The sequence below is a fragment of the Callionymus lyra genome, chromosome 1 (assembly GCF_982586985.1).
Source record: "Callionymus lyra chromosome 1, fCalLyr1.hap1.1, whole genome shotgun sequence".
Lineage (NCBI taxonomy): Eukaryota > Metazoa > Chordata > Actinopteri > Syngnathiformes > Callionymidae > Callionymus > Callionymus lyra.
In genome coordinates this window covers 25,834,474-25,906,562 of record NC_141818.1, presented here as the reverse complement: position 1 = coordinate 25,906,562, position 72,089 = coordinate 25,834,474, and positions in this window count along the sequence as shown.

The following is a 72,089-nucleotide window of genomic DNA, read 5'->3' as shown; positions in this document are numbered from 1 at the left end:
CTGGCAGAGGTTAGGTTTCAGGGGGGTGACAGGGAGGGTCCCTGTAGAGGGCACGGGCCAGTGCAAACCCGGTGATGACCCCTCCCTACCTGTAAAAGAAATTCAAAAGGGATTAAAGTTTAGGAGTTAGGTTAAGGGTTAGGATTGGGTGTTTGTGTTGAGTTAGGATTAGGTTAAAAATGGGTGGGGTTAAGTTAAGTTAAGTGTTGGGGAGTGATTTGTGGTTTTACTTGTATGCGGTCTAGAGGTGAGTTTTTTTTAGAGAGGTAGGGGGGGGGGGGTTGGTGGGTTAGGTGGCAGGTAGTTGGGGTGGGGGCGATGGTGGGTCCGGGTCAAGGTCATCTTCGGAATAAGTTTCGTAGTCAAGGCCGTTGGGAGACGTGAAACTGAGCGGGGAAGTTGGCGTGATGATCGTCGGAGAAGTAGAAGGTGGCGTGATGATCGTCGGAGACGTGCACTCGTCACCGTGTTGAATCATGTTCTCCCAGTCCAAACCGAGCGAGGAAGGTGGCGTGACGATCGTTGGAGGATCCGTCTGGGAGGCGAGTCGTGGGCGGAGGAGGTGGTGGGTCGGCGGGTTCCTCTGGACAGTGGCATCTGTAAAAGAGTCCTGCAAGAAATCTAAAATGTTTGTGTGGCGTGGCTCGTCCCGTTCGAAAAACGATCACAAATCTCACATATGGCAAGTCAACTGTGCATTTATTTTTCCAGTCCAATGGTGCTCGATATATATACAGTGAGAGGAAACAAAAGAAAATCCCAAAAAATGTACAATAAGACAGAACAAAAAAACATAACCTGATCCCAGTTCATCCGTAGCTAGGGTTCACCAACAGGTTTGTAACGTTCTCCTCATTAAATGAGGTTTAGGTCCTTGTTGCTCCTCTGTGAAACTCAGGAGAAAGAGTCACCTCTTCTGCAGCCGACATTCTGCTTTTAGCTGTTAAGCCCCTCCCAGGGGTGTGGTTGAAAGTATTCCCCAATCATAAATGATTTAACAATAAACGGTAACATTGGGCTTTCATGATGATTAATTATCATTCATAAACTAAATAAAAACATGTTCCAAAACCAATTATGAAATCATTTACCCGTCAAAATAAAGCGATAAATAAACAATATGACGCCTGGTCACATGACCTCAAACCCACGACCAGGTTTCCACTTAAGCCCCTGATTAGCTCCGCCCTGTCTTACCAGTTGTGACTTCTGTGGTGTCATGCCACCAGGTAAGCTCTCTGTGTGTGTGTGAATGTTTGCATGAACACTAACCAGTCCAGGTGTGCACCCCTAGCTGGCTATGCTAACTGTTGAGGGAAGGAAAGATGAACTTAGTGAGTTTGGTTACGATGAATAAGGAGGGACAGAGGGAATGAGTGTGGCGTGTATGTGTGTGCATGTGTATTATTGACCATAGCTCTCCGCTTCCTGTAGACGGAGGCACTCCGTTACAGTTTGAAATTGTTTGTTCCTTTAAACGGATTCCCAGGTATTGGCGTGCCTGGTGAGAGGCCGCCCGGAAGGCCATGCTCCATTCCCGGTTTAGGAGGTGGGTCCACTTATTTTTGAAGTCCAGTAGCATGTTGGTATAGTGTTTCTAATGTGCTTTGCAGATTTTTTTGGAGGATTCAAGGCCGATGTTAAATAGTTCATGGTATATCTGAGTTGAGGGTGAGGCCGGATTTAGTTGGGAAATCATGGAGTCACATAGGGTTTTTATACCCCGAGGCGGGTTATATGTCGACACTAAGTCCAGATGATGTTTTTTTTGCATCATCTTAAAAATCAGATGTTGTTTGTAGTTCAATGACTCCACTTGGTAACCATCAGGATACCGGTTATGAAGCCCGGAGTGGGTCGCAAAGTCTTACTTTAGGGCCCCCGCCGGTGGAACCCATGGAGAAGGCCAAGCAGGTGGAGAGGGCCAAGCAGGTGGAGAGGGCCAAGGGAATCAGGATCCACTCACCCTCCAACTCGTCGTCAATAATTATTGAATAATGACACGTTGAAAAAAGTTTTTAAAATAGTATATATTTTTTTTGTATTTTAGCACACACGAAAAGGACACAACGTTTCGGCTGTTCTCCTTCTTCAGGCGTCCATTTTGCGTGTGGGCTTCCTGGCGGCCACCTCCAGAGCTGTTGCTGATCCAGGGATCCACTTCCAGAGCTGCTGCTGATCCAGGATCTTCACCACGTCATCAGATCCAGAGTTCTCTCCAGCACCCCCATGGACCCTCCTACACTCTCCTCTTTCCTCTCACTATATCCTCCCTCACTCCTCTCCTTATCCATCTGTCTACCCCCCCATCCTTCCTCCCTGCCGGTCAAAGTGGCAGGCCGTCAACAATGAGTCGGGTTCCGCTCGAGGTTTCTGCCTCCTAAAAGGAAGTTTTTCCTCGCCATTGCTCACTGTACAGCTCACTGTACAGTGTTTTGTTTCTTGCTCTTTGTTGAATTGCTGGGATCTATTTTTCCTTAATCAACTGTAGTCTTATTTCAACTGTATAGTGTCTTGAGATAACTTTGTTATGATAAGACACTTTAAATAAAATTGAATTGAATTGAACCCTAACCCTTACCCTTAACCTAACTGCTCACTTATCTTAAATTAACCCCCACCAATAACTTAACTTAAACCCCACCCATTACTTAACCTAATCCTAACCCAACACAAACCCAACCCTTAACCTTAACCTAACTCCTAAACTTTAATCCCTTTTGAATTTCTTTTACAGGTAGGGAGGGTTCATCACCGGGTTTGCACTGGCCCGTGCCCTCGACAGGGACCCTCCCTGTCACCCCCCCTCAAACCTAACCTCTGCCAGAGCCATGGACCCGTGTGGTGAACCTCTCCCTCCTGGAACTTCTTCATTATTTCTACATTTTCTTACTTTCTATTTTTTATTTACTTGATTTATTTTTCTTATTTATGTATCTAATGCGTCGTATTGCTTTACTATTTAGTCCAAATTTCTCTAGTACAAGATACAGGTATGACCAATTAACGCAATCAAACGCTTCTTCTGCATCAAAGCTTACTTCACTTCTCACTGGTTTTCTTTTTTGGGATAACTGAGATGATAGCTTCGCTCCAAGACGGAGGAATCACACGTGTCTTCATCACATGTGATCAAGATGATGATGATGGTGATGTCAAGAGTGTAGTTAAATGATGTGTGTAGCATCTTTTTTCTACTTCTGAATTTAATTGTCTTTTTGTGTTTATGCACCTCCAAACAGTGAAAAGGTTTTTTTATAAGGAGCTATTTGACAATATTGTAACAGAAATGAATGGGACAATTATTTGTGGAGGAGACTTCAATGTGGTATTAAACAGTACATTAGATACATCCAACAATAGAAGAAATATGAACCATGTTACAAAAACATGTTAAGAGACTACGGTATGATCGATATATGGAGAAGGTTACATCCAAAAAACAGGGATTACACACTTCTCTGCACCTTACGGAAGCTATGCAAGGATCGACTATTTCTTTCTAAATCAAGAAGATTTTTACAAAGTAGAACAGTGTGTAATAGGAGAAGCGGATATATCTGACCACAGCCCAGTAATATTAAAAATTAAACTAAAATCACGAGTTAAAAAAACAATGTGGAGGTTGAATATTGGTATTGTGAACAAAAAAATAGTTGAAGAAATCAAAAATGATATTTTCACATATCAAAAAGAAAACGAAAATGGTGAGGTTAACCCTGCAATAGTGTGGGATTCTCTTAAAGCAGTTATGCGGGGAAATATTATAGCAAAGTGCTCTTTACTGAAAAAAACAAGAGAAGCAGCATATAAGGACGAGAAAGAAAAACTAAGGTTAGAACGACAACACAAAAACAGCCAGGACCCCACTCTACTTCCAAAGATACAAGAAACCAGGGGAAACATAAAAAGACAATTAAATTCAGAAGTAGAAAAAATAACTAGGTATTTAAAACGGTCATATTACAAGATGGGGCCCAGAGGAACAAGACTTTTGGCAAGAAGACTTAAAAAACAGCAGATCGACCGCTCCGTTCATAAAATTAGAGATGCTTTAACAAATGAAGCCACTTTTGATCCAGAGGAAATAGAAACTAAATTTAGAAATTATTATGAGAATTTGTATAAACAACCACCTTCTGCCGACATAAGTCAAATCAAAACTTTTCTTAACACTAGATCTACCATGCATCGGCACAAAGCAAAATGACCTAACAACACCGATAACAAAAGTGGAAGTAGAGCGAGCAATTGGAAGGTTAAAATCAAATCAATCACCAGGTAGTGACGGTTTACCATCTGAATGGTATAAAACATTCAATGAACAGCTGACCCCGATGCTACACACATCATTTAACTACACTCTTGAACATGGTGTGATTCCTCCGTCTTGGAGCGAAGCTATCATCTCAGTTATCCCAAAAAAGAAAACCAGTGAGAAGTGTGAAGACTACAGGCCGATCTCATTATTAAACATAGATTATAAACTTTACACTTCCATCATAGCAAAAAGATACAGCACATTCATGACAGAGATAATTGATGAGGATCAGACCGGATTTATCAAGGGCCGTCAAACACATGACAATATTAGGAGGACTATGCATGTAATAGATCATGTGGAACGTAACAACATCTCAGCTGTCCTCATAAGCTTTGATGCAGAAAAAGCGTTTGATTGCGTTAATTGGTCATTCCTGTATCTTGTACTAGAGAAATTTGGACTAAATAGTAAAGCAATACGATGCATTAGATCGCTCTATCAAAAGCCGACCGCAAGAATAAGAATAAATGGTAGTCTATCAGACCCCATTACCTTAGAAAGATCTACAAGACAAGGTTGTTGCCTCTCACCAACTCTTTTTGCTATTTGTATCGAACCATTGGCCCAAGCAATCCGACAAAACAAGGAACTTAAAGGTATAGAAATTAATCATGAAAAACGAATTATTGGACTTTTTGCAGATGACATAATATGTTATTTACAAGAACCAGAAACTAGTATTCCAAAAGTAATACAACACATGGAAGCATTTGGCTCCTGTTCTGGCTACAAATTAAATTTAGCAAAAACGCAAATTATGGCAATGAATTTTACTCCATCTGAGAATCTCAAAATAATATTAAACACAAATTGGTTTGCCAAAAAAATAACATACCTAGGGGTCACCTTGACCAAGGAATACAAGAAACTGAAGAAAAGTATAGCAAACTACATAAAGACATTAAAACTGACCTAGAAAACTGACCCCTTACACTGGATTTGAGTTCAAGAATAGATACAATCAAGATGAACATCCTACCTAGATTACTTTACCTGTTTCAAGCATTACCAGTTGAGGTACCAGAGATTCTATTCAGAGCGTGGGACAAATTGTTCTCTAGATTTATATGGAATGGACAAAACGCGAGAGTAAAATTTGAAACCTTACAGATTAGTAAAGAGGGAGGTGGGATGGCTTTACCAAACATGAGAGGATACTATCTTGCAGCCCAGATAGGACAAATTATAAGTTGGTGTGACCAACACTTTGAGGCAAAATGGAAAAATCTAGAAGAAAAATGTAGAGATCGGGAAATTCGAAGTCTCATTGGAGACAGAAAAACCATGAAGGAATATAGTAACCAATTAGATACAATAAGTAAATTCACACTTGAAATGTGGTTCAAGGTGGTCAGAAAACACAAATTGGAAAATGAAATTAAAATATTCAGTTGGATAGCATACAATAAAAATTTCACTCCAAATAATCTGGATTTGCAGTTCAGGCAGTGGATCCAGACCGGTTTAACTGCAATATGCACAGCCACAAAACATGGCAAAATGATGAGCTTCCAAGAACTGAAACAAATATAATCTCTAACTAACAGAGACCACTGTAGATTCTTACAATTACGGGACTTCTATGACAAACAAATTAAACCAAACACGAATGAAAACAGAAATGGTATAATCCAAACTTTGATTGGAACCTATAACGGCAAGTAGTGTAAAATTGTCTCAACATTATACAAGCAATTGATGGAAACTAAGGGAAAGACAACAAATTATGTAAAGGAAAAGTGGGAAAAAGAGTTCCATATCAGTATAAGTCAAGAAGAATGGTCACATATTTGGCAGACGCAGCATTCTACGACATCTTCTCGTATCTGGAGGGAACACTGCTGGAAAAATGTAATAAGATAAAAGCAGACAACTGTCATCGGACCAGTCGTGTTGGAGAGATTGTAACAAAGTCAATGTCGACCATGCTCATGTTTTCTGGTATTGCTCTAAAATCACGAAATATTGGAAGGATGTGCATGAAGCAGTTGAAAACATCTTGGGCTATAATATTCCACCTGCATGTTCAATTTTGTACTTGGGCTTAAATTCAAACATTGTAAACAAAGAAGACAAATATTTATTTAAAATACTAGTGGCAGCCGCTAAAAAGGCCATTACCAAAAAATGGCACAATACGAAACCACCAACAGTGGAAGAATGGACTCACATTGTCAAAGGAGTTTTTGAAATGGAACTTTTAACCCACAGGATAACGACACAAGAAGACAAATTTATAGAAAAATGGAAAAAGTGGACTCTGTTTACACAACAACGACACCTGTGAAATACTTGGACTGTATCAGTGTGTACTTTATATATTGAAAGATGCATGTAAGAAACATGAACAACCCCCATTTTTGTTTTGTGTTTTTGCGTTGTTGGTTTTTTATTTTCTGTGATGTATGTGTGTTTGCCTTAATGTGGAAAATTCTAATAAAACTTAAGTTTGAAAAAAAGAAATATTAATTTATTGTCAACTTAGTACAGTATGTTATTGTCACTGTTATCCAAGCACAATATATTTTAATTCTTATAAAAAAAAACTTAGTCATTGACATATTGACCCACGTACTTAGGTCAGATAACTTTGTCAACTATTATGTATTTTTTTAATAAGAATTAAAATATATTATGCTTGATTAACAGTGACATCAATACACTGTACTAAATTGATAATAAATCAATATTTCTACAGTAAAAATACATGAAACTTTGTTCACTTATACTTCAAAACCTGCTGAACATGAAAATAAAGTCAGATCTTTGTCAACTATTAAGGTTTATTTTTTATAATAAAATAAATTGTGCACAAACAGCTTTCTAAGCAAAAATAACATAAGTCAGTAATTAAATTATTTAAACAACCGTAATTGAATTATTTTGCAAGAAAACAAAAAAATAAACAGGAAATTATAACAGATTAGTAGAAAATAAATATTTCCTATTTCGGCTGCTTTTCTTCCAACAGTCTCACACATGTTTGGAGACTCTGGTCTCATCACGCAAATGTCTCTTCAAATCTTACTTTAATGTAACCATATCAGAGTATTTTTGAGAATATATCAGTAATAGTGTCGTAGATCCTTCCGCGTATGACTTCTCTCCCACTACTGTAACACCTTCACAAATTAATCACAATTTTTTAGCCACAAAACAAACCCCTCAAGCCCTCTACCTTGTGCAGGAACCAAACACCACAATGTCTTCTCCTTTGAATTTGACTGACAGGTCCACCAGCACGGTTGTGTAGATGCAGCCATGAGCGAAGCCCCTCTCCCACGACGACTTCCTGACTATCTGTTAAAAAAAAGGGAAATTTAAATAAATAAATAATGTGGGGAGTAGAAAAGTTTTGAATAAAACCAGAGGATGAACTGAATCAGGTTTTCTAACATGCTAATGTAAACCTGCAGAACAGTTTCCAAACTTCAAAAAAGGGTTTATTTAGCTATAAACATCAATAATAATTTATAATAACAAACATAATAAAACGGATAACATCGGAGTCCGTTTCCGTCGCTCCAACACGACGTCACCTCCGGGTCTTAATACTTTGCTTTATGGAGAAAAAAGGATCAATTCAGAGTGTATGGTCGTTTATTCACCGCTTCAAAACAAACAAACATAGAAACTTTTACGATCGATCGGACTCGCTCTTTGCCGGCAGCTGTACAGGTCAATAGCTCCGGGAAAGACGGTCTTGGGTTATGGGTCGTCTCTACATTTAAGGGAAAGTTTCCTGTCCAGGGGGTCGCCTATTCCGGGGCAGTGGTTCTTTTATGTTAACTCCTGTTTCGAGTCACCTGGAGAGTAACTTCCTTCCTTGCCTGTTGTGTGGGCAAGTTCCTTTGTCTTCCAGCCCCCCTCTTTTGGGTGTGTCCCGTGTTGCCCTTTTGTTTCACGTCCACAGTGTATATCAGTATGAAAGTGAAATGTTGGTTGTGAATGTGTATTTAAACGTTTAAGCTCTTAGATGAGGCTAGTATTTTATACTCTATATTTTGATCATCTTTTTAGCATTAATTTAACTTATGGCGTATACGTATAGTGTAGAATAATTTCCAATCTAACAACTCCCCCTGTTGACGTGGCCTTTACAGGTCACGTCATAAACAAAAAGGTCCAATTTTCTAAGTAAATGGTTGTTCCGCAGCAATATTTTATCATTACTTTATTATTATATTATCTAATATTATCATTTTCCCAATAACATATTATTATCATGTACCTGCACACGCTATATGTATAACCGAAAATATAATCATCTGCGTGTAGAGGAAAAAAACGATCCCAGAAATCAGTCTTCTTCAATCTTCTCCGAGTCCATCTTCTTGAACCTACACACAAACAACCTTCATTCAGGAGTAGCTCTGACCAAAAAAAGTTTTTTATTAATGTAATAGAATTGTGTAGAATTGTAATAGGAGTGCGTTTACTCATCCAGGTCAGAAAATCCTGCGTCCACTGATTTTGACCCTGGTTGGAGAGAGTAATATACACGTCCGCTGCCCTCTGCCTGTTATCTGGCAGTATGAGCGACCACAATACATGTTCTTTTACCCCATTTGTTTTGTTGTTCGTGTTTATTTTGTATTTTTATTATTTCCATATTGGTTCTTTACATTTTTTATATATTTTTTTTATTTCTACTTTTAATATATATTTTATTTCTTCTTTAGTTTATTTTAAATCTAGATCAGTTTTAGTTTTAATCTAAATGAGCTAATTTTTATTGTTAGTGTAGTTTAAGTTTTTAGGTTCATTCTAAGTTTTTGTTTGCTTATTTTTTCATTTTTCTTTTCTTTTTCACTTCGATTTACCCGGGGCGTCCCCCATTTAGGACATAAAACCAGGAATCCCCAAATTAGGAACATCAGTTTCATCAATACTGTTCACTGTTCATTCATTGCTCATTCCATTTATTCCATTTATACATCAATTTCCCCTCGAGGACACATAACATCTTTTTATGTTACCTGTCCTTTGGGTTACTGTTGTCTGATCATCTCAAAAATCACCTTGATTCAACTCCCCCTGTTTAACTACGCCGTCTCTGCTGTAGTCCTTCTTGTGGAACCTGTGAGAGTCTTAAGATGTTATTTTACCAGGTTTTCTTTAAATGATGGTGTCACTGTTCTGCACTGGTGTTGGTGCCACCCCCTGCTGTGTCACATTCCAGGTATCTCCACCTGAATGCTTATTTAAATCTGGATCATCCATGACCTTTGTTAGGTCATTTTAAGGCTTCCGATCTCCTTCAACTGTAAAACGAGAACTAGACATATCCGTTAAATACAAGAAAAACATACAACTTTTCTTTCTGCAAAATTGAAACTGGGGTGTTATGTTGTCTGACCTCACCTGTGCTGAACTTTGGAAATCATTCCATTACCATTGAATTAAAACCTACATCTATTTTATATGAAACCTTTCAAGTCATTTTTCAAATGAATGTCACCACTATTTATTTATGTTGCAAAGACTTCCCTGTCAGAACCATGTCTTCTAAATGAGATTGTAAAGCATTGTACAGTAAGGATGCAAAAGTAACCATTTTCACTTTCATTGATAAATTCAACTTCTGTAATTAAAAAAATCCTGATAAAAATCATCTCATGGGCTTTGTAATGCAATGTTTTTTCAAAGCCAACTAGAATCCTCTGTGCATCACCGTCTTGCCCAAAAAAACCTCTTTCCTTTTGACCAATTGTTTTTATCATTAATTACATTAGAGACCTTTCTTAACTGACCATTTCAGCAACTGATTCACACCTCCACTTCTACAACCTGATTCACACTTCCACTTCTACAACCTGATTCACACCTCCATTACTACTCAAAATTCTTCTCCTTACCTACAACCTACAACTGGACACAGAAAACACTTTCTCCATGAGCCTGACATCATCTCCTCTGTTGCACTATGGATCCTGTGGAATTGTTTACAACCTGTGGAATGTCGGCAGGGGTCCGTGTCCTTTGTTTTAACTGTCCTCACAACACAACTCGCTCCAGCCTCTGTGCAGCTGATTTAAAACATCTCCTGTCCTGTAATTACACAACTTAACACATTCAGTTAGTAATAGCCATGAAATTGAATTCCTTCGTCTTGATGATTATTTATCTGTTGTTTTTAGCTTTTCTTTCTGCTATCACTAGTTTGATGAGGGCTGAGGACTCATATCAGGTAGGGGCAGTAGATGCCGGCCCCTTCTACTCGGCTTGCGGAACTGTGGTCCTGCATGACTAATGTAAAATCTACATCCCCTTTTTATTTTAAGAGATTTGTAATGTGCTGGGATCTGTGGGTAGAAAGGACATTCATTTCTCCAGTGACCTGGTTGTCCACATGAAAAGCAGCAGTCGTTGCCTGGTGTGAAATACTGTTGGGCTGCCGCCATTTGCTGCCGCTGTGCAGCTTCCAAATCTTTGTGCATGCATGACATCAGTTCATTCACATCCACCTTTGTAGGGAACACCTTTCTCATGGCCTTAAATATTCGTTTTGCATGAGGAGAAAAAAGTGCCTGATATGGCTCCCTACAAGTTCCTGCTTTTTCCTCTATTTTTAACAAATTATCAAAACCCACACATGCCAAAACAATTTGTCTCCAATCTCCAATAGCCAATACAATTCCTGTCATATTGTTGCAAAAACATTTATCCACGGACCTGCTCCCCTTTCCAAAGGGGGAAGTTTTTCTTTCAGACATTGTACATCCATCATAGTTGCTGAGACGTAATCAGTATAATCCCTCTTTCTTCTATTCTTCATCACTAGAGGAAACTGTCCATGAGGTCCTGTTCCCAATCCATCTAGTCTCCCTTTCTCACCTTTTCTAGTTTTAACTTTATGTTTAGAGGGTGTCAGTGGCGTGCCTGGGGCAAGTCTATAATTACAATGATTGTCTTGTTCCTCGTTCTTACTGCTGCTTCTTTCCTCACTGTCATTTTTCTTTTTCAATTTATCTGATTTGTCATCTACCTCCTCACACAGCTGCTCTATAGTTCCAAGTGTACTTGTCATGGCTGCGCTCACATCTTTATCGACTTTTTCTTGTCTTATTGCTATTTCAAATATGTTAAGTGTTTTTTCTGCTGAGTCTAACAGATCTCTTGTGAGAATGTCTTGCCTGTGTGTTATTATTGCTACATTATCCATAATCTCTTTTAAATTCATCATTTTTGTTTTATCTATTTCATTACCATCTTGATCCATCATCAGCTGCCCTCCTGTAACATTGAACACTGGAGCCTGGGTGTTCACTTTTTCTTTCATTACCATTTTTTGCAATCTATCAGACAACATTTGTGAGTTTACATTTTGGTTTCCACCTTCTAGGTAAGGTGGTGGTGAATCAGTTTTTTCAGTTACATTATTTTCATCAACAACTTCCTTTTTAACAGCTTTCACTGGTGCCATCACTTCGGTATTTAACTTTATCATTTTTACCATTTCCATAATCACAAAAAATCTGTCTCTTTCAGTTTTAGTTTTTTCAAACAAAGCCAGTCTGTATTTTTCACTAAACAACATGCTTGTTTTTCTCCTCCTAATGACTTCAAGTTCAAGATTAATATTTTTCACATTTTCACCAAGAATATCTTCTTCAGGCATACGCATGCCCCAATCAGGCAGATTTCCAACCTTCCTTTGCTCTTTAGCCCATTTATACCAGTTTTTCACAACATTTTTCCGATCCAACGGAGCAATTTTCTCCACATATGAACTTACAGAGCGAAATATAGGTACTCACTATGCAACCAACGTAACATAAGAAACAACAAAAGTATTTCAACCCTTGTCAAAAAACTTGCGGCATCAATCCTCGCAAGAAAATGCTTTTTAAAACAAAAAACACGCTTGAATACTTATATTATAATGACCAAAAATCTATTTAAAAAAAACTTGTAATATGAAATTCACAAGCAAAAAACGCTTTTTTCAACCAATAGAAGTCCACGGCAGTTGACCGTAAAACTACTTTTATAAATAACTCGATTAAGACCAAGTAAGCCGTTTTTTCCCTCTTTTAAAAATAAACTCGCAGCATAAAACTTACAAGATAAAAACCTCTTTTTTAACCAATAGAAATTCAAGAAAGCTTATCTATAAATTTCTTCCCACAAAACTTAAAAAAACACACATAAGCGTTAACGTTGTATTTAATCAAGAAAGTATTTTTATTTTTTATCATAATATAAGTACTCACTAGACAGCGTAACAATACCCAGAAACTCGATTATTTAACCAAGAAAAGCCTTTTTTTTTTAAAACATTCCGTTCGTACTCTCGGGGGTTAAGCATCTCTAAAAGGGTGAATTAAATGCCTTTAAAACGTGCTAATAGAGATATATTTGTCACTCGACAGAATCCCCGGCCAATTTTGTTCTGTCTGTGATTACTTTATGTGCCGAGAATCGTAACGGAAAATCAAAACCAAAACAACAAGTTATATGTTCGTTTGCTTTACAAGCGGAATCAACGCACAACCCATCCACTCACACAGCTTCGGACATCGGTCAACTCAGCCAGACGAAACTAAATGCAGAAATCAAATAAAAGGCTTTCTGCTTACCTTATCTTTGTCCCGTTCGTCCGGCTGAGAAGAAACTTCAGTCAGTCGCCATTCCTCTTTCCAAGAATCTCCAAAACAAATCCGCGTCACGGCACCATTTAAAACGGATAACATCGGAGTCTGTTTCCGTCGCTCCAACACGACGTCACCTCCGGGTCTTAATACTTTGCTTTATGGAGAAAAAAGGATCAATTCAGAGTGTATGGTCGTTTATTCACCGCTTCAAAACAAACAAACATAGAAACTTTTACGATCGATCGGACTCGCTCTTTGCCGGCAACTGTACAGGTCAATAGCTCCGGGAAAGACGGTCTTGGGTTATGGGTCGTCTCTACATTTAAGGGAAAGTTTCCTGTCCAGGGGGTCGCCTATTCTGGGGCAGTGGTTCTTTTATGTTAACTCCTGTTTCGAGTCACCTGGAGAGTAACTTCCTTCCTTGCCTGTTGTGTGGGCAAGTTCCTTTGTCTTCCAGCCCCCCTCTTTTGGGTGTGTTCCGTGTTGCCCTTTTGTTTCACGTCCACAGGTGTGAACAGAGCAGACAGACAGTCCTTCATTAAGTCGCTGAATAATCTCTAGTCTGTTTCAAGGTACCCTTGACACAGTGTATATCAGTATGAAAGTGAAATGTTGGTTGTGAATGTGTATTTAAAAGTTTAAACGTTCTTAGATGAGGCTAGTATTTTATACTCTATATTTTGATCATCTTTTTAGCATTAATTTAACTTATGGCGTATACGTATAGTGTAGAATAATTTCCAATCTAACAATAAGAAAAAACTTATTTGAAGTTGTTTTAAAAAGTTAGGTTTAAAGTGAAATCTTGTCTGAAAATGATGTTTTCTTTACAATATTATTTTCAGTGAACTGTCCTTGAGTAGTAGATGTTTTAGCATTTTAGCATAAGACATTTTAATGAGGCATGTGCCACCATTTGCGCTATATTAAATGTAATATTTCAATGTGTCAACATAATTTAATATTTAGGTAACACCTCACTATATGAACACAACTTTAAGAAATATAACTTACTTGAGGCTGTGTATTTCTTTCATCGTTTTCTTGCACCATTTTCTTTTGCATCTCTGAATCTTTCTGCTGAAGATGCAGCAAGACCCGCCCTTCTTCCCTCGGGTAGCTCCCTGTGATTGGTGGAGAAGTCCAGCCAATGGCAGCAGAAGGATTCAAGCAGGTCTCTGAATGGCTACCCTCGTGGGCAGGATGTGCGAGGAGTTGTGAGCAAGTTTCTATAGGGCAATGAATGTAAAATTAATTACGTGTTTATTCGCTGATTTAGCAGCATTATTTTGCTATGTTTTCCGACATTTAGCCATTTATAAAATATAAAATCTAAATGTCAAATTTAAATCTAAATGTTAAATACATATCTAAATGTTAAACCTAAATGTAAATGTAAATGTAAATGTAAATGTAAATGTAAATCTTAAATCTTAAATCTTAAATCTAATCTAAATCTTAAATCTATATCTAAATCTTAAATCTTAAATCTATATTTAAATGTTAAATCTATATCTAAATGTTAAATCTAAATCTAAAAACAAAAGTAAAAGTTTTTACTTAAACAAGGCCTTTTTAATTTATTGTTGATTGCATTTAAGTTTATTTTACATTTTAGTATTATTATTATTTTTGTTTTATTTAATTTTTATTTTAGTGCAAAAAACATTTAACAACCAAGCATTTAGTCACACTTTATTTGTTTATTGGACAGGCTGGAAACGCACTCACAGTCTTTTTAAAAGTAACAGAATCTCTACTACATTTGCAATGTTTGTTTGTAAACGTATATACACAAGGAGAGTTTGTCACATTAAGCTGCTACCGAGACACAGATTCGTTCAATGAAGAGGTTTGCTGGTTGTTGTGGAAAACCATATTTCAAAATGGTTTAAGGAAATAGGCAAAAGCAGGAAAATTACCACCAAGTGGGAGTGATGTGCTGGAAAAGGTCACCGCTGGCAGCGAGACTTCATCAGGTGGAGGGGTGGATCACTGCTGGCAGTGAAAGCAGTGATACTTCAGGGAGTGAGGATGCAGGGACCACAGGATGTAGGGGCCGCAGTTGGTGGTAATGCTCTACCACTTGTTGGGGACAGAACGCATCTTCTCTTCTGTCCACCTGGAACTCCAGTCCGGTCCAGACCTGGATGTAGCCGGTTCAGCCTCCCGTGTAGAACCCTCACGTGTCTGGTCTGGTCTCACGTTACACCCTCGCTCGGCTGGTCTAGTCTCTCGCGTGGCACCTTCGATCTCTCCTCTAGACTCGCCTTTCGTGTCGACTAGGTCTCCTTTCTCAGACCCTCAAAGCCATGTCGGCGGTGAGCTCTGCAGTCATGGTCCCACCCAGCACAGTCTCCAGGCATCGTCTCGCGACAGGGCAGCTATCATGTTCTTCCTAAATTTGGAAAAATATTTTCTCGTTATGAATTTCTGATCTTACCTTAGTCCTGGAGGTCCCACACTTGAACCTAACAGTGCTGCAAATCATTTCTTTATAAGATTGAAGGTTATTTCGCAAGCGCACAATGTTCATCACAAAGGAAAAGACAGTTACACATTATCACAATATCATTAGACACAACACACTCAACAAGGTTCTGGTGTCTCTAGACAAGCAAACAACTGACAGATGTGTTGCTTCTGTTCCTGGAGAATTCAAGTCATCATTGGAAACTAACACTGTTATTAAAACACATTTTATCATTGATATGTGAAATGGAGCCTGCAAAGAAAACGTTTGGGGGTGAAGGGTCTCCTTCACTCTAACACACACAGGATTAGGGAAGGAAGAGATTTACGAGGGCTTATCTTCACCTCACTTGAGGTGCAGCATTCCTCGAACCTTTTAGAATAAATCTTAACTGTTCACTTCATTAGTCAGAATATCAAAACAATGATCAATTGAATCATGCACGTGCACGTATCACATGCCAGTATGTATTAGTGTAAATTGCTTCTTTCTCTCAGTGCACACACACACATGCTCTCATGTTCTTGCACTTGATTCATCCTGGCACTCACATAGACACACAGACACAAAGTCTGATCCACTGCAGCTGCACAGTGTTTTGTCTACGTCATGTCATGTTTGTAAGTCAGTCAAATGCAGGTATCATCTGACCAAACTGAGGATTCAAATATGAAGCGGTTGTTTCTTTCAAATGTTCTTTCTTTAATTAATTTATCCACTGATCGACTCATAAAGGTTTTTTTTTATTTTTTATTTATTAAACTTTACTCAAATCAAATTTATAATCAGTTATTTCCAGTTTAAGTTTAGAAATGAACTATTTTAAAGCAATCATCAAATCAACAATCATCAAAAGTTTCCAAAAATATTCTAACCTCTTATAGTTCTTTCAAAATATGTTTGGTCCATAAATGACACACATACTTAAACTATAGGTTTGAATCATACTAACAAATGAAGTCTGGAGTCCTCAAAGGAACCAAACCGTTCCCTAAAAGGATCTTAAAATCAATCATTTGAATTTTATTATCAATTATCACTACTGTATAATCCTTCATAGATCATGATCTCACTGCCATCAGCGCTAATGAAAATGTATCAAGCCTCGTCATTGCTTTTCAAATCCAAGTTAGAAAATTATTTTTATTTACAGACCTCAACAGTCTGAATTAGGAATCAACTTCTTCATTTACTTCTTTACCACTTCGATTATTCACTTCTGGTTTTCAAAAGTAGCAGATAAAAGGATAGTTTACTTCCCGTTTTTTATACTATTCCATTTCACTTAAACTTCCTAACTCCCTACATAGCACCGTCTCACAGTTATGAATGTTCAGAAATCTCTTCTACTAGAGAATTATATTCCCCAATCAACTAAAACATCTCAAAATCTCAGGTCTACAGAGAATTATTATTCTTTTCTTTTTTTTCAATAACGGACAAGAAAATGACAAGAAAACAATATCATGCAAGAAAAGGAGGATTTTCTTCAGTTTGCAAACATCCTCATGGGATCAGTCAATGTTTTGGATTTGGCCTGTTTCACAAAACATGACCCATGAGTGGCTTCGTCATGTCATCAGACAAGGTTCTGACAAATTTTCTCTTCCACCTCGGCCCACCAGCATCACCTGCATGGTTCAATCCAAGCTTCAATGAGCTTGTTCAGTGAGAAATCTTCTCACGGGACTTAGGTCACGTAATCGTGACTGTGCCTGTCTTAGGTTGTCCCAGGGTTTGAGTCAGGATCTTACCCGTCATCAGCGATCCAGCCTTCCATACTCTCCTGAATCAGGCTGCTCAGAGGGCCGGAGTGATAACAGTAGAGGGGAGAGAAGCGACTCTGCCTTTTTCTTAAACCAAACATTTGTTGTGATGACTGTTGTAACCCAGAAAATTGTTTGTCAATGTACTATTGAAGAAGGTTATCGACTGGAAATTAGTGAACCCAGACCAGTTCAACGGGTTGATGGATTTTATTAACTGTGGGTCGAAGCGCAGCAGGTAATTCACAAAGCAATCCTTCCGATGTCACAGCATCAGCATGATCAAAGTCTTACAGAATTCACATTGACTTTATACCGGACACAGTGGGGTCCGCCCTCCGGTCCTCCTTGTTATGACTAGTGTCTGGACCCTCGGCCAAGACAATTTCACAAGATGTTTCCCAATCTCATTATATAAGATGTTTGTCTCTCAGTGTGTGTGTGTGTAGCTTCTGGAGAAACCTCTAAGATGATGTCAGTGATTTTGGACCAATAACCCTTTACGCCACAACAGTACTGGTCATTTTGTGATGTTTCACTGTGACCCATAGTACTTTGATAGAAAATGTCATCTCCATAAAAGAAAAGTTATTCTAAAAAGTGTAATTAGATAGATATTATGTAGATTTTAATCTTAATCCCTATCTATTAGTATCCAAATGCTCAAAATTGTGTGAAAAGTCACAGAGTGGAAGGAGTGTGTTAGTAGGGCAGGAACAGATCTCAGAGTCCAACCCCAAGTAGTGAACGATCCCACAGATAGAGCTCCTCCCCCTAGAGGTTCAGTCTAATTTCATGTCATGGACAAGAAAACACACACAAGTGGAGCAGAACTTGCTATGAACTATCAAAATGACCTTTAAAACCTAACAAATACTTAATTTTAACAATTTAGATGTTAAAACAGCTGACACAGTCCCAGAGTTAACAAACAAGCCACAGAAAACAATGTCAGTCAGAGTTGAAACTTTACAACAAGGACTAACTTTAGCTCAAAATTGAAAATTACTCTTATCAGCCAAGACAAATACTTCCATAGTCCAAAAATAAAGTCAAGCAACATAAATTCACAGAACAACTATAAAACCAACTAGATTTAAAAATTAGTACTTGGAAATTCTTTGACCAATACAGTATCATTATTCCAACACAGAAAAATTAATTTCAATTTAAAACTCATCAACTCAAACAACAACTTCTTCTTTTATATAGAATTAACCTCAATGAAGTCTAACACACTTATTTAAAAATGAAAAATTGATTTCCTATGATTTTACCTCATGATACAATATGGGTCGTATTTTTAAGCTTTTAAAATAAGATTTACAAAAAGTAAACATAAAAAAATCACAGTATAGAGGGATGCCTGTTGCTGCACAGTGTCCTTTTGACCTTAACATCCCCCCTCTTAAGACATGTGTTATACCATGACAGAACTCTGTACAACAATGAGCCTGTTCAATAATGGAACTGGTTTTACTTTAATATGTTCAAATTCATTTTCATCTTTAACAGTTAGTTTAACCTTAGCTGTGTCATTATTACTTATCAGATGTGTAGTTATTGTAGCCTAAAACACTTTCCTGTATCAGTCACTTATGCTCAATTCATTCATGCTAGGTACTGACCACTGCAAACTTCTAAAAGCAACTATGTTCATGATGGTTTTGTTATTGAATCAGTAATTTCACTTTCAATCTTTTGGTAGCACCATTTACTGATACTAAACACACTTTCATTTGACTTTTTCTATTTTTAAGTTTGTTTCTTGTCTTGTCACTGATGTTGAGGAACAAAGGAAATCATAAGGATTTCCTTTTATATGTTTTATTATATCTGTTTTAAAAGCTGAATCTTTTTATTCAGTGAAGTTTTATTTACAATATCTTGCCATGTGACCTGGTTTGTGGCAAATAAAACAGTTTCAATATGTATTGTTCTTCTCCTCACACCTCCTTGTGTTGCGTGGCCCGCCTAGGTCTCTGCGGTTCTTCCCTATTTGGGAATTTCTTACGCGAGGAGTTGTCCATAAATCCTAGACAGCCTCTACTTCAGCAGAAGACACATTGTTTTTAGTCTAATTCTCAGTAAATCTTTTTATTCCATTTTTCAACATTTAATTATTCCTGGTTTATGGAATTCCATCAATTCAACATTCTTCTCTCAATATGCACCATTGCTATTTTTTGATTCCCATGGTGGTATATGCTCTGCAGGGAGGGCAGAGAAGTTCTGGTGATCCTCTCAGCTGTCTTCACCACTCTCTGAAGGCGTTTGCGGTCCGTCACAGTGCTGCTGAAAAGACAGCATGTGAGCCGCCCGGGAATCCAACCCGGAGCGCAAGAATGGGAATCTTGCATGTTGCTTCATGTTCTTCTAAGTGATGAGTAATAGCTAGCTATTGGCCTTCCGAAGAGATGCCTTGTATATTTTTAACTTATCCTGCCAGTCCTGGTAGAATTCATTATGTTTTGATGATGTTTTCAGACTTAGAGAAAGACGTTCAAAAGTTATATTTAAGTGAGATCTTCTCTAAAAGTGATGTATTCAGACTGAGATTTATTTGAAGTCTAAGACCGCCACCTGGTGGAGGACCATGCCACCTAGCCTGTTTTTTTTTTTTTTTAATCAACATTTCTCTTTTTTTTGCCACAATGCAAGCCAGTCACTACCTGGTGCGCGAACCAAACAGCAGCATGTCTTCTCCTTTGTATTTGATTGACAGGTCCACCAGAACTGTCTTGTAGATGCAGCAATGAGCGAAGCCCCTCTCCCACGACGACTTCCTGACTGTTCAAAAAAAGAGACACTTAAATAAATAAATAAATAATAAAAAAGTAGCAGATGAACTTGGAATACGACCCTGAATCAGGTTTTCTAAGATGTTGCTCTGTTGTTGTTCAAACTTCAAATAAGTGTTTATTTAGCTACAAACATTAATAACCAGCTATAATAAACATGAGAAAGGCGTTTTCTAAGATGCTGCTGGAGCTCTGAATAACTGTTTTCAAACATCAAATAAAGGGTTTATATAGCTACATATATCAATTTGCATCTGGAATAAACAAGAGAAACACTTATTCGAAGCCGTTTTCAAAAGTTATGCTGAACATGAAATATTGTCTCAAACTGATGTTTTAAGACTGAGAGGATGGCGTTTTCTAAGATGCTGCTGGAGCTCTGAATAACAGTGTTCAAACATCAAATAAAGGGTTTATATAGCTACATACATAAATTATTACCTGTAATAAACAAGAGAAACACTTATTCGAAGCCGTTTTCAAAAGTTATGCTTAACATGAAATATTGTCTCAAACTGATGTTTTAAGACTGAGAGAAAGGCGTTTTCTAAGATTCTGCTCAAACTCTAAATAACAGTTTTCAAACTTCGAATAAAGGGTTTATATAGCTACATGTTCATGTAAAAAAAACATAAGAAACACTTATTCAAAGCTGTTTTCAAAAGTTATGTTTAACATGATATATTGTCTCAAACTGATGTTTTCAGACTGAGAGAATGACGTTTTCTAAGATGCTGCTGGAGCTCTGAATAACTGTTTTCAAACATCAAATAAAGGGTTTATATAGCTACATATATCAATTTGCATCTGGAATAAACAAGAGAAACACTTATTCGAAGCTGTTTTCAAAAGTTATGTTTAACATGAAATATTGTCTCAAACTGATGTTTTTAGACTGAGAGAAAGGCGTTTTCTAAGATTCTGCTCAAACTCTAAATAACAGTTTTCAAACTTCAAATAAAGGGTTTGTATAGCTACATGTTCATGTAAAAAAACATAAGAAACACTTATTCAGAGCTGTTTTCAAAAGTTATGTTTAACATGAAATATTGTCTCAAACTGATGTTTTCAGACTGAGAGAATGGCGTTTTCTAAGATGCTGCTGGAGCTCTGAATAACAGTGTTGAAACTTCAAATAAAGGGTTTATATAGCTACATATATCAATTTGCATCTGGAATAAACAAGAGAAACACTTTTTCGAAGCTGTTTTCAAAAGTTATGTTTAACATGAAATATTGCCTCAAACTGATGTTTTTAGACTGAGAGAAAGGCATTTTCTAAGATTCTGCTCAAACTCTGAATAACAGTGTTCAAACATCAAATAAAGGGTTTATATAGCTACATATATCAATTTGCATCTGAAATAAACAAGAGAAACACTTATTTGAAGCTGTTTTCAAAAGTTATGTTTAACATGAAATATTGTCTCAAACTGATGTTTTCAGACTGAGAGAATGACGTTTTCTAAGATGCTGCTGGAGCTCTGAATAACAGTGTTCAAACATATATTATTACCTGTAATAAACATAAGAAGAAGTACATTTCTCTTTTTGGGAACAGAAAGTCAAGAAGTTGTTGTGGGAGAGAGGCTTCACTCATTGCTGCATCTACAAGACCGTTCTGGTGGACCTGTCAATCAAATCCAAAGGAGAAGGCATGGTGGTGTTTGGTTTGTGCAGTAACATGCCCCTCCTGTAACTGTATGGAGTAAACATAAACAAAACAAACAAAAACAACAACAACAACACATAATACCCTTGAACAACAGAGAACAACCCCCCACACACACATGCCAATCTTCTCCCAAAAAAAAATGAGAGATCGCACAACCTACTGTAAAAGGTATCTGCACTAACATGCTCAGGAAAGCTAAAGTTGGCCCCAACAGAACTTGACTTAATACAATTAAGGCAAACTTCAATTATAGTATTATTTATCATAAACATCTAATGACAATAAGAAGGACTCACATGATTGGTATTTGAATAACCAGCATCAACAAGGATAAACGAGAACATCAAAATAAGATTAACTTGTATTAAAAGTGTAGAAAAAGTTGAATCAGTTGCTATAATGTTGTTAAATCACTGTCTCACCGGATTGTCTTCACGCGTCACACGCGTCACTTGTCTCCACTGATGTTTTTGTTGACATCCTTGCGCGCCATATAAGGTGTTTGTCTCTCAGTGTGTGTGTGTGTGTGTAGCTTCTGGAGAACCTCTAAGATGATGTCAGTGATTTTGGACCAATAACCCATTACGCCACAACAGTACTGGTCATTTTCTGATGTTTCACTGTGACCCATAAAATTAATCTCCATAAAAGAAAAGTTATTCTAAAAAGTGTAATTAGATAGATATTATGTAGATTTTAATCTTAATCCCTATCTATTAGTCCAAATGCTCAAAATTGTGTGAAAAAAAATGACCTTTAAAACCTAACAAATACTACATTTTAACAATTTAGATGTTAAAACAGCTGACACAGTCACAGAGTTAACAAACAAGCCACAGAAAACAATCTCAGTCAGAGTTGAAACTTTACAACTAACTTTAGCTCAAAATTGAAACAAGCAACAATTACTCTTATCAGCCAAGACAAATACTTCCATAGTCCAAAAATAAAGTCAAGCAACATAAATTCACAGAACAACTATAAAACCAACTAGATTTAAAAATTAGTAGTTAGAAATTCTTCGACCAATACAGAAAAAATAATTTCAATTTAAAACTCACACTGTTGCTGCACAGTGTCCTTTTGACCTTAACATCCCCCCTGTTAAGACATGTGTTATACCATGACAGAACTCTGTACAACAATGAGCCTGTTCAATAATGGAATTGGTTTTACTTTAATATGTTCAAATTCATTTTCATCTTTAACAGTTAGTTTAACCTTAGCTGTGTCATTATTACTTATCAGATGTGTAGTTATTGTAGCCTAAAACACTTTCCTGTATCAGTCACTTATGCTCAATTCATTCATGCTAGGTACTGACCACTGCAAAATTCTCTGCAAAAACTCTGATGTCTGGAAACACAGGGGGTCCTCCAGAAAGAGCTGGACGATCTAAAGGTCATGTATGTCATTAATCATTTTTCTACTTAATGACGACATCATTAAAAGTGTGAACTGCAGTCACACTACAAGTTTATGTCAATAATCCTTAGATATTCTCTCCAAATGAGAACAATTTAACAGAAGAGTTAACATTACCTTGGCTGTAGTCATGCTCTGTAGACAGAAGCTTCACCTGCACAGGTGAGCTCATTAGCTCGTCCTCTCTCTCCACCTGCACGCAAAGCAACTTGTACTACTAAAACTATTCATTATATCCAATAAACAAACTTACAGAAAGACTTAACAGTAGGGGGCATTCTTTTTTTTCAAGTGTCCCCATTTTGTCATTATCAATACAACTAATATTTAACACTAATTGGTAAATAGCAAACATTTATGCTTCAATACAATTGAAACAATTGTTCTCTTATAACAAATATTCATCATTACAACTCATGACAACTGAGAGCACAGATCAGGAGGCAGAACTGCAGTCTTATACACTCTTCTGCACTTCTACAACAGTCACCTGCCTTTAACCACATAGAGAGGGTGAATCTGCCCTGTTTAATAAAACCAAGAACAAATGTCTGCAGTATAAGAGTTGTTAAAGCAAATCTAATTCAAATACATTCTTCCCCTTCTAGTGTACAGGACAGGAGAATTAAGTGTGGATTGTTGAATATCGGATCCCTGTCCTCAAAAGCTGCACTTATTAATGAACACATATCAGATAAAAAACATTGACTTATTCTGCTTAACCAAAACCTGGCTGTCTATAGATGATAACGTATGTTTAAATGAATCAACACCACACAGCCTAACTTTAACGCCCCTCGACGCTCTGGTCTGGTAACTATACAAAATATAATTTCGATTTATTTTTTTATGAAAAAAACAATTTCCCAAAGGAGACCTCCTGAGGGATCAATAAAGTTTTACCGTACCTTACCTTAACAGGTGAATGTATTATATGTATAGGATATAAAGACTTTGGTTATGCTCAAGATTAAAAAATAATCATAACAGGTGTGGGAAAACATCTTATAGTCCTACAGCAGTGACGGTGTTAATGTCCTTTGAAAACTAACTAGACAGTAATGTATAACTACTCCCCTACAAGTCAAGCATAATTTTAAGTCAGCATTGTCTATATTGTGACTGATCATCACATCAGCATTGTAAAAATTTGATTCAGCATTGCTGTGTCTAAAATCGCATTCTAGCGTACTCAAAGTTAGTATTTTTAGTGCGTTAGTGCGTCTCAATTCTTAGTATGCGAAATTTAGTGCGCCATGCACACTAAATTGGTGTACTAACACGCCCACAAAACTGAGCATGGAGCAAAACTCCAACATTAAAAAAAAAAAAAGTTTCTTTTTTTTACCTCTTCAAAACTCCAACATTAAAAACAATTTTGTTAGTTTTTTCCTCTTCAAATCTCCAACATTAAACTTTTTTTTTTTTTTTTTACCTCTTCAAAACTTAAACATTAAAATATAAATATTAAATGCATATTAGTCACTCTTCTGTTAAGCATCGACACTGGGCATCAAAGCCTCTCACCCTCGTCTTCTTCATTAAAAATTGGAGGATCCAATGTTGCAAAACATAGAACATTTTCTTTTTTTACAGAAGTGGTTTTATTTATTATGGTGTGTTAATAAAAACATTCAGTGTGTGCAAGAACACAGTCACATTTATTTCTATGTCTGCATACAGTAATTGTACTCCAAATTGTTGTAGATTTAAAAATACAGAACATTCCAACTAATTTATTTAGAATAATCGATGTAGTTATACTAAATGGTCACTAGATGGGAGTAATGTGTATAATAAAAATGAACTTAAATGAAAATGAATTAACTACGAGCGTTGATAAAACTATTTTGTACATCATCAAATGCTACTTTGAATACTAGTGAAGCTATTGGATCAATTATTTCCAGTTATTTCTAAACAAATACTTGTTAGATCAATGTTTGGACAGAGAATAATTGAATCTAAATATAAACTTTGACTACGATCACTACGAAATATTTGTTCGTACTTAAATGAACGAGTTAGGAGAAAATATCCAGTAATTAGGCGTGGACTATATTACGATTTTTTTTTTTAATATGAAACACTGTCACTATCAGAAAACATGTTTATTAGGCTTTTACCCTTATTTTGTTTTGAGTATACATTTCTAGAATTTATCTTTTATTAAGACTTTATATATTTACTGTCATTCTTGCTAGTTTCGAATTTAAATGTTTTTATTCAGTCAATCAAGATGTGTAAATTGTTTGTTTGTGCAGTTTTATTTTCTATTTTGCATCATTAACCTTTATTTATTTTTTCAAGAGAGACCTGTTTATACATATTGCATCCAAGGTGTCAGTGGTTAACTTGGTTTATGACAAAACAACTTTCATGAGGAAACAATTCAATTTCATAACAAAACAAGTACAAACCCACTTTATTTACAAATTCCCCAACAGTTGAACACAAAGACAACTCACCGACTCACAAGCATCTAAAATACATTCAGCACAATCTCTCGGATCTATCCGATCAAGACACTCTCATAAACATTTGCATATCCTCCTTGTTGTCAAAGACAAACATGAAAGGATCCCTGGCCACCGAGTTGTCGTCTTCAACTTCCTCATTCAACAGACCTGTCACAGTGTCTTCCTGCTCTCATTATGTCACGGCACCAAGGAATCCTCACCGGCCTGCGGAAAAACACCTGGATTATCATCAATCCATTATACAGTTTCTGAGTGATCCTACAGCACAGTTAACACATTGTAATTATCACCCAAAATGAATATATCATATATTAATTACGTCAGACGTAATTATTTTTTTTTTACCTCTTCAAAACTTCAACATTAAAATATATACCGTATATATATATATTTTACCTCTTCAAAACTCCAACTATAAATACGTACTCACTGGCAGCTGCTGAACGGAAAATATTCTTTAATTTTCTTTTTTTTTACCTCTTCAAAATTACAAAATTAAATATAAATATTTTTACCTCTTCAAAACTTCAACATTAAAAGATATATATATTTTACCTCTTCAAAACTCCACCATTAAAACATTTTTTTTCCTCTTCTACTACGAAACACAAATCAGCTTGTCGGGGAATTAATGAGTCAACAACATCCGAGTGTGTCCCTTGAGTCTTGAAGCGGTCAGAACCACGAGAGAGAGGCGCCGAGTGCAAGTGAATGAATGAGCAAGCGATAGAAAGAGCGTCTACGAGGAGCAGCCGACTTTAAAGTTGCGTGTGACAGTAAATGTACAATTTGATTAAAGTGTCGGAAAAAAATTAAGAGTAATGCAGATTAAACAAAAATAAATAAATCTAGGAAACATTTGGTCAAGACATCAACACAGCTGATCTTTTGTCAGGGGGTCACTCCACAACTTTCCTCAAACTGATCCAAGTGAGTTCTGTTCCTCTTCCCGTTGGCAAACCTCTGGTGAATGTTGCAACACAGAATGTCACTGTTGTGAGCGAGTACACATGTTTTGCACAGATAACGAGGGACTCACACCATCAACCAAAAGTACCAAAGCTTTTTATTAGAGAAACTCACCTGATCTCTAATGCTTCTGCACAGGCATAATCTTCCAGTATTTAATCATTTATCAATTCTTCCCCAAATTTGTGGAGTAGAAGTTACTATCTCCTCTTTTTAAACATGTGGGAATAACCGGTATGGATCAAAATGAATGCAAGAGAAACGATACATCCCCACTAGAATTTAAGGCACACTATAAACATCACACAACGTGATATAATGCGAGTTCTTATGTTTTATTAGATGAACATAAGAACACATACAAAAAAAAAACAACTATGTATATGGAATACAATGTACAATAGACACATAACGGTAACAAAATATCTTATCAGATTTTGTTTCGCATAGTCTGTTTTGGAACAGGTTTTACGTTGGATGCCTTTCCTAAAACAACCCTCTGCATTTCTCCGGGCTTGGGACCGGCTTAAGAAGAAACTGTCTTGTGACCTCTTAAGGCTGCATTACCTGTAGAAAGATGGATGGAGAAAAAGTTAGGGAGGATACAGTGAGGCAGAAGAGTCCATGAAGGTTGCTGGAGAGAAATTTGATCCGTTGACATGGTCAAGATCCTAGATCCAGCATCAGCTCTGTAGTCCTGGAAGAGACAAAAACCAACATGTGTGCCAGAAGGCCCCCCCACTCACCTTCTCTGGAGCCTGAAGCCTCACCCCATTTTACGCTTCACGCCAAAGGGCAATCGCACCGACTCTGTGGTCCAATAGACTCAGAATACTGAAGTGACCGCATCTCATTTTTTGTACACTTGGCACTAGTCTCTCGCCGTCTTTCTCCAGCCTCAGGGTCCAACCTGTTTGCCTGAAGGTCAGCCATGGCCTCCCCCACTGACCTTCTCTCCACTCCCCAGCTTTCTCGTGGAACTACATGTTTCCAACATGCGTCTGTAGGTCTGCCTCGCAGCCGCAAACACTCAGACAAACTACAAAACCAATGGTTGAATGTCAAGGGCGAGTCTTTAAAAGATACGACTTACCCCCAAGAAGAAAGGTCAGTCAAATGCAGCAGCAGCAGAACACAGAATACTCTCATCTTGATCCTCACTCCAAATTACTGCAACACAAATATTTGCTTGGTATTCAGCCAAATGTGGTCAACCAGGGAGTGATCATCAAATCTGTTTAGTTTCTGTTTAGTTCCAAACCCTTTTTTATGACAGTCGCAACCCCCGGCTAGTTTGCTCCAGGTCATTTAACTCCCATTTCACTTTCGAAATAATGCATTTTCTAAAGCAAAAATTAAGAAACCAAGCTTAGACCATCCGTATAGGATCGGGGCAACGGACAGTATTCCGGGCTGGGCATGTACAGTGACGTCGCAAACTTATCACTACAGTTTTCTCACAGAGACAAAGGTCGTTCAGCCTTAAATATCGCGGCTGCGCATGCCTAGGATTTGCTAGAAAGCTTTTTGAAACTTTTTGACGTGGAGAGTTAAAGTAATCAAACAATGATTTCAAACATATTTACGTGCTGTAATAAAGTAAACATGCAACGAAAATCCAACCTTTGTTTACTTTATAAGTATACAATTCAAATCACTGTTAATAACGGATCATAGATAAATGTTTGAGCAGAGAATAATGGAATCTAAATATAATTCTTATCTAAGGTAAGGTAAGGTAAAACTTATCTTTAATTGTTTTTTCCAACAGCCAGCAATTTTCCATAAACAATACAAAATAATAAATAAAAATAAAATAAGAAGAAGAACATAAAGAGAAAAAGAACAAGATGACACAATCTAAGTCTAAAGATAAAGACAAAGAACATAGGTCAAGGAAAAACAACAAAGAAAAAGGATACAAAGACTAACATAGAACAGAACATCCAGATACTCTCACTCCACTCCTGCCCCCGAACTCAGAATTGTACAATTTAATAGCCAGAGGAATGAATGAGTCCCTGAGTCTATTAGTGTTGCACCTGGGTAGGAGCATTTTGGCCATTTAGTAGAACGACAACAATAATTCTAAATAAATTAGTTGGAATATTCTGTATTTTTAAATCTACAACAATTTGGAGTACAATTACTGTATGCAGACAGAAATAAACGTGACTGTGTTCTTGTACACACTGAATGTTTGTTTTTATTAACACCATAATAAATGAAACCACTTCTGTAAAGAAAACAACTGTCTTATGTTTTGCAACATTGGATCCTCCAATGTTTATAAAGAAGACGAGGGGGAGAGGCTTTGATGCCCAGTGTCGATGCTTAACAGAAGAGTGGCTAGTATGCATTTAATTAGTGACGTCATCAAGTTTGCAATGTCACCGAAGCCGGGATGCTTATAAAACCAATAACACATCGTACTTGAAAATATGTCGCAAACTTGATGACTTAACTAATTAAATGCATATTAGCCATAAGACAGTTTTTTTTTTTTACAGAAGTGGTTTTATTTATTATTATGGTGTGTTAATATGTGTTATATATATAAAACAAACATTCAGTGTGTACAAGAACACAGTCACAATTATCTCTATGTCTGCATACAGTAAATGTACTCCAAATTGTTTTAGATTTAAAAATATAGAATATTCCAACTAATTTATTTAGATTAATCGATGTAAATGGTCACTATTGGATTCTCCAATTTTTAATGACGATGAGGGGTGAGAGGCTTTGATGCCCAGTGTCGATGCTTAACAGAAGAGTGGCTAATATGCATTTAATTAGTGACGTCATAAAGTTTGCAACGTTTTTTAAGTACGATGTGTTATTGGTTTTATGTCGCAAACTTGATGACGTCACTAATTAAATGCATATTAGCCACTCGTCTGTTAAGCATCGACACTGGGCATCAAAGCCTCTCACCCTCGTCTTCTTCATTAAAAATTGAAGGATCCTTGTTTTCTTTACAGAAGTGGTTTAATTTATTATAGTGTTAATAAAAACAAACATGCAGTGTGTACAAGAACACAGTCACATTTATTTCTATGTCTGCATACAGTAATTGTACTGCAAATTGTTGTAGATTTAAAAATACAGAATATTCAATTCAATTCAATTCAATTCAATTCAATTCAATTCAATTCAATTCAATTCAATTTTATTTAAAGTGTCTTATCATAACAAAGTTATCTCAGGACACCATACAGTTGAAATAAGACTACAGTTGATTAAGGAAAAATAGATCCCAGCAATTCAACAAAGAGCAAGAAACATAACACTGTACAGTGAGCTGTACAGTGAGCAATGGCGAGGAAAAACTTCCTTTAGAAGGCAGAAACCTCGAGTGGAACCAGACTCATTGTTGACGGCCTGCCGCTTTGACCGGCTGGGAGGAAGGATGGGGGGGTAGACAGATGGATAAGGAGAGGAGTGAGGGAGGATATAGTGAGAGAAAAGAGGAGAGTGTAGGAGGGTCCATGGGGGTGCTGGAGAGAACTCGGGATCTGATGACGTGGTGAAGATCCTGGATCAGCAGCAGCTCTGGAGGTGGATCCCTGGATCAGCGACAGCTCTGGAGGTGGATCCCTGGATCAGCAGCAGCTCTGGAGGTGGATCCCTGGGGCTCCGGGAGAGAAATAAAAAGGTGTGGGTTTGGGACAAATGTATACAATACACAGGTATACAGACTCCGATACTATGATGGGTGAAGATATATAGAGGGGAGAGGGGGGGGGGAGGTTGAAATAGCCAGGCCAGAGGGCACATACCTAGCACAGCAGATCCAGACACAGGGGCCCAAGCCGCGGCAGGAACCCGCGGGAGACCAGGACCCGGCAGGCGAGATAACCACCAGAGCCGACCCCAAACACCAGCGAGAAGGCGGACCACCACCGGGGGCGCGAGAGGGCAAGCACAGGCGAGGACGACCGAGGAAGCAGAGAGGGGGAGGCACCAGGCGCAGGCACCGGGGCAGAGGGGCAGCCAGAAGAACCAGTCAGGGGATAGGGCCCCGGGGCCAGGCCGGGCGACGGAGGACCCCCAGACCGTCAGGCTGCCACCAAGTCCATAGCAGGGGACCGCGTCAAGGAGATACGGATCCACCACAGCAGCGGCGGCGGAGCCCCCCCCAATACCCTGCGGACACGGCCAGTAGCCGGGTCGAGTGCCACCTCATGAGCCCCGGGGTAGCAATGGCCAGGCACCGGCCCAGGTCCCCCGGGTCACAGGGGGGCCACGGTTGTGCGGGCAGGGCGGGGGCAATGGGGCTGCAGCCGTCCGGGAACGGCCCCCAATCTTTGAACTGTAGACCGTCCCCAACAGCCGCAGCCCACCTCCCCCATGAGGGAAGTTTGGGGGGCCAGCAGTATTCCATGGGCGGTCCACGGTCTCTAAGGTGCAGAGGCCCCGCCCATCACACGTACTGACCCCCAGCATCCGCCCCCACCCACCATGCAGCACCCAGGGGGACAGCAGCACTTGCATGGGCGGTACATGGTCACTACGGTAACATGGGTCCGCCCAATGCCTCCGCCGTCCCCCCAATGTGGCCCCGCCCAGTGTGGCCCCCCCCACCCGGGAAGCCCCCGAAAGACCGACCAACCCGGCCACGAACCCCCAGGACCAAGGGCGACAAACTCCCCGACCACGGCACATGCCACACAGGGCGGGTAGAGGACCACAGCCACCGCTGCAGCAGACACCCACCCCAAGACAGGCCCCCCACCACAGACCAGGCGAAGCCATCGGGGCCGGAAGGTCATCCAGAACACCCGGCCAGCCCCAGCCCCACCCCTAACGGTTCACCCGCCGACCCCGTCAGCGGGACCAGCAACCCCCCAGCCCCAGCACCGCCCCCAGCGCAACCCCCCTATCCACCACCCCAGCCAACCCCGCCAGGACCAGCCCCCACGCACCATCAAAAACCCCCCGGAAGCGGGCCACCCCCCCGCCGGCACACGGGGCCATCGCGGCACCAGCGGTCACCACCACCAGGCCCAGATTAAATCTTTAATGTATGTTGGTGCTAGACCATGTAAGGCTTTATAGGTTAGGAGAAGGATTTTAAATTGTATTCTAAATTCTACAGGAAGCCAATGTAGGGAAGACAGTACAGGGGAAATGTGTTCGCGCCTCTTAGTCTTAGTCAGGACACGAGCTGCAGAGTTCTGAATGAGCTGAAGAGTTCTGAGACAGAAGAGAGTTACAATAGTCCAGCCTGGAGGTAACAAAAGCATGGATGAGCTTCTCAGCAGCATCTAAAGGAAGGAAGTGCCTAATTTTTGAAATGTTACGAAGGTGGAAGTAAGCAGTCCGTGAGATTTGTTTTATGTGTGAGTTAAATGATAAGTCCTCGTCAAAGCATACACCCAGATTCTTTACAGTGGTGCTAGTAGCAGGAGCAAGTCCATTTTGTAAAGCTAGATCATTAGTTAATGATTGTCTGAGATGTTGCGGACCAACTAGTAAAACCTCAGTCTTTTCCGAGTTCAGTAGGAGGAAGTTTTTGGTCATCCATGACTTGATATCTGTGATACAGGACTGTAATTGTGTTAGCTGATTTCTTTCATCTGGCTTCATGGACAAGTAAAGTTGGGTGTCATCAGCATAACAGTGAAAATGTATAGAGTGTCTTCTAATCAAGTCCCCTAGTGGGAGCATATAGATTGTGAATAGTATTGGACCAAGAACAGAACCTTGTGGGACACCATAGCTGACCTTAGTGTGTGTCGATGAGAGGTGGTTGACATGTACATAGTGCGTTCTATCCGACAGGTAAGATTTAAACCAGTTAAGAGCAGTTCCACGAATGCCTAAATGGTTTTCTAGCCTCTGTAGAAGGATTTGGTGGTCGACAGTGTCAAATGCAGCACTGAGATCTAGAAGAACAAGAACTGAAACATGGCCCTGATCAGAGGCCATCAGTAGGTCGTTACTTACTTTTACCAGGGCGGTCTCTATTCCAACTAATTTATTTAGAATAATCGATGTAGTTATACTAAATGGTCACTAGATGGGAGTAATGTGTATAATAAAAATGAACTTAAATGAAAATGAATTAACTACGAGCGTTGATAAAACTATTTTGTACATCATCAAATGCTACTTTTAATACTAGTGAAGCTAATTATTGGATCAATTATTTCCAGTTATTTCTAAAAAAATACTTGTTTGTATAACACAGTTAGATCAATGTTTGGACAGAGAATAATTTAATCTAAATATAAACTTTGACTACGATCACTACGAAATATTTGTTCGTACTTAAATGAACGAGTTAGGAGAAAATATCCAGTAATTAGGCGTGGATTATATTACGAATATTTTTTTAATATGAAACACTGTCATCAGGAAACATGTTTATTAGGCTTTTACCCTTATTTTGTTTTGAGTATACATTTCGAGAATGTATCTTTTATTAAGCCTTTATATATTTACTGTCATTCTTGCTAGTTTGGAATTTAAATGTTTTTATTCAGGTATCAAACTTTTTTGTAACTCAAAATCTTTAATATAATTTTGATTGCCATAAGAATCATAGATGCTCTAAAATCAAGACGTGTAAATTGTTTGTGCAGTTTTATTTTCTATTTTGCATCATTAACCTTTATTTATTTTTTCAAGAGAGTTAATACATATTTCATACAAGGTGTCAGTGGTTAACTTGGTTTATGACAAAACAACTTTCATGAGGAAACAATTCAATTTCATAACAAAACAAGTACAAACCCACTTTATTTACAAATGCAACAGTTGAACACAAAGACAACTCACCGACTCACAAGCATCTAAAATACATTCAGCACAATCTCTCGGATCTATCCGATCAAGACACTCTCATAAACATTTGCATATCCTCCTTGTTGTCAAAGACAAACATGAAAGGATCCCTGGCCACCAAGTTGTCGTCTTCAACTTCCTCGTTCAACAGACCTGTCACAGCTTCAAGCTGGTCTGACTTTTACTTGAAGCTTCAGCTTCAGTGACTTTTCACTTCCGCTTCCGGTGAGCCTTTGATCGGCCGCTTGAAACGTAAGCTCCTGCAATAATTGCCAAAAACAGTCGTTTTAACGACTATTTGTCCGGATATTATGCTCATATCACTAAAGATATGTCTCAAGCATCTCGGATCTATGATCGTGATGCTCTTTTCAACATCAGAGAGTCGATGGAAGATTATAACCGCGACCGTTACCAACGTCCGGTGAATATGTTTCCGGCTCCGCTTCTCATCGACTCGGACTCTGTGGAATATCGTTTGATCTCTCGAGTACCGGGCGATTTCCACAAGGGATCGAGTCGGGCTGGAGTACAGGTCAGGATGAGACGCGCAGTCGCGATCGCTCGGAACAACTCTGATGTCATCGAACGTCATTGATGTTTGATCGACATCCCTCTCACTGTGTGTGACGATACATCAGCGCTGCCGTCTGTCCAGACCTCAACGAAAGGTGGTAAGATTTTTTCATTTCCTCTCTTTAATTCGACTTTTACAACCGAGTTGAACTTCAGTGACAGCTGGTACCCACGTGACCGCTGTTCGCTTCAAAAGATCCCGCTCTGCGCGCCTGTCAGTGACGCGGCGTCGTCAGTGACGTCATCGGTGCTGAATGTGGGACTTCTTAATGTTCGCTCCATTACTAATAAATCCTTTATTCTTAATGATCTTTTCACAAGAGTTAATTTGGATTTATTATGTCTTTCTGAGACTTGGCAGAGAGAGGAAGAGTTTATTCATCTGAACGAACTCTGTCCAGTAGGGAGCGCTGTCCTGGGGAAGCCTCGCCTCTCTGGTCGTGGAGGAGGTCTTGCTACTGTTTTTAGGGAGAGTTGTTCTTGCAAAGTGATTCAGACACAGGAATTCACTTCTTTTGAGTCTCAGATGATCTTGGTTGGTTCTACAAGACCTTTCTATTGTGTGTCAATCTACCGCCCGCCTGGTCCTGCGGCGGTGTGCTTGAAAGACTTTAGTGACTTCTTATCTTCCATTATTCAGATGGAATCTGTTCTTATTCTTGGAGACTTTAATCTTCATGTTGATGACGTCACATCGTGTTCTGCTAAAGAACTTTTAACTTTAACTGAAGCCTTTAATTTTGAGCAACATGTTTCTGAACCCACTCATCAAAAAGGCCACATTTTAGACTTAGTTTTTACTCTTGGCCTGAACATTTCTAATGTATCTGTACATGATGTCCATCTGAGTGATCATTCTCTTGTCTTGTTCAACCTGGACTTCATCCCTGAACCTAAGCCTTTGAAAGTTAAGTCTCAGAGGCGTGTCATCTCAGCCGATACTGCAGACAGTTTTTCTGCTATGTTTGACCGTCTTTCCTTTGATGACTGTCCAGATGTGGACAGTTTGATTCACTGTTACACTGATCATTGTGTTGAAATACTGGATCAAGTGGCACCTGTTAAATCGAACTTGAAAATTCATAAAAAACGGTGCCCTTGGACAAATGAAGATCTCCTGAGTCTGAAGAGACTTTGTCGAAAGACTGAGCGTCTCTGGAAGTCTACTAAACTTGAGGTGCACAGACTTCACCTCAGGGATCTGTTGACTTCTTACAATGTGATGGTAGAAACTGCTAGATCTGATTACATCAGAAAACTGGTAGCAGCAAATAGGAAAAACCCCAAAGTTTTGTTTGACACGATTAATTCTCTCGTGTCTCCTGCTCCTCAAATCACGCCGGTCTTCTGTGAAGCTGACAGCAATGCATTGTTGAGATTTTTCATTGACAAAATTAAATTGATCAAAGAGAAAATCTCTCCCCCTTTGTTGGGAACCCCTACTGTCTCTGAGCCCATCTCCTCCTCTTGGTCATCCTTCACTGCTGTATCTTTGGGTGATATTTCGGCACTAGTGAACAAGATGAAACCCTCCTCTTGCTCAGATGACGTCCTTCCTTGTAGGCTTTTTATCAAAGTATTTGATGTAATTGGCCCCTGGGTTACCAATATGGTGAACCTCTCCCTTTCCACAGGGGTTTTTCCCAATGCATTTAAACATGCCATTGTGGAGCCTCTGCTCAAAAAACCAGGCTTAGACCCAACTGACGTCAGTAATTTCAGGCCTATTTCTAAGCTCCCTTTCTTGTCCAAGATCTTGGAGAAGGTGGTGTCCGAGCAGCTGTCTTTGTTCCTGGATCAGAGCGACATCCATGAGAAGTTTCAGTCTGGCTTCCGTAAACATCACTCTACGGAGACAGCTTTATTGAAAGTGTCCAGTGACATCATGATGTCGGCTGACTCTGGTAAATTCACTGTTCTGGTTCTCTTGGATCTGTCGTCAGCCTTTGACACAGTTGATCACCAGATCCTGCTGAGAAGACTAAGGGATGAAGTGGGACTGTCTGGGTCTGTGTTAGAATGGTTCTCATCTTACCTTTCTGGGCGCAGTTTTAGTGTATCTGCCAATCAAATAAGGTCTGAATCGGCAGATCTGTTGTGTGGAGTCCCTCAAGGTTCTGTTCTGGGTCCTTTATTGTTTTTGCTGTACTTGATTCCCCTTGGTAAAATCATTCAGAGATTTCCAGATGTTTCTTATCACATTTTTGCTGATGACATCTAGCTCTACTGCTCTTTTGACCCAACTGAGCCCCAAAGGCTGAACAGCTTAGTCAATTGTTTGCTAGAAATCAAACAATGGCTGAGTGAAAACACTTAATGTGGACAAAACTGAAACTCTGGTGATTGCTCCTGATGATAAGATTCCAGGGTTGAGTCAGTACTTGGGTGACTTAGGTCAGTCTGTCAAACTGAGCCTGAGAAACCTGGGTGTTGTATTTGATAAAGACATGTCTCTTGTTCAACACTGCAGAAAACTGACCAGAAACTGTTTCCTTCAACTGAGAAAAATCTCTAAACTTAGGAAAATGTTGTCACAACATGATCTGGAGCTTGTAATCCATGCGTTTGTTTCTTCTCGTCTGGACTATTGTAACAGTTTGTTTTCATGTCTTAACAAGAAGGAGCTGTCTCGTCTGCAGTTGATTCAGAACTCTGCAGCGAGAATTCTGACACGCTCAAGTAGGAGAACTCACATTTCTCCGATCCTTAAAACTCTTCACTGGCTTCCAGTTTCTTTCAGGATCAACTTTAAAATTCTGGTTCTTACTTTCAGAGCTATTCATGGTCAGGCTCCTCCTTACATCACTGATCTGATCCAGCCTTACACCCCAGCTCGGTCTCTGAGGTCTGTGGATCAGAATCTACTGATGGTTCCACGCACACGGCTCAGGACCAGAGGAGAGAAATCTTTTCAGGCTGTTGCTCCTAAGCTTTGGAACAATCTTCCTCTCTCTTTGCGCTTGATGGAGTCTACTGACTCCTTTAAGAAACATCTTAAGACGTTTCTATTTGTTCAGGCTTTTCCTTGAATTTCTCGAACTTGTTGTTCTCGGTGTTGTCTTGATCTTTGAAGTATGTACTGTTTTGAGTATTGTTTTGATTGTTAAAGCGCTTTGTGACCCTGGTCTCGAAAAGCGCTATATAAATAAATATTACTTACTTACTTACTTACTTACTTCTTCCTGCTCTCATTACGCCACGGCACCAAGGAATCCTCACCGACCTGTGGAAAACACCTGGATTATCATCAATCCATTATACAGTTTCTGAGTGACCCTACAGCAAAGTAAACACAATCTAATTATCACCCAAAATGTATATATCATATATTAATAAAAATAATTACCAGAAGTGATCGTTCCTGGTCCTTCTGCGGTGGCAGCCAAAGAAGAGGCTCAAGTCGTCCATGGAGCATTTCTTTAGCCCTCTGGTTCCAGTATGCAAATCACTGACCATGCCTTTAATATAATACATTGTAAAGTAATAAATTGAACTATAAAAATAGGTTTTCTAATTGAAAAGTCCTCTTACCCTTCAATTTTTACCATAGCTTACTGACTCCTGAATGAACGAAAACTCTGGTTCTTACTTTCAGAGCTATTCATGGTCAAGCTCCTCCTTACACTAACTGATCTGATCCAGCATTACACCCCAGCTCGGGCTCTGAGGTCTGTGGATCAGAATCTACTATTGGTTCCTCACACACGGTTTAGGACCAGAGGAGAGAAATCCTTCCAGGCTGTTGTTCTAAGCTTTGGAATGATCTTCCTCTCTCTTTGCGCTTGATGGAGTCTACTGACTTTTTCAAGAAACATCTTAAGATTTTCTTATTTGTGCAGCGCTATATAAATATATTTTACTTACTTACTCCACAGTGGTTTTGTAACGGACCTTCTCAAATTACTCCTCGAGAGATCGTCACACACACATTTTTCATGGGGCGGAGCTCTGGTGCGGACTTGGTGACGCTCAAGAGTGACAGCATTAATTCAAACAAAACTGACCACACATGAAGCCGATATAGAAATGAATCAAAATATATTTACTTCATGACTTAATCAGAGATTTAACAAAAAGCGCTCCTAAACGGAGGGATCAAACTAACAAGAAACAAAACAATGAACACCCGCGACAACCCCACAGTCAAATCCCCCGCGATCAGTGTCCAATGTTCAAGTCCAACTTAATGTCCAAAAAAAAGGCTGCGATAAGTGACTCCAAGGTGAACTCCCCCCCCGGTGAGGTGCAGAGACGCTGGACGGCCCGCCGTGAAGTCGAGTTATCAGCGCGCAATCACTGCTTTACGATCAATGGAAAAAAGTAAACTACTCATCTGTGGTGCCGACGTGATGATGAAAGAATTCCCCGGTTGAAGGACACGGACAGTTTGTCCACCTGCATTGTGCTTCTGTCACTGGTTCCTCCGGTTCCACAGGCGTCTCCACTCACCTCTCACTTCCCTCTCCCCTCCCCTCAACCCCTTAAAAAAACTTCCCCCCGATTTACCCGCCATTCAAATCCCCAAACACAAACAGAATATATAATTACATAATTTACAGAGCATCAACAATAACCAAAACATGCTCATATTTGCTATTATGTATATATATCCCTTGTGACATCTGGCATGTTACAGTTTGATGAGGTCCGTTGAGGAAAGCTCTGAAAAACACAACATGATATGTAAACATTTAAAATTGCTGACATTAACTCAGTGGACCATGTCAATTATTTGCTTACATCAAAGTCACAGTTAGTTTTCTTCCTCCATGGTCCTACATCAAGCAACAAGGCAATTTTTCTCGGAAAAATGCACAAACGGAACATACTGAAGTCAGACGGCCCGGGTAACATTTGAGTCTTTGTTGCCATGGTAACGTGACGTGACGTGTCGGTGTTGTCATTTGGCTACAGTAATTCTAAAACTATGAAGTGCACTTGAAATGTTAATAGTCTTTCGACAGTGCGATTGTACCCCCTATTGTGCTTACCGACCTTGAACCAATTTAAGGTGGTACACGGCGCCCATAAATAGGTAAAAATGCTTCATTTGTATTTTTCTAAGCTTGGATTGTTCACGCATCACGGAAGTCAAGTGGCTCTCTCGGAGTAATACATCCTTAAAAGGTCATGTATAAGTGACTATATTGTAAAGTTTTAGGTGTTACAACTCAACAATGTTGAGATTGTTTAATGAATGAGTAAAATAAAGTCTGGATGTGCTAGTTTGCCTTTATCCTCTTTATAATTCTGTGCTTTTGTATGAAATAGACCCTTTCATTGAGATTGCGTTCATGGAGATATGTTTTCTTTTTATTTGGCTGCAATTATGAGCCATCTACGGGACGTTTGTCAACACTTATCGCAGAGGGTTCGTCGGCCAGTCTCTCATCAGGGCACTCAAGGTCAAAACAGGTCAAGGGCACAGGCAGGCAGCAAAACGAGAAGACGTACAAGGGGTTAAAACCGGGAAGGCGAAACAATCTCGAATAGGGAGTCTAAAACGTGAAACATGAACTAGACGCATACGGGACAACAAGTGTGACGAACCGACAAAGACTGAGGGAGAGTGAGCAGACTATGAAGGCTGCCAGCAATCACTGGCAGCTGCCGAACACAAGACAGGTGGAGACATAAACAATCAGCAGGGGGAGTAAAACGATTAAAACTAGTCCGTTTCTGTCGCTCCAACACGACGTCACGTCCGGGTCTTAATACTTTGCTTTATGGAGAGAAAAGGTCAAAATGCAGAGTGTACGGGTCGTTTATTCGCCGCTACAAGTCAAACAAAGGTACAAATTTACGATCGAAAGGACTTGATCTTTACCGGCAGCTCTACAGGTTTCCTGTCCAGGGGGTTGCCTATTCCGGGGCAGTGGTTCTTTTATGTTAGCTCCTGTCTCGGGTCACCTGGAGAGTAACTTCCTTCCTTGCCTGTTGTGTGGGCAAGTTCCTTTGTCTTCCAGCCCCCCTTTTTTGGGTGTGTTCCGTTTTGCCCTTTTGTTTCACGCCCACAGGTGTGAACTGAGAAGACAGACAGATGCTTCATTAAGTCGCTGATTAATCTCTACTCTGTTTTCAAGCTAGCCTTGAGACAGTGTTTATCAGTATGAAGTGAAATGTTGGTTGTGAATGTGTATTCAAACGTTTAAGCTCTTAGATGAGGCTAGTAATTTATATTCTATATTTTTATTATCTTTTCAGCATTAATTTAACTTATGGCGTATACGTATAGTGTATAATAATTTCCAATCGAACAGGAGAGACCGGAAAGGAAACTTACAGACACAGAAGGGAGCAGGTTTCAAAATAAAAACAGGAAACACCAAGAAGGACACACAAGACATAACAGTGCCCCCCCCCTCAAGGGACCGCCACTGGCGGACCTAAGCCCACCAGGTAGCCGACGAGAGGAGGACATAGAGAACACGGAACGAACAGGCAGGAGAGAGTAACAACACAGAACAAAAAACAAAACACAGAATGAGGCAACAAGACAACAAAAATACAACGTGCAAAGTCTTAGCTCTGGGTCTTGGGTTCTGGATTGTCTCTTTTAGTCCGAGCATTGTAATCCTCAATCAGGCGGGGATCGAGAATGTTCCGAGTGGGCTCCCAGGAACGCTCCTCAGGCCCGTAACCCTGCCAATCCACCAGGTACTGGTAGTCCCGACCAACCCACCGAGAGTCGAGAATTTTCCGTACAGTAAACACCTTCTCACCCTCAACCACCCTAGGACGGGGAGGAGGTTTAGAGGCCGGAACCAGCAGGGACACTCTAGTGGGTTTAACCTTTGAAACATGGAAAGTGGTGTGGATGCGCATCTCCTTAGGAAGGCGTAGGCGGACCGCAACAGGGTTCACCACCTTGGTGATGGCATAGGGTCCCATGAAACGGGGAGCAAGCTTACGTGAAGGTAAGTGGAGACTGATGTCTTTGGTGCTGAGCCACACTCGGTTCCCCACCTTGTAGGCGGGAGCGTCTGAATGCCGCTGGCCAGCGGCAGACTTGGCGGAGGCCGCCAAACTCAAAAGTTTCTTTCTTGCCTTAATCCAGGTTGACTTGCACCGCTGTACTAGAGCCGACGCCGACGGGACTTGGACCTCCTCCTCGAGATCAGGAAAGAGAGGTGGTTGATATCCGTAGGCACACTCGAACGGACACATTCCCGTGGAGGAGCACGTGAGCGAGTTGTGTGTGTACTCGACCCACGGAAGAGCCTTGACCCAGGTGGTGGGAGCGCCGGAGACCAAGCAGCGGAGAGAGGTCTCCAGGTCCTGGTTGACCCTCTCTGTTTGGCCATTGGCCTGGGGGTGATACCCTGAGGTGAGGCTGGGCCGGGCCCCGATGAGTCGGCAGAACTCTGTCCAAAAGGGGGAGGTGAACTGGGGCCCCCGGTCCGAGACAATGTCCCTGGGCAGGCCGTGGAGATGGAACACATGGGCCAGGACCGCCTCGGCCCTGTCTCGGGCGTCCGGTAGGTTGGGCAGCGGGACAAAGTGGGCCATCTTGGAGAACCTGTCGACGACAGTCAGCACCGCAGTCATGCCCTCCGAGGCCGGCAGTCCGATGACGAAGTCCATAGATATATGGGACCATGGACGATCAGGCACCTGCAGAGGAAGCAGCTTCCCAGACGAGGGAGCAGATGAGGTCTTGCTGATTGCATACACCGGACAGGCCGACCTGTACTCCGCGACGTCCCTCGCAAGCCCAGGCCACCAGAAACGCCGCCGCACCAGAGTTAGGGACCGCTGCTCTGCTGGGTGACAGGACCACTTGGACGCATGGCACCAGTGGAGAACCTGCTTGCAGAGGTTTTCCGGCACAAAGAGACGGTTAGAAGGACCAGAAGTCGGAGGAGGAGTCCGGCGGTTGGCTGTCCGGACTCGCTCCTCGACCTCCCAAACCAGCGACCCCACGACAGGCCCCGGCTTCAGAATCGTGGCAGGGACAGATTCAGAGTCAGTGGGGTCAAACATGCGCGAAAGGGCGTCCGCTTTACAGTTCTTGCTCCCAGGTCTGTAAGTTACCATGAAGTTGAATCTGGCGAAGAATAACGACCACCGGGACTGGCGTGGATTCAGCCGGCATACAGTTCTCAGATATTCCAGGTTGCGGTGGTCGGTCCAAACCACAAACGGGTTCTCCGCCCCCTCCAGCCAGTGGCGCCACTCCTCCAGAGCCCCCTTGATGGCGAGGAGCTCTCAATCCCCCACATCATAGTTCCGTCCCGCGGTAGTGAGCTTGCGGGAAAAGAAGGCACAGGGGTGAGTCTTGCCATCTGCAGCGCATCTCTGTGACAGGACCGCGCCCAGCCCAGTGCTGGAAGCGTCGACCTCGACCAGAAACTGGAGACGGGATTCAGGTTGCTGGAGGACGGGGGCAGAGGTAAAGCGGCGCTTGAGCTTGGACCACCGGAAGGGCTGTGACTCAGAAGTGAGAAAGTGTAAGGGAAAGTAGACAGTACTGAAATTACGGATGAAACGCCAGGAAAAATTAGCAAACCCGAGAAACCGTTGCAGAGTCTTGCATGTATCGGGGGCCGGCCAGTCGGAGACCGCCTGTACCTTGGCGGGATCCATAGATATTCTACCAGGGCTAATGATATAACCGAGGAATGAGACGGTCTGGACCTGAAACTCGCACTTCTCTGCTTTGACGAACAGTTGATGAGACGGCTAACGACGGAGCGTACATGCTGGCGGTGGGACCGTTCGTCCTTCGAAAAAAATCAGGATATCGTCTAAATAAACGAAAACAAACTGGTTAAGGAAACTCCCGTAATACGTCGTTCACCAAGGCTTGAAAAACCGCAGGGGCATTGGTTAAGCCGAACGGCATGACTAAATACTCGTAATGACCGGAAGGATTATTAAAAGCAGTTCTCCATTCGTCGCCCTGTCGAATGCGAACGAGATGATAGGCGTTGCGCAAGTCTAATTTCATGAACACAGTGGCCCCTTTAAGAGTCTCGAACGCAGATGACATAAGCGGAAGGGGATAGCGGTTCTTAATAGTGATGTTATTAAGCGAGCGGTAATCAATACATGGTCTGAGGGACCCGTCCTTCTTGCCTAAAAAGAAAAAACCCACGCTAGCCGGGGAAGAAGAGGGACGAATGATGCCTGTCGCCAATGACTCCTTAATATAAGTGTTCATGGCCTCAGTCTTAGGGAGAGAGAGGGAGAACAAGTGCCCTCGTTGCGGCTCAGCACCGGGTAAGAGTTCAATCGCGCAATCATAGGACCGATGAGGAGGTAGACTTACGGCACGAGTCTTAGAAAAAACCTCCCTCAGGTCATGGTACTCACGCGGAACGCAGGAGAGATCGGCGACGAGGTTAGACCACCGACCACCAAGAGAGGAGACGACTGGATCCGTGGCTGGTGTTGCTGGAGCCAGGGGAGACCCAAGATGAGGGGGTGCGGTGAGCAGTCCAGGACGAGGAGCTGGATCTCCTCGACGTGGCCATCAGCGAAAGAGCGGTAGGGTGCGCTGCTCTACTCGTCTCAGGACGTGACTGTCGAGAGCTTGGACCGGGATGGGGCGTGGCAGCCGCTGGAGAGGAATGTCGTGTCGACTCACCAGTGCCGCTGAGACGAAGTTGCTGATGAACGCGGGTACGGACCAGGTGTGCCCGTACCGGCTCAGAGTCACAGAAATGGCGGGATGTGAGGGATGAGGAGATGGTAAGTAAGTAAGTAAGTAATATTTATTTATATAGCGCTTTTCTAGACTAGGGTCACAAAGCGCTTAAACAATCAAAACAATACTCAAAAAAGTATATACTTTAAGGATCAAGATAATACTGAGAACAAACCAGGAGTTCCAGAAAATCAAGGAAAAGCCTTGAACGAAACGTCTTAAGATGTTTCTTAAAGGAGTCAGTAGACTCCATCAAGCGCAAAGAGAGAGGAAGATTGTTCCAAAGCTTAGGAGCAAGGAGCAACAGCCTGAAAATATTTCTCTCCTCTGGTCCTGAGCCGTGTGCGAGGAACCATAAGTAGATTCTGATCCACAGACCTCAGAGCCCGAGCTGGGGTGTAATGCTGGATCAGATCAGTGATGTAAGGAGGACAATGAATAGCTCTGAAAGTAAGAACCAGAATTTTAAAGTTGATCCTGAAAGAAACTGGAAGCCAGTGAAGAGTTTTAAGGATCGGAGAAATGTGAGTTCTTCTACTAGAGCGGGTTAGAATTCTTGCTGCAGAGTTCTGAATCAACTGCAGGTGAGACAGCTCCTTCTTGTTAAGACATGAAAACAAACTGTTACAATAGTCCAGACGAGAAGAAACAAACGCATGGATTACAAGCTCCAGATCATGTTCCGACAACATTTTCCTAAGTTTAGAGATTTTTCTCAGTTGAAGGAAACAGTTTCTGGTCAGTTTTCTGCAGTGTCGAACAAGAGACATGTCTTTATCAAATACAACACCCAGGTTTCTCAGGCTCAGTTTGACAGACCGACCTAAGTCACCCAAGTACTGACTTAACCCTGGAACCTTATCATCAGGAGCAATCACCAGTGTTTCAGTTTTGTCCACATTTAGCTGTAGAGTGTTTTCACTCAGCCATGTTTTGATTTCTAGCAAACAATTGACTAAGCTGTTCAGCCTTTGGGGCTCAATTGGGTCAAAAGAGCATTAGAGCAAAAATGTGATAAGAAACATCTGGAAATCTCTGAATGATTTTACCGTGGTGCCGGACCCGTCCTGACCCTCCTTTCCTTTACCAGACAGCTCCTGGCACGGTGTCCCTCGATGTCCTCAGACTGCACGTGGCAGACGGCGGTGCGGTGCATGGGCGGAGTGGAACCGCTGGATGGCAGAAGGGGTGCCCGACCCCGGGATTCCTCGGCACGTTGACAAATCTCGATGCTTTGGATGGAAGACGTTCCTTTAGATGCTGCTGAGAAGCTCATCCATGCTTTTGTAACTTCCAGGCTGGACTATTGTAACTCTCTTCTGTCAGGGTGTTCTAAAAAGTCTCTCAGAACTCTTCAGCTCATTCAGAACTCTGCAGCTCGTGTCCTGACTAAGAATAAGAGGCGCGAACACATTTCCCCTGTACTGTCTTCCCTACATTGGCTTCCTGTAGAATTTAGAATACAGTTTAAAATCCTTCTCCTAACCTATAAAGCCTTACATGGTCTAGTACCAACATACATTAAAGATTTAATCCAAACTTACCAACCCTCAAGGACCTTACGATCCCTAAACTCTGATCTACTAGTTATACCACAAATCTCTAAATGTAGATTCGGAGCCAGGGCCTTCAGTTTTCAAGCCCCTCTGCTGTGGAACAAACTACCGGCTTCAGTCCAGAGGGCAGACACCCTCTCTATGTTTAAAAACAATCTTAAAACCTTACTTTTCGATAAAGCCTATAACTAACAAAACTGTTTATCTTAGCTGCTATAGGCTGAGAATGCTGGAGGAGTTTTAGACACCTAGCTCTGTATATCCTTCTTTTCTGCATTACATTCATCACCTGTGCAGTTTAAACCCACATAAACACATTGTTTGTTTTTCCCTCTTCAAAACTTCAACAATAAAAGTTTTTTTTTTTTACCTCTTCAAAACTCCAACGTTAAAAAAATTTTTGTTTGTTTTTTCCTCTTCAAAACTCCAACATATATATATATATTTTTTACCGTCTTCAAAACTTCAACATTAAAAGATTTTTTTTTTTACCTCTTCAAGACTCCAACATTATTTTATTTATTTACTTTTTTTACCTCTTCAAAACTCCGACATTAAAACTTTTTTTTTTTACCTGTTCAAAACTCCGACATTAAAATATTTTTTTTTTACCTCTTCAAAACTACAACATTAAAATCTTTTAATGATGACAAAAAATGATGTGTCCGAAACCCTGTTACCCATCATCAACTGTACGCAATTACAAATAAATAAATCTTACTGTGATGAAGCTATTTAAACATTTTGACACCAGCAACAATTGGAGACATTTTTATGAGTAATAACTTAACATTAAATAACAGGCTAACTCTTTTAACATTGAATAATAGGCCAACTCTATTTTTTGTTTTTGTTTAAACATTGTTTGTAATCTCACATAATTGACACCAGAGAGTTTATTCTGACGAATGAGTATTGATACTTTTTATACTCTTGATTTGCCTTGAAGCGACTTGACATCATATTGCAATTTGCTCACCCTGCTGGGCAGGAAATGAATAACTCATGAACTCGCATTAAACAGGACACAAACATAAATGAAACCAAACACATTGTAGTGAAATCCTTCATGTTGTTTTTGCTGTAAACTAAAAGACCAAAGTTCTTGTTTACGACGTCTTTGGAATGCCGACCTTCCTCCCCCATCTCTCTCTGACATCCAAAGGCCGGCCATTTTACACATGGTCAGAAGACCAGCATGGCTTTTCAGAATACTAAATGTGTTTTTCTTGTTCAATAAAATATATTCAGTTAAAGAGACGCCAAAGAAGGAAGTCACATGAAATATACTGTATATCCAAATATAAAAGTGTTTTGATGTTTATATGCTGTTTGAACATTCATATCAATGCTGTGGTTTCCTAAAATGTAATGTTTGATATCATACTGATCCTTAGAAAGAGCTTGGAAAGTTATGATAAGTTAGCAATTTATGTGAGCCTGATATCTTTCAATAACATCAAATAAAATAAGTTTCAAAGTCAATTCGAAGGAGGAGAGAGACATAAGGACAGAGGGTTCGGAACATCTCCAGCATATAAGGGGGTGAGGAATCAGATGTCACCCACCAATCAGGAACACGAGTGGATGGCTTTAAAAAGAGCCGCATGAAATGGCTCAGTCTCTTGAGCTCTTGACTCTTCCTCTTGTCCCTCGACACTTCACGCTGGACTCTTGGGGTCTCATCCCCTTCCCTCTTCACCCCCGTTCCTGACTCCCGCCCCCCTCCCTTTCTGCAACAAGGCGCGGCACGTCTCCCCAGTTGTAGTACTTTCTCAAGACGCAAGCAAGCTGCACCAACCCAGCAGCCAGCCAAGCAAGCCTGAACCTCTTGCTCCTACAAGCAACCAAACTGCTCTCCCAGAAAAGACTTGTGACCCTTGCACCAAGTAAAGACACGTCTCTGGTGGGTTACGCCAACACGGTCAACGACAGCCTCCAACACAGAACCAGGACCGGAACCAAGAAGACCATCAGCGCTTTAAGCCACCAAGCCTTCTTCACCGTGGTCCCTGCGAAGTCACGCCCGACATCGCTGGATCCAGGGCCTTCAGTCGTGCTCCTCCTGATACTGCTCATCCTCCTCACCTCAACCTCCTCGTCATCACTCCTTCCTCTCGACGACGTAAGAAACTGTAACATTGTCATTCTTGCATTGATTGATGTGTTGGGATTTTTCTAATTGATCAGAGATAGCAAGATTAGGTTAAGATAAGTTGTAAAGCTTTCCCAGAAGTTGACAATTATCAAAGCCTTCAAGTCTGTTACTTTCTGAGTAATTAATATAGTTCCTTCCATATCAAAGCAAGCATCATCATTCCATTACATTGTTCTTAACTGTTCTCCCTTTTCTCTTTATTTCTTTCAATAAATCCTATAAAAAGTACATCAGTTGCCTTTACAATTTTTCATATTTTTGTATAATCAATTTAGGAGCCTGATTAAAACTAGTGTTTCATAGTTAATTAATAAGGCCAATTAATTAATTATTATCCACGTAAATGTAATGTTTCCCTTGTAATATAAAACAAAGGGTGGTGCTCCAACTTCAGGTAAATCTTACCTAGAGTCAATTTTAAAGTTAAATCAACCAGAACTTAGATTCAATTCAATTAAATTCAATTTTATTTAAAGTGTCTTATCATAACAAAGTTATCTCAAGACACTATACAGTTGAAATAAGACTATAGTTGATTAAGGAAAAATAGATCCCAGCAATTCAACAAAGAGCAAGAAGCGAAACACTGTACAGTGAGCTGTACAGTGAGCTATGGCGAGGAAAAACTTCCTTTTAGAAGGCAGAAACCTCGAGCAGAACCAGACTCATTGTTGACGGCCTGCCGCTTTGACCGGCTGGGATGAAGGATGGGGGGGTAGACAGATGGATAAGGAGAGGAGTGAGGGAAATTATAGTGAGAAAAAAGGAGAGTGTAGGAGAGTCCATGGAGGTGCTGGAGAGAACTCGGGATCTGATGACATGGTGAAGATCCTGGATCAGCAGCAGTTCTGGAGGTGGAGCCCTGGGGCTCCGGGAGAGAAATAAAAAGGTTGTGGGTTTAAACTGCACAGGTGATGAATGTAACGCAGAAAAGAAGGATATACAGAGCTCGGTGTCTAAAACTCCTCCAGCATTCTCAGCCTATAGCAGCTAAGATAAACAGTTTTGTTAGTTATAGCAGCTAAAGATAAACAGTTAAGTTAGTTATAGGCTTTATCAAAAAGTAAGGTTTTAAGATTGTTTTTAAACATAGAGAGGGTGTCAGCCCTCCGGACTGAAGCCGGTAGTTTGTTCCACAGCAGAGGGGCTTGAAAACTGAAGGCCCTGGCTTCAAATCTACATTTAGAGATTTGTGGTATAACTAATAGATCAGAGTTTAAGGATCGTAAGGTCCTAGAGGGTTGATAAGTTTGGATGAGATCTTTAATGTATGTTGGTGCTAGACCATGTAAGGCTTTATAGGTTAAGAGAAGGATTTTAAATTGTATTCTAAATTCTACAGGAAGCCAATGTAAGGAAGACAGCACAGTGGAAATGTGTTCGCGCCTCTTAGTCTTAGTCAGGACACGAGCTGCAGAGTTCTGAATGAGCTGAAGAGTTCTTAGAGACTTTTTAGAACATCCTGACAGAAGAGAGTTACAATAGTCCAGCCTGGAAGTTACAAAAGCATGGATGAGCTTCTCAGCAGCATCTAAAGGAAGGAAGTGCCTGATTTTTGAAATGGGAACGAAGGTGGAAGTAAGCAGTCTGTGAGATTTGTTTTATGTGTGAGTTAAATGATAAATCCTTGTCAAAGCATACACCAAGATTCTTTACAGTGGTTCTAGTAGCAGGAGCAAGTCCATTATGTAAAGCTAGATCATTAGTTAATGATTGTCTGAGATGTTGCGGACCAACTAGTAAAACCTCAGTCTTTTCCGAGTTCAGTAGGAGGAAGTTTTTGGTCATCCAGGACTTGATATCTGTAATACAGGACTGTAGTTGTGTTAGCTGATTTCTTTCATCTGGCTTCATGGACAAGTAGAGTTGGTTGTCATCAGCATAACAGTGAAAGTTTATAGAGTGTCTTCTAATCAAGTCCCCTAGTGGGAGCATATAGATTGTGAATAGTATTGGACCAAGAACAGAACCTTGAGGGACACCATAGCTGACCTTAGTCTGTGTCGATGAGAGGTGGTTGACATGTACATAGTGCGTTCTATCCGACAGGTAAGATTTCAACCAGTTAAGAGCAGTTCCACGAATGCCTATATGGTTTTCTAGCCTCTGTAGAAGGATTTGGTCGTCGACAGTGTCAAATGCAGCACTGAGATCTAGAAGAACAAGAACTGAAACATAGCCCTGATCAGAGGCCATCAGCAGGTTGTCACTTACTTTTACCAGGGCGGTCTCTGTGCTGCGGTGTTCCCTAAAACCAGACTGAAACACCTCAAATTGATCATTGTCCTGGAGATAATCACAGAGCTGACTTGTTACCACTTTCTCCAGAAGTTTTGAAATGAAGACAAGATTAGAGATAGGCCTATAGTTAGTGAGAACCTCTGGATCAAGAGTGGGTTTTTTAAGCAGAGGTTTAATTACTGCAACTTTAAAAATCTGAGGCACATAGCCTGACGTTATTGACAAGTTAATAATGTCAAGTATGAAAGTGCTAAGTAAGGGGAACAGTTCTTTAAGTAGCCATGTGGGAATAGGATCGAGTAGACATGTTGTGGACTTTGAGGAGGAAACAACCCGGGACAGCTGTCGAGGACTCACTGGTAAAAAGGAGTCAAAATATGTATCAGTTATAGTGTCTGTGTCCGGTGAAGCTGCACCGCTTGTATTAGAAGAATCTAGGAGGTCTTGAATCGTTCCTCTGATAATTACAATTTTTTCATTAAAAAGGTTCATGAAGTCACTGCTACTGAGATGAGGAGGGATGGACTGCTCAATGGACTGATGGCTCTGTGTCAGCCTGGCTACAGTGCTGAATAAGAACTTGGGGTTATTCTTATTTGCTTCTATAAGTGATGAGTAATAGCTGGCTCTGGCTTTCCGAAGAGATGCCTTGTATATTTTTAACTTATCCTGCCAGTCCTGGTAGAATACTTTATGTTTTGATGAACGCCATTTCTTCTCTAGTCGTCTAGAATCCTGTTTTAATTTACGTGTTTCCTGAGTATACCAGGGAGCAAGACTACTTCTGTTAACAGTCTTTTGAGTTAGTGGTGCAATTAAGTCAAGCGTATTATGCAACGAGTCTGTAAAACTGCCCACAAAGTTATCAATGTCAGGGTGACTATGAGTAGAGTTTCTTGACACACTGAGGCTAGGCATTTTACTGAGCACTGAGGGAAATATTTCCATAAACTTGGTAACGGCACTTTCAGACAGGCATCTTTTGAGAGTGCTCCTGCTCTGTAGACTTGGGTCATTTAAAATGAAATCAAAGGTTATTAATTGATGGTCAGAAAGAACTGAATTCTGAGGAGAGACAATAACATTTTTAATTTCAAGTCCGTATGCTAGGACAAGATCTAATGTATGATTAAAACAGTGAGTCGGTTCATGTACATACTGAGAGAAATCAAATGACTCCAGGATAGAGTTTTGAAGAGGTAAACAAGAAAGAAATATTTTAATGTTGGAGTTTTGAAGAGGTAAAAAAAAAAAAATGAATGTTGGAGTTTTAGAGAGGTAAAAAAGAAAGAATTATTTTAATGTTGGAGTTTTGAAGAGGTAAAAAAAATAATAATAATAATGTTGGATTTTTAGAGAGGTAAAAAAGAAAAAAATCTTTTAATGTTGGAGTTTTGAAGAGGTAAAAAAGAAAGAATTATTTTAATGTTGGAGTTTTGAAGAGGTAAAAAAAAAAAAATATTAATGTTGGAGTTTTAGAGAGGTAAAAAAGAAAGAATTATTTTAATGTTGGAGTTTTGAAGAGGTAAAAAAAAAAAAAATAATAATGTTGGAGTTTTGAAGAGGTAAAAAAGAAATACATCTTTTAATGTTGGAGTTTTGAAGAGGTAAAAAAGAAAGAATAATTTTAATGTTGGAGTTTTGAAGAGGCAAAAATAAATAAATAAATGTTGGACTTTTGAAGAGGTAAAAAAAAAAAAATGTTGGACTTTTGAAGAGGTAAAAAAAATAATAATAATGTTGGAGTTTTGAAGAGGTAAAAAAAAAAAGTTGGAGTTTTGAAGAGGTAAAAAAGAAAGAATTATTTTAATGTTGGAGTTTTGAAGAGGAAAAAAAAAAAGAATGTTGGAGTTTTGAAGAGGTTAACAAAAAAAAATGAATGTTGGAGTTTTGAAGAGGTAAAAAAGAAATAAATCTTTTAATGTTGGAGTTTTGAAGAGGTAAAAAAAAAAAATGTTGGAGTTTTGAAGAGGTAAAAAAGAAAGAATTATTTTAATGTTGGAGTTTTGAAGAGGTAAAAAAAAAATAATTAATGTTGGAGTTTTAGAGAGGTAAAAAAGAAAGAATTATTTTAATGTTGGAGTTTTGAAGAGGTAAAAAAAATAATAATAATAATGTTGGATATTTAGAGAGGTAAAAAAGAAAAAATTCTTTTAATGTTGGAGTTTTGAAGAGGTAAAAAAGAAAGAATTCTTTTAATGTTGGAGTTTTGAAGAGGTAAAAAAAATAATAATAATAATGTTGCAGTTTTGAAGAGGTAAAAAAGAAATACATCTTTTAATGTTGGAGTTTTGAAGAGGTAAAAAAAAAAATAATAATGTTGGAGTTTTGAAGAGGTAAAAGAAAAATGTTGGAGTTTTGAAGAGGTAAAAAAGAAAGAATTATTTTAATGTTGGAGTTTTGAAGAGGAAAAAAAAAAAAAATGAATGTTGGAGTTTTGAAGAGGTTAAAAAAAAAAAAATTAATGTTGGAGTTTTGAAGAGGTAAAAAAGAAATAAATCTTCTAATGTTGGAGTTTTGAAGAGGTAAAAAAAAAAAAAATGTTGGAGTTTTGAAGAGGTAAAAAAAATAATAATAATAATGTTGGAGTTTTGAAGAGGTAAAAAAAAATAAAAAATGTTGGAGTTTTAAAGAGGTAAAAAATAAATAAATCTTTTAATGTTGGAATTTTGAAGAGGTAAAACAAAAAAAAAAGTTGGAGTTTTAGAGAGGTAAAAAAGAAAGAATTCTTTTAATGTTGGAGTTTTGAAGAGGTAAAAAAGACAGAATTATTTTAATGTTGGAGTTTTGAAGAGGTAAAAAAGAAAGAATTCTTTTAATGTTGTACTTTTGAAGAGGTAAAAAAAAAAATAATGTTGGAGTTTTGAAGAGGTAAAAAAAGAAATAAATCTTTTAATGTTGGAGTTTTGAAGAGACAAAAAAAAAATGTTGGACTTTTGAAGAGGTAAAAAAGAAAGAATTCTTTTAATGTTGGAGTTTTGAAGAAGCAAAAATAAATAAATAAATGTTGGACTTTTGAAGAGGTAAAAAAAAAATAAAAAATGTTGGACTTTTGAAGAGGTAAAAAAGAAATACATTTTTTAATGTTGGAATTTTGAAGAGGTAAAAAAGAAATACATCTTTTAATGTTGGAGTTTTGAAGAGGTAAAAAATAAATAATTATTTTAATGTTGGAGTTTTGAAGAGGTAAAAAAATATTTTAATGTTGGACTTTTGAAGAGGTAAAAAAGAAAAAAATATTTTAATGTTGGAGTTTTGAAGAGGTAAAAAATAAATAATTATTTTAATGTTGGAGTTTTGAAGAGGCAAAAATAAATAAATAAATGTTGGACTTTTGAAGAGGTAAAAAAAAAAAAAATGTTGGACTTTTGAAGAGGTAAAAAAGAAAGAATTCTTTTAATGTTGGAGTTTTGAAGAGGTAAAAAAGAAAGAATTATTTTAATGTTGGAGTTTTGAAGAGGTAAAAAAAAAAAAAATGTTGGAGTTTTGAAGAGGTAAAAAAAAAAAAAATGTTGGACTTTTGAAGAGGTAAAAAAGAAAGAATTCTTTTAATGTTGGAGTTTTGAAGAGGTAAAAAAGACAAAATTATTTTAATGTTGGAATTTTGAAGAGGTAAAAAAGAAGAATTCTTTTAATGTTGTACTTTTGAAGAGGTAAAAAAAAAAAAATTAATGTTGGAGTTTTGAAGAGACAAAAAAAAAATGTTGGACTTTTGAAGAGGTAAAAAAGAAAGAATTCTTTTAATGTTGGAGTTTTGAAGAAGCAAAAATAAATAAATAAATGTTGGACTTTTGAAGAGGTAAAAAAAAAAAAAAAAAATGTTGGACTTTTGAAGAGGTAAAAAAGAAATACATTTTTTAATGTTGGAATTTTGAAGAGACAAAAAAAAAATGTTGGACTTTTGAAGAGGTAAAAAAGAAAGAATTCTTTTAATGTTGGAGTTTTGAAGAGGTAAAAAAAATAATAATAATAATGTTGCAGTTTTGAAGAGGTAAAAAAGAAATACATCTTTTAATGTTGGAGTTTTGAAGAGGTAAAAAAAAAAATAATAATGTTGGAGTTTTGAAGAGGTAAAAGAAAAATGTTGGAGTTTTGAAGAGGTAAAAAAGAAAGAATTATTTTAATGTTGGAGTTTTGAAGAGGAAAAAAAAAAAAAATGAATGTTGGAGTTTTGAAGAGGTTAAAAAAAAAAAAATTAATGTTGGAGTTTTGAAGAGGTAAAAAAGAAATAAATCTTCTAATGTTGGAGTTTTGAAGAGGTAAAAAAAAAAAAAATGTTGGAGTTTTGAAGAGGTAAAAAAAATAATAATAATAATGTTGGAGTTTTGAAGAGGTAAAAAAAAATAAAAAATGTTGGAGTTTTAAAGAGGTAAAAAATAAATAAATCTTTTAATGTTGGAATTTTGAAGAGGTAAAACAAAAAAAAAAGTTGGAGTTTTAGAGAGGTAAAAAAGAAAGAATTCTTTTAATGTTGGAGTTTTGAAGAGGTAAAAAAGACAGAATTATTTTAATGTTGGAGTTTTGAAGAGGTAAAAAAGAAAGAATTCTTTTAATGTTGTACTTTTGAAGAGGTAAAAAAAAAAATAATGTTGGAGTTTTGAAGAGGTAAAAAAAGAAATAAATCTTTTAATGTTGGAGTTTTGAAGAGACAAAAAAAAAATGTTGGACTTTTGAAGAGGTAAAAAAGAAAGAATTCTTTTAATGTTGGAGTTTTGAAGAAGCAAAAATAAATAAATAAATGTTGGACTTTTGAAGAGGTAAAAAAAAAATAAAAAATGTTGGACTTTTGAAGAGGTAAAAAAGAAATACATTTTTTAATGTTGGAATTTTGAAGAGGTAAAAAAGAAATACATCTTTTAATGTTGGAGTTTTGAAGAGGTAAAAAATAAATAATTATTTTAATGTTGGAGTTTTGAAGAGGTAAAAAAATATTTTAATGTTGGACTTTTGAAGAGGTAAAAAAGAAAAAAATATTTTAATGTTGGAGTTTTGAAGAGGTAAAAAATAAATAATTATTTTAATGTTGGAGTTTTGAAGAGGCAAAAATAAATAAATAAATGTTGGACTTTTGAAGAGGTAAAAAAAAAAAAAATGTTGGACTTTTGAAGAGGTAAAAAAGAAAGAATTCTTTTAATGTTGGAGTTTTGAAGAGGTAAAAAAGAAAGAATTATTTTAATGTTGGAGTTTTGAAGAGGTAAAAAAAAAAAAAATGTTGGAGTTTTGAAGAGGTAAAAAAAAAAAAAATGTTGGACTTTTGAAGAGGTAAAAAAGAAAGAATTCTTTTAATGTTGGAGTTTTGAAGAGGTAAAAAAGACAGAATTATTTTAATGTTGGAATTTTGAAGAGGTAAAAAAGAAGAATTCTTTTAATGTTGTACTTTTGAAGAGGTAAAAAAAAAAAAATTAATGTTGGAGTTTTGAAGAGGTAAAAAAAGAAATAAATCTTTTAATGTTGGAGTTTTGAAGAGACAAAAAAAAAATGTTGGACTTTTGAAGAGGTAAAAAAGAAAGAATTCTTTTAATGTTGGAGTTTTGAAGAAGCAAAAATAAATAAATAAATGTTGGACTTTTGAAGAGGTAAAAAAAAAAAAAAAAAATGTTGGACTTTTGAAGAGGTAAAAAAGAAATACATTTTTTAATGTTGGAATTTTGAAGAGGTAAAAAAGAAATACATCTTTTAATGTTGGAGTTTTGAAGAGGTAAAAAATAAATAATTATTTTAATGTTGGAGTTTTGAAGAGGTAAAAAAAAAAAAAAAGTTGGACTTTTGAAGAGGTAAAAAAGAAATAATTATTTTAATGTTGGAGTTTTGAAGAGGTAAAAAAGAAATAATTATTTTAATGTTGGAGTTTTGAAGAGGCAAAAATAAATAAATAAATGTTGGACTTTTGAAGAGGTAAAAAAAAAAAAATGTTGGACTTTTGAAGAGGTAAAAAAGAAAGAATTCTTTTAATGTTGGAGTTTTGAAGAGGTAAAAAAGAAAGAATTATTTTAATGTTGGAGTTTTGAAGAGGTAAAAAAAAAAAAATGTTGGAGTTTTGAAGAGGTAAAAAAGAAAGAATTATTTTAATGTTGGAGTTTTGAAGAGGCAAAAATAAATAAATAAATGTTGGACTTTTGAAGAGGTAAAAAAAAAAAAAATGTTGGACTTTTGAAGAGGTAAACAAAAAAATAATAATGTTGGAGTTTTGAAGAGGTAAAAAAAAAATGTTGGAGTTTTGAAGAGGTAAAAAAGAAAGAATTCTTTTAATGTTGGAGTTTTGAAGAGGAAAAAAAAAATGAATGTTGGAGTTTTGAAGAGGTTAACAAAAAAAAAATGAATGTTGGAGTTTTGAAGAGGTAAAAAAGAAATAAATATTTTAATGTTGGAGTTTTGAAGAGGTAAAAAAAAAAAAAATGTTGGAGTTTTGAAGAGGTAAAAAAGAAAGAATTATTTTAATGTTGGAGTTTTGAAGAGGTAAAAAAAAAAAATTAATGTTGGAGTTTTAGAGAGGTAAAAAAGAAAGAATTCTTTTAATGTTGGAGTTTTGAAGAGGTAAAAAAAAAAATAATAATAATGTTGGATTTTTAGAGAGGTAAAAAAGAAAAAATTCTTTTAATGTTGCAGTTTTGAAGAGGTAAAAAAGAAATACATCTTTTAATGTTGGAGTTTTGAAGAGGTAAAAAAAAAAAAAAATGTTGGAGTTTTGAAGAGGTAAAAAAGAAAGAATTATTTTAATGTTGGAGTTTTGAAGAGGCAAAAATAAATAAATAAATGTTGGACTTTTGAAGAGGTAAAAAAAAAAAAATACGTTGGAGCTTTGAAGAGGTAAAAAAAAAAAATTATGTTGGAGTTTTGAAGAGGTAAAAAAGAAAGAATTCTTTTAATGTTGGAGTTTTGAAGAGGAAAAAAAAAAAAATGAATGTTGGAGTTTTGAAGAGGTTAAAAAAAAAAAATTAATGTTGGAGTTTTGAAGAGGTAAAAAAGAAATAAATCTTTTAATGTTGGAGTTTTGAAGAGGTAAAAAAAAAAAAAAATGTTGGAGTTTTGAAGAGGTATAAAAAAAATAATAATAATGTTGGAGTTTTGAAGAGGTAAAAAAAAATAAAAAATGTTGGAGTTTTAAAGAGGTAAAAAAGAAATAAATCTTTTAATGTTGGAATTTTGAAGAGGTAAAACAAAAAAAAAAGTTGGAGTTTTAGAGAGGGAAAAAAGAAAGAATTATTTTAATGTTGGAGTTTTGAAGAGGTAAAAAAGACAGAATTATTTTAATGTTGGAGTTTTGAAGAGGTAAAAAAGAAAGAATTCTTTAAATGTTGTACTTTTGAAGAGGTAAAAAAAAAAAAATTAATGTTGGAGTTTTGAAGAGGTAAAAAAAGAAATAAATCTTTAAATGTTGGAGTTTTGAAGAGACAAAAAAAAAAATGTTGGACTTTTGAAGAGGTAAAAAAGAAAGAATTCTTTTAATGTTGGAGTTTTGAAGAAGCAAAAATAAATAAATAAATGTTGGACTTTTGAAGAGGTAAAAAAAAAAAATACGTTGGAGTTTTGAAGAGGTAAAAGAAAAATGTTGGAGTTTTGAAGAGGTAAAAAAGAAAGAATTCTTTTAATGTTGGAGTTTTGTAAAGGAAAAAAAAAAAAAAAAGAATGTTGGAGTTTTGAAGAGGTTAAAAAAAAATAATAATGTTGGAGTTTTGAAGAGGTAAAAAAGAAATAAATCTTTTAATGTTGGAGTTTTGAAGAGGTAAAAAAAAAAAAATGTTGGAGTTTTGAAGAGGTAAAAAAAAAAATAATAATAATGTTGGAGTTTTGAAGAGGTAAAAAAAAAAAAAAAATGTTGGAGTTTTAAAGAGGTAAAAAAGAAATAAATCTTTTAATGTTGGAATTTTGAAGAGGTAAAACAAAAAAAAAAAGTTGGAGTTTTAGAGAGGTAAAAAAGAAAGAATTCTTTTAATGTTGGAGTTTTGAAGAGGTAAAAAAGACAGAATTATTTTAATGTTGGAGTTTTGAAGAGGTAAAAAAGAAAGAATTCTTTTAATGTTGTACTTTTGAAGAGGTAAAAAAAAAAAAATTAATGTTGGAGTTTTGAAAAGGTAAAAAAAGAAATAAATCTTTTAATGTTGGAGTTTTGAAGAGACAAAAAAAAAAATTATTGGACTTTTGAAGAGGTAAAAAAGAAAGAATTCTTTTAATGTTGGAGTTTTGAAGAAGCAAAAATAAATAAATAAATGTTGGACTTTTGAAGAGGTAAAAAAAAAAAAAAAAATGTTGGACTTTTGAAGAGGTAAAAAAGAAATACATTTTTTAATGTTGGAATTTTGAAGAGGTAAAAAAGAAATACATCTTTTAATGTTGGAGTTTTGAAGAGGTAAAAAATAAATAATTATTTTAATGTTGGAGTTTTGAAGAGGTAAAAAAAAAAAAAAAAGTTGGACTTTTGAAGAGGTAAAAGAGAAAAAAATATTTTAATGTTGGAGTTTTGAAGAGGTAAAAAATAAATAATTATTTTAATGTTGGAGTTTTGAAGAGGCAAAAATAAATAAATAAATGTTGGACTTTTGAAGAGGTAAAAAAAAAAAAATGTTGGACTTTTGAAGAGGTAAAAAAGAAAGAATTATTTTAATGTTGGAGTTTTGAAGAGGTAAAAAAGAAAGAATTATTTTAATGTTGGAGTTTTGAAGAGGAAAAAATAAAAAATGAATGTTGCAGTTTTGAAGAGGTTAAAAAAAAAATGAATGTTGGAGTTTTGAAGAGGTAAAAAAGAAATAAATCTTTTAATGTTGGAGTTTTGAAGAGGTAAAACAAAAAAAAAAGTTGGAGTTTTAGAGAGGTAAAAAATAAAGAATTCTTTTAATGTTGGAGTTTTGAAGAGGTTAAAAAAGACAGAATTATTTTAATGTTGGAGTTTTGAAGAGGTAAAAAAGAAAGAATTATTTTAATGTTGTACTTTTGAAGAGGTAAAAAAAAAAAAATTAATGTTGGAGTTTTGAAAAGGTAAAAAAAGAAATAAATCTTTTAATGTTGGAGTTTTGAAGAGACAAAAAAAAAAAATGTTGGACTTTTGAAGAGGTAAAAAAGAAAGAATTCTTTTAATGTTGGAGTTTTGAAGAAGCAAAATAAATAAATAAATGTTGGACTTTTGAAGAGGTAAAAAAAAAATAAAAAATGTTGGACTTTTGAAGAGGTAAAAAAGAAATACATTTTTTAATGTTGGAATTTTGAAGAGGTAAAAAAGAAATACATCTTTTAATGTTGGAGTTTTGAAGAGGTAAAAAATAAATAATTATTTTAATGTTGGAGTTTTGAAGAGGTAAAAAAAAAAAAAAAAGTTGGACTTTTGAAGAGGTAAAAGAGAAAAAAATATTTTAATGTTGGAGTTTAGAAGAGGTAAAAAAGAAAGAATTCTTTTAATGTTGGAGTTTTGAAGAGGTAAAAAAGAAAGAATTATTTTAATGTTGGAGTTTTGAAGAGGAAAAAATAAAAAATGAATGTTGCAGTTTTGAAGAGGTTAAAAAAAAAATGAATGTTGGAGTTTTGAAGAGGTAAAAAAGAAATAAATCTTTTAATGTTGGAGTTTTGAAGAGTTAAAAAAAAAAATGTTTGAGTTTTGAAGATGTAAAAAAGAAAGAATTCTTTTAATGTTGGAGTTTTGAAAAGGTAAAAATAATAATAATAATAAATAATGTTGGAGTTTTAGAGAGGTAAAAAAGAAAGAATTATTTTAATGTTGGAGTTTTGAAGAGGTAAAAAAAAATAAAAAAAATAATGTTGGATTTTTAGAGAGGTAAAAAAGAAAAAAATCTTTTAATGTTGGAGTTTTGAAGAGGTAAAAAAGAAAGAATTCTTTTAATGTTGGAGTTTTGAAGAGGTAAAAAAAAAAAAAAAATTAATGTTGGAGTTTTAGAGAGGTAAAAAAGAAAGAATTCTTTTAATGTTGGAGTTTTGAAGAAGCAAAAATAAATAAATAAATGTTGGACTTTTGAAGAGGTAAAAAAAAAAAAAAATGGAGTTTTGAAGAGGTAAAAAAGAAAGAATTATTTTAATGTTGGAGTTTTGAAGAGGCAAAAATAAATAAATAAATGTTGGACTTTTGAAGAGGTAAAAAAAAATATACGTTGGAGTTTTGAAGAGGTAAAAGAAAAATGTTGGAGTTTTGAAGAGGTAAAAAAGAAAGAATTCTTTTAATGTTGGAGTTTTGTAAAGGAAAAAAAAAAAATGTTGGAGTTTTGAAGAGGTAAAAAAAATAATAATAATAATGTTGGAGTTTTGAAGAGGTAAAAAAAAATAAAAAATGTTGGAGTTTTAAAGAGGTAAAAAAGAAATAAATCTTTTAATGTTGGAATTTTGAAGAGGTAAAACAAAAAAAAAAAGTTGGAGTTTTAGAGAGGTAAAAAAGAAAGAATTATTTTAATGTTGGAGTTTTGAAGAGGTAAAAAAGACAGAATTATTTTAATGTTGGAGTTTTGAAGAGGTAAAAAAGAAAGAATTATTTTAATGTTGGAGTTTTGAAGAGGTAAAAAAGAAAGAATTCTTTTAATGTTGTACTTTTGAAGAGGTAAAAAAAAATATAATAATGTTGGAGTTTTGAAGAGGTAAAAAAAGAAATAAATCTTTTAATGTTGGAGTTTTGAAGAGACAAAAAAAAAAAATGTTGGACTTTTGAAGAGGTAAAAAAGAAAGAATTCTTTTAATGTTGGAGTTTTGAAGAAGCAAAAATAAATAAATAAATGTTGTACTTTTGAAGAGGTAAAAAAAAAAAAAAAAATGTTGGACTTTTGAAGAGGTAAAAAAGAAATACATTTTTTAATGTTGGAATTTTGAAGAGGTTAAAAAAGAAATACATCTTTTAATGTTGGAGTTTTGAAGAGGTAAAAAATAAATAATTATTTTAATGGTGGAGTTTTGAAGAGGTAAAAAAAAAAAAAAAGTTGGACTTTTGACGAGGTAAAAAAGAAAAAAATATTTTAATGTTGGAGTTTTGAAGAGGTAAAAAAAATAAATCTTTTAATGTTGGAGTTTTGAAGAGGTAAAAAAAAGAAATCTTTTAATGTTGGAGGTTTGAAGAGGAAAAAAATATACATATGTATTTTAATTTATTGGAGTTTTGTAGAGGTAAAAAACAAGAAATTTTTTAATGTTGGAGTTTTGAAGAGGTAAAAAAAAAAAATCTTTTAACGTTGGAGTTTTGAAGAGGAGAAAAATATATATATATATTTTAATTAATTGGAGTTTTGAAGAAGTAAAAAGAAAATAAATATTTTAATGTTGGAGTTTTGAAGAGGTATAAAAAAAAGAAATCTTTTATTGTTGGAGTTTTGAAGAGGTAAACAAAATAAAATAATAATTATGTTGGAGTTTTGAAGAGGTAAAAAAAAAGAAATCTTTTAATGTTGGAGTTTTGAAGAGGTAAAAAAAGAAATAAAATTTTTAATGTTGGAGTTTTGAAGAGGTAAAAAAATATATATTTTTAAATGTTGGAGTTTTGAACAGGGAAAAAAAAATAATGTTGGAGTTTTGAAGAGGAAAAAAAATAAAAAATAACGTTGGAGTTTAAGAGAGGTAAAAAAGAAAGAATTATTTTAATGTTGGAGTTTTGAAGAGGTAAAAAAAAAAAAATGAATGTTGGAGTTTTGAAGAGGTAAAAAAAAAAGAATGTTGGAGTTTCGAAGAGGTAAAAAAGAAATAAATCTTTTAATGTTGGAGTTTTGAAGAGGTAAAAAAAAAAAAATCTTTTAATGTTGGAGTTTTGCAGAGGTAAATAAAAAAATAAATCTTTTAATGTTCGAGTTTTGAAGAGGTAAAAAAAATAAATCTTTTAATGTTGGAGTTTTGAAGAGGTAAAAAAAAGAAATCTTTTAATGTTGGAGGTTTGAAGAGGAAAAAAATATACATATGTATTTTAATTTATTGGAGTTTTGAAGAGGTAAAAAACAAGAAATTTTTTAATGTTGGAGTTTTGAAGAGGTAAAAAAAAAAAATCTTTTAACGTTGGAGTTTTGAAGAGGAGAAAAAAAAATATATATATTTTAATTAATTGGAGTTTTGAAGAAGTAAAAAGAAAATAAATATTTTAATGTTGGAGTTTTGAAGAGGTATAAAAAAAAGAAATCTTTTATTGTTGGAGTTTTGAAGAGGTAAACAAAATAAAATAATAATTATGTTGGAGTTTTGAAGAGGTAAAAAAAAAGAAATCTTTTAATGTTGGAGTTTTGAAGAGGTAAAAAAAGAAATAAAATTTTTAATGTTGGAGTTTTGAAGAGGTAAAAAAATATATATTTTTAAATGTTGGAGTTTTGAACAGGGAAAAAAATTAATGTTGGAGTTTTGAAGAGGTAAAAAAAAAAAAAATTTAAATGTTGGAGTTTTGAACAGGGAAAAAAAAATATTTTAATGTTGGAGTTTTGAAGAGGTAAAAAAAAGAAATCTTTTAATGTTGGAGTTTTGAAGAGGTAAAAAAAAAAGAAATCTTTTAATGTTGGAGTTTTGAAGATGTAAAAAGAAAATAAATCTTTTAATGTTGGAGTTTTGAAGAGGTAAATAAAAAAAGAAATATTTTAATGTTGGAGTTTTGAAGAGGTAAAAAAAAAAAGAAATCTTTTAACGTTGGAGTTTTGAGGAGGAGAAATATATATATATATATTTTTAATTAATTGGAGTTTTGAAGAGGTAAAAGAAAATAAATATTTTAATGTTGGAGTCTTGAAGAGGTAAAAAAAAAGAAATCGTTTAATGTTGGAGTTTTGAAGAGGTAAAAAAAAAAGAAATCTTTTATTGTTGGAGTTTTGAATAGGTTAACAAAATAAAATAATAATTATGTTGGAGTTTTGAAGAGGTAAAAAAAAAGAAATATTTTAATGTTGGAGTTTTGAAGAGGTAAAAATAAAATAAATATTTTAATATTGGAGTTTTGAAGAGGAAAAAAAAAGAAATCTTTTAATGTTGGAGATTTGCAGAGGTAAAAAAAAGAAATCTTTTAATGTTGGAGTTTTGAAGAGGTAAAAAAAAAAGAAATCTTTTAACGTTGGAGTTTTGCAGAGGTAAAAAAAAAAAAGAAATCGTTTATGTTGGAGTTTTGAAGAGGTAAAAAAATATATATATATTTTAATGTTGGAGTTTTGAAGAGGTAAAGTTAAAAAAGAAATCTTTTAATGTTGGAGTTTTGCAGAGGTAAATAAAAAAGAAATCTTTTAATGTTGGAGTTTTGAAGAGATAAAAAGAAAGAAATCTTTTAATGTTGGAGTTTTGAAGAGGTAAAAAAAAAAGAAATCTTTTAATGTTGGAGTTTTGAAGAGGTAAAAAAAAGAAGAAATATTTTAATGTTGGAGTTTTGAAGAGGTAAAAAAAAGAAATATTTTAATGTTGGAGTTTTGAAGAGGTAAAAAAAAGAAATATTTTAATGTTGGAGTTTTGAAGAGGTAAAAAAAATAAATCTTTTAATGTTGGAGTTTTGAAGAGGAAAAAAAAAAAAAATCTTTTAATGTTGGAGTTTTGAAGAGGAGAAAAAAAAAATATATACATATATATTTTAAATAATTGGAGATTTGAAGAGGTAAAAAGAAAATAAATATTTTAATGTTGGAGTTTTGAAGAGGTAAAAACAAAATAAATATTTTATTGTTGGAGTTTTGAAGAGGTAAAAAAAATAAAATAGACCCATAGAGAAAGACCCAGAAGGAAGCGCAGGAACAAGTCCAGATGTCCATTTGGGCTTTTTAGAGTTTGATCTATTGCTGTCTTGGCGCCTATCGTATCACCTGTTGTATCGTAGTGCAGCACCGTGCAGCGTCTCTCTAGCTCCAAGCAGAACAATCTTTTTTTTTCTTTTTGTTCGCCTTATTTCTGGTGCATCCGTGAACATCTACATTTATTTTTGGACCAACATCCTTCGAAGTCGAATCAGAATCAGAATCAGAAAACCTTTATTAGTCCCGCGAGGGGAAATTCGGCAAGAGAAATAAAAACACCCAGAAATAAAAACGAGAAAGAAAATCTAAATGGAATAAAAGATAAATCTGCGCTATATAATATATACACAATAATATTTACATAAATAACAAGAGGTGCCGTTAAATAGTTATCTTGGTGTGTTCTTGTTGTGGAGTCTGATTGCAGCAGGGAGGAAAGACCTGCGGTACCTCTCCCTCACACACCGGGGATGGAGCATCCTATCACTGATGGAGCTCCTCAATGCCCTCAGTGTGTGCTGGAGAGGGTGAGACAAGTTCCTCCTTATGGAGCCCAGCTTGCTCCGCATCCTCCCTCCAGTCACTTCCTCCACAGGATCCAGGGGGCGCCCTAGGACGTAACCGGCCTTCTTAATAAGGCTGTCCAGTTTAGCCCTATCCTTTGCTGTCATGCTGCTCCCCCAGCAGACCACACCCTTGAAGATGGCAGAGGCCACTACTGAGTCATAGAATGACTTCAGGAGTGGCCCCCGGACACCAAACGACCTCAACCTCCGGAGCAGGTAGATTCTACTCCGCCCTTTTTTATAAAGAGCAGCAGTGTTATCCACCCAGTCCAGGCGGTTGTTGAGGTGAACACCCAGGAACTTGTAAGTCGTGACAATCTCAATGTCCTGTCCCTGGATGTTCAGTGGTGAGGGGGAGATGGAGGGACACCGCCGGAAATCCACAACAAACTCCTTAGTTATGCTGGAGTTGATCTGAAGGTGGTTTTCCAGGCACCAGTCAACAAAGTCCTGGACAAGTCCCCGGTACGGCCCGTCATCCCCGTCCCTAATGAGGCCGACGATGGCGGAGTCGTCCGAGAACTTCTGCAGGTGACTGGTGGGAGACAGGTGTTGGAAGTCTGCAGTGTACAGTGAAAAGAGGAACGGTGCTAACACTGTTCCCTACACTGCACAGTACAGTCCTCGAAACACCACCCCGGGTCCTCACGAACTGTGGACGGTTGGTGAGGTAGTCCACAATCCAGTCAGTGAGGTGAGTGTCCGCTCCAGACAGCTCCAGCTTGTCCCTCAGGATGTTTGACCTGATGGTATTGAAAGCACTGCTTAGATCCAGGAAAAGGATCCTCACAGTGCTTCCAGGCGACTCCAGGTGAGAAAGTGCTCGGTGGAGAAGGAAGGTGATGGCGTCCTCCACGCCGATGTCAGGTTGGTAGGCAAACTGCAACGGATCCATGGAGGAGGGCACCAGAGGACTCAGGTAACTAAGGACCAGCCGCTCCAGAGCCTTCATAAGGTGGGATGTCAAGGCCAAAGGTCTGTAGCAGCTGGGATCCTTAGGGTGCTGAGTCTTCGGCACCGGTACCACACAGGACGTCTTCCACAGTAGTGGAACTCTTCCCAGTGTCAAGCTCATGTTGAACAGAAGTCCAACAATTTCACTTAACTGGTCAGAGCTCGTCCTGAGTACTTTGCCACCGATGCCGTCTGGTCCAGGGGCCTTTGTTGTCTTGGTTCTCCTAAGCTGATTTCTCACCTGGAGAGGTGTGAGGGACAGGTTGGGGTGGGGGGGCATTGTCCCCTGTGGAGTCAGCGGGGGGGCTGAGACAATACAAGCTCGGGGGGAGGGCCGAGGACGAGTCTGAAAAACTTCCCGGTGAGCGCATTCGTCAAACTTTCCCCTCACTATGTCTCCCTCTCCCTCTCCCTCCTCTGTTCTTTTCTGCTCGGTGTGTCAGATGTTTAGTTACGCTTCGACCTCCTTTAGAGATAGCATTAGTTGTGTAAAGTTTAGCCTGTTAGCTAGACTGGAGGTGAAGCTTGTTGAACTAGAGAGCCGGTTGTGCGCTGTCGAAGCTAAACCGCTAGCTAGCCAGTGTCAGGTAGACAGTGCACAGCCACATAGCCTAGCAGGTAGTCCTCCAGCAATTCCCGAGCAGCCGGGAAACCAGGGTCGGTGGGTGACTGTTCGTGGGAGGAATAGTTCCCGGCCAAAGTCAACGAAGCACCACCAACCCCTTAGCGTTTCGAACAGATTTTCTCCACTCGACAAGTCACCGGTCGAGGAACCTGCTCTGTTCATAGGCGATTCCATTCTTCGGAACGTTAAACTAGCGAAGCCAGCGAGAGTAGTCTGCATTCCTGGGGCCAGAGCGGGCGACATTGAATCAAATTTAAAGCTGCTGGCTAAAGCTAAACGTAAATACAGTAAGATAATTATTCATGTCGGCAGCAACGACATCCGATTACGTCGCTCGGAGGTCACCAAGGTAAATGTTCAGTCGGTGTGTGCATTTGCACGAACAATGTCGGACTCCGTAGTGTTCTCCGGACCCCTTCCCAATATGGCCAATGATGATATGTTTACTCGCTATTCATCATTTAATCGCTGGTTGTCGGAGTGGTGCCCCGCAAACGGGGTTGGCTTTGTTAACAACTGGAAAACCTTCTGGGGAAAACCTGGTCTGCTTAGGAGAGACTGCATCCATCCCACGTTGGAAGGAGCATCTCTCTTGTCTAGCAGTGTTGACAGTTTTAGTGTAACGTGACTCAGAGCACAGATCAGAAGGCAGAACTGCAGTCTTCCACACTCTTCTGCCCTTCTCCCACAACAGCCACCCACCTCTAACCACATAGAGAGGGTCAATCTGACCCGCTTAATAAAACCAAGTAAAAATGTCAGTAGAAGAGCTATTAAAGAAAATCTAATTCAAATAAATCTAAAGCAAATAAATACTACCATTGTAGAGGACAGGAGAATTAAGTGTGGATTGTTGAATATCCGATCCCTGTCCTCAAAAGCTGCACTAATTAATGAACTTATATCAGATAAAACCATTGACTTATTATTCTTAACCGAAACTTGGCTGTCTATAGATGATTACGTATCTTTAAATGAATCAACACCACCCAGCCACACTAACTTTAACGCCCCTCGACGCTCTGGTCGAGGAGGTGGAGTCGCAGCCATCATCAACTTATGTCTGTCAACCTTTACTAGACCACAATGTGATTTCAACTCTTTTGAAAGTATTATACTTAGCGTATCTAATACAACCTTGAGATCAGGTCAGTCACTTCTCTTTGTTGGAGTCTATCGTCCCCCTGGACCTTATTCTGAATTCTTGTCTGAGTTCCCTGAGTTCTTGACCAGCCTGGTGCTTAAATCAGATAAAGTGATTATTGTTGGTGACTTTAACATCCATGTTGATATGGTCCATGATAGCTTAGCTAACAGGTTTAACTCTATCCTGGACTCATTTGGTTTCTCTCAGTATGTACATGAACCGACTCACTGCTTTAAGCACACATTAGACCTTGTCCTAGCATACGGACTTGAAATTAAAAATGTTACTGTCTCTCCTCAGAATTCAGTTCTTTCCGACCATCAATTAATAACCTTTGACTTCATTTTAAATTAGCCAAGTCTACAGAGTAGGAGCACTCTCAAAAGATGTCTGTCTGAAAGTGTCGTTACCAAGTTTATGGAAATAATTCCCTCTGTGCTCAGTAAAACGCCTAGCCTCAGTGTGTCAAGAAACTCTACCCACAGTCACCCAGACATTGATAACTTTGTGGGCAGTTTTACAGACTTGTTGCACAATACGCTTGACTTAATCGCACCACTAACTAAAAAGACTGTTAACAGAAGTAGTCTTGCTCCCTGGTATACTCAGGAAACACGTAAATTAAAACAGGTTTCTAGACGACTAGAGAAGAAATGGCGTTCATCAAAACATAATGAATTCTACCAGGACTGGCAGGATAAGTTAAAAATATACAAGGCATCTCTTCGGAAAGCCAGAGCCAGCTACTACTCATCACTTATAGAAGCAAATAAGAATAACCCCAAGTTCTTATTCAGTACTGTTGCCAGGCTGACACGGAGCCATCAGTCCATTGAGCAGTCCATCCCTTCTCATCTTAGTAGCAATGACTTTATGAACTTTTTTAATGAAAAAATTGTAACTATTAGAGGAAAGATTCAAGACCTCCTAGATTCTTCTAATACAACCAGTGCAGCCTCACCGGTCACAGACACTATGACTGATACATACTGACTCCTTTCTACCAGTGAGTCCTCGACAGCTGTCCCAGGTTGTTTCCTCCTCAAAGTCCACAACATGTCTTCTCGATCCTATTACTTAGCACTTTCATACTTGACATTATTAACTTGTCAATAACATCCGGCTATGTGCCTCAGATTTTTAAAGTTGCAGTAATTAAACCTCTGCTTAAAAAACCCACTCTCGATCCAGAGGTCCTCACTAACTATAGGCCTATCTCTAATCTAGTATTCATTTCAAAACTTCTGGAGAAAGTGGTAACGAGTCAGCTCTGTGATTATCTCCAGGACAATGATCAATTTGAGGTGTTTCAGTCTGGTTTTAGGGAACACCACAGCACAGAGACCGCCCTGGTAAAAGTAAGTAACGACCTACTGATGGCCTCTGATCAGGGCCATGTTTCAGTTCTTGTTCTTCTAGATCTCAGTGCTGCATTTGACACTGTCGACCACCAAATCCTTCTACAGAGGCTAGAAAACCATTTAGGCATTCGTGGAACTGCTCTTAACTGGTTTAAATCTTACCTGTCGGATAGAACGCACTATGTACATGTCAACCACCTCTCATCGACACACACTAAGGTCAGCTATGGTGTCCCACAAGGTTCTGTTCTTGGTCCAATACTATTCACAATCTATATGCTCCCACTAGGGGACTTGATTAGAAGACACTCTATACATTTTCACTGTTATGCTGATGACACCCAACTTTACTTGTCCATGAAGCCAGATGAAAGAAATCAGCTAACACAATTACAGTCCTGTATCACAGATATCAAGTCATGGATGACCAAAAACTTCTTCCTACTGAACTCGGAAAAGACTGAGGTTTTACTAGTTGGTCCGCAACATCTCAGACAATCATTAACTAATGATCTAGCTTTACAAAATGGACTTGCTCCTGCTACTAGCACCACTGTAAAGAATCTGGGTGTATGCTTTGACGAGGACTTATCATTTAACTCACACATAAAACAAATCTCACGGACTGCTTACTTCCACCTTCGTAACATTTCAAAAATTAGGCACTTCCTTCCTTTAGATGCTGCTGAGAAGCTCATCCATGCTTTTGTTACCTCCAGGCTGGACTATTGTAACTCTCTTCTGTCAGGCTGTTCTAAAAAGTCTCTCAGAACTCTTCAGCTCATTCAGAACTCTGCAGCTCGTGTCCTGACTAAAACTAAGAGGCGCGAACACATTTCCCCTGTACTGTCTTCCCTACATTGGCTTCCTGTAGAATTTAGAATACAATTTAAAATCCTTCTCCTAACCTATAAAGCCTTACATGGTCTAGCACCAACATACATTAAAGATTTAATCCAAACTTACCAACCCTCAAGGACCTTACGATCCCTAAACTCTGATCTACTAGTTATACCACAAATCTCTAAATGTAGATTCGGAGCCAGGGCCTTCAGTTTTCAAGCCCCTCTGCTGTGGAACAAACTACCGGCTTCAGTCCGGAGGGCAGACACCCTCTCTATGTTTAAAACCCGTGTCCGCAGGGTATTGGGGGGGGGCTCCGCCACCGCTGCTGTGGTGGATCCCTATCTCCTTGACTCGGTCCCCTGCTATGGACTTGGTGGCAGCCTGATGGTCTGGGGGTCTTCCGTGGCCCGGCCTGGCCCCGGGGCTCTATCCCCTGACTGGTTCTTCTGGCTGCCCCTCTGCCTCGGTGCCTGCGCCTGGTTTCCTCCCCCTCTCTGCTTCCTCGGTCGTCCTCGCCTGTGCTTGCCCTCTCGCGCCCCCGGTGGTGGTCCGCCTTCTCGCTGGTGTTTGGGGTCGGCTCTGGTGGTTATCTCGCCTGCCGGGTCCTGGTCTCCCGCGGGTGTGTCTGGATCCTGCTGTGCTAGGTATGTGCCCTCTGGCCTGGCTATTTCAACCTCCCCCCCCCCCTCTCCCCTCTATATATCTTCACCCGTCACCGGAGTCTGTATACCTGTGTATTGTATACATTTGTCCCAAACCCACACCTTTTTATTTCTCTCCCGGAGCCCCAGGGATCCACCTCCTGAGCTGCTGCTGATCCAGGATCTTCACCACGTCATCAGATCCCGAGTTCTCTCCAGCAACCCCATGGACCCTCCTACACTCTCCTCTTTTCTCTCACTATATCCTCCCATCTGTCTACCCCCCCATCCTTCCTCCCAGCCGGTCAAAGCGGCAGGCCGTCAACAATGAGCTGCCTTCTAAAAGGAAGTTTTTCCTCGCCATTGCTCACTGTACAGCTCACTGTACAGTGTTTTGTTTCTTGCTCTTTGTTGAATTGCTGGGATCTATTTTTCCTTAATCAACTGTAGTCTTATTTCAACTGTATAGTGTCTTGAGATAACTTTGTTATGATAAGACACTTTAAATAAAATTGAATTGAATTGAATTGAATTGAAAATAATAATTATGTTGGAGTTTTGAAGAGGTAAAAAAAAGAAATCTTTTAATGTTGGAGTTTTGAAGAGGTAAAAAAAAAAAAATATTTTAATGTTGGAGTTTTGAAGAGGTACAAAAATATATATTTTTAAATGTTGGAGTTTTGAAGAGGTAAACAATATATATCTATATTTCAATGTTGGAGTTTTGAAGAGGTAAAAAAAAAAGAAATCTTTGAATGTTGGATTTCGAAGAGGTAAAAAAAAATATATTTTTAAATGTTGGAGTTTTGAAGAGGTAAACAATATATACATATTTCAATGTTGGAGTTTTGAAGAGGTAAAAAAAAAAGAAATCTTTGAATGTTGGATTTTGAAGAGGTAAAAAAAAGAAATCTTTTAATGTTGGAGTTTTGAAGAGTTAAAAAAAATAAAATCTTTTAATGTTGGAGTTTTGAAGATGTAAAAAAAAAGAAATCTTTTAATGTTGGAGTTTTGAAGTGGTAAAAATAAATATATATATATATTTTAATGTTGGAATTTTGAAGAGGTAAAAAAAAAGAAATCTTTTAATGTTGGAGTTTTGAAGAGGAAAAAAAAAAAAAAATCTTTTAATGTTGGAGTTTTGAAGATGTAAAAAAAAAGAAATCTTTTAATGTTGGAGTTTTGAAGTGGTAAAAATAAATATATATATATTTTAATGTTGGAATTTTGAAGAGGTAAAAAAATATATATATTTTAATGTTGGAGTTTTGAAGAGGTAAAAAAAAATAATCGTTTAATGTTGGAGTTTTGAAGATGTAAAAAAAAAGAAATCTTTTAATGTTGGAGTTTTGAAGTGGTAAAAATAAATATATATATATTTTAATGTTGGAATTTTGAAGAGGTAAAAAAATATATATATTTTAATGTTGGAGTTTTGAAGAGGTAAAAAAAAAGAAATCTTTTAATGTTGGAGTTTTGAAGAGGTGAAAAAAAAGAAATCTTTTAATGTTGGAGTTTTGAAGAGGTAAAAAAAAAAGAAATCTTTTAATGTTGGAGTTTTGCAGAGGTAAAAAAAAAGAAGATATCTTTTAATGTTGGAGTTTTGAAGTGGTAAAAATAAAAATATATATATTTTAATGTTGGAATTTTGAAGAGGTAAAAAAAAAAGAAATCTTTTAATGTTGGAGATTTGAAGAGGTAAAAAAAAAAGAAATCTTTTAATGTTGGAGTTTTGAAGAGGTAAAAATAAATAAAAAATGTTGGAGTTTTGAAGAGGTAAAAAAAAAAAATGTTGGAGTTTTGAAGAGGTAAAAAAAAAAATGTTGGAGTTTTGAAGAGGTAAAAAAAAAAAAAAATGTTGGAGTTTTGAAGAGGTAAAAAAAAAAAAAATGTTGGAGTTTTGAAGAGGTAAAAAAAAAAAAAAAAAAAATGTTGGAGTTTTGAAGAGGTAAAAAAAGGAACAAAAAACAATGTTGGAGTTTTGAAGAGGTAAAAAAAAAGAAATCTTTTAATGTTGGATTTCGAAGAGGTAAAAAAATATATATTTTTAAATGTTGGAGTTTTGAAGAGGTAAACAATAATATATATTTCAATGTTGGAGTTTTGAAGAGGTAAAAAAAAAAGAAATCTTTGAATGTTGGATTTTGAAGAGGTAAAAAAAAGAAATCTTTTAATGTTGGAGTTTTGAAAAGTTAAAAAAAAAAAATCTATTAATGTTGGAGTTTTGAAGATGTAAAAAAAAAGAAATCTTTTAATGTTGGAGTTTTGAAGTGGTAAAAATAAACATATATATATTTTAATGTTGGAATTTTGAAGAGGTAAAAAAAAAGAAATATTTTAATGTTGGAGTTTTGAAGAGGTAAAAAAAAAGAAATCTTTTAATGTTGGAGTTTTGAAGAGTAAAAAAAAAAAAAAATCTTTTAATGTTGGAGTTTTGAAGAGGTAAAAAAAAAAAAGGAAATCGTTTAATGTTGGAGTTTTGAAGATGTAAAAAAAAAGAAATCTTTTAATGTTGGAGTTTTGAAGTGGTAAAAATAAATATATATATATTTTAATGTTGGAATTTTGAAGAGGTAAAAAAATATATATATTTTAATGTTGGAGTTTTGAAAAGGTAAAAAAAAAAATCTTTTAATGTTGGAGTTTTGAAGAGGTAAAAAAAAAGAAATCTTTTAATGTTGGAGTTTTGAAGAGGTAAAAAAAAAGAAATCTTTTAATGTTGGAGTTTTGAAGAGTAAAAAAAAAAAATCTTTTAATGTTGGAGTTTTGAAGAGGTAAAAAAAAAAAATCTTTTAATGTTGGA